The 71,941-nt window shown below is 47.6% G+C and overlaps 4 protein-coding genes across 6 annotated transcripts in view; 1 reads left to right on the forward strand and 3 right to left on the reverse strand.

Annotated features, from left to right (window-relative positions):
• Positions 1 to 3,825: 3,825 nt before the first annotated feature.
• On the reverse strand, positions 3,826 to 20,662 carry LOC133359469 (uncharacterized). The gene is made up of 10 exons (XM_061577886.1): positions 20,606 to 20,662; positions 19,755 to 19,781; positions 16,209 to 16,528; positions 15,633 to 15,759; positions 14,486 to 14,602; positions 13,620 to 13,701; positions 11,258 to 11,452; positions 8,107 to 8,421; positions 6,821 to 6,931; positions 3,826 to 4,037 (listed from the first exon to the last, which is right to left on the reverse strand). Exons 1-10 carry the CDS (start codon positions 20,660 to 20,662, stop codon positions 3,826 to 3,828), a joined length of 1,563 nt encoding a protein of 520 aa, XP_061433870.1.
• Positions 20,663 to 26,233: 5,571 nt separating this feature from the next.
• Positions 26,234 to 45,230, reverse strand: LOC133359587 (uncharacterized). 2 transcript variants are annotated; one of them, XM_061578040.1, is made up of 6 exons: positions 45,116 to 45,230; positions 36,456 to 36,770; positions 34,254 to 34,421; positions 31,793 to 32,080; positions 30,958 to 31,068; positions 26,234 to 29,230 (listed from the first exon to the last, which is right to left on the reverse strand). In XM_061578040.1, the coding sequence occupies exons 2-6, from the start codon at positions 36,757 to 36,759 to the stop codon at positions 28,965 to 28,967; spliced, it is 1,137 nt and encodes a 378-aa protein (XP_061434024.1). In that variant the 5' UTR covers positions 36,760 to 36,770; positions 45,116 to 45,230; the 3' UTR covers positions 26,234 to 28,964. The 2 variants fall into 2 exon arrangements, with proteins under 2 accessions (XP_061434024.1, XP_061434023.1); XM_061578039.1 differs by having other exon boundaries at positions 31,766 to 32,080; positions 36,456 to 36,768; positions 45,116 to 45,152.
• Positions 45,231 to 54,539: 9,309 nt separating this feature from the next.
• LOC133359534 (uncharacterized) overlaps positions 54,540 to 71,941 on the forward strand; it is a 159,405-nt gene continuing 142,003 nt past the window's right edge. The window contains exons 1-6 of the mRNA XM_061577961.1: positions 54,540 to 54,732; positions 55,687 to 56,030; positions 56,699 to 56,930; positions 59,471 to 59,552; positions 60,053 to 60,220; positions 63,849 to 64,163. Coding sequence (XP_061433945.1) covers positions 55,921 to 56,030; positions 56,699 to 56,930; positions 59,471 to 59,552; positions 60,053 to 60,220; positions 63,849 to 64,163 — 907 coding nt within the window. The 5' untranslated portion in view covers positions 54,540 to 54,732; positions 55,687 to 55,920. The remainder of the gene's footprint in view (positions 54,733 to 55,686; positions 56,031 to 56,698; positions 56,931 to 59,470; positions 59,553 to 60,052; positions 60,221 to 63,848; positions 64,164 to 71,941) is intronic.
• The window catches only part of LOC133359540 (aerolysin-like protein), a 14,533-nt gene continuing 12,861 nt past the window's right edge, over positions 70,270 to 71,941 (reverse strand). For both annotated transcript variants that reach the window (XM_061577978.1, XM_061577979.1), the window contains one exon: positions 70,270 to 71,714. In XM_061577978.1, the coding sequence (XP_061433962.1) occupies positions 70,764 to 71,714 (951 nt within the window). In that variant the 3' untranslated portion in view covers positions 70,270 to 70,763. The remainder of the gene's footprint in view (positions 71,715 to 71,941) is intronic.

Consider the following 71,941-nt stretch of genomic DNA (forward strand, 5'->3'; position numbering starts at 1 on the left):
GTCTGCCCCGGGCGGGGGCTCACCCATCACCGCCCGGCGACGAGGTGAGACCTCTACATCTCTAGCCCTTCTTCGGCGGCGGTGGCTGGGATGTCTTCCACGCAGGCTCTCGTCCCCATCTTCACTCTCCCCACGGCGACTCCGCCCTCGTCCCGGGGTCCCCCTTAAGTACCCTGCCGCCTCGATGACGTGAAGTCATCACATTACGTCATCCTACTCCTCTACAGAGGACATGACGTCATCCCACTACTCCTCTACAAATCAGAGGTCGCAACCGGGTACCCGATACCCGTACCCTACCCGATACCCGGCTACCCGTACCCGACCAGGTACGGGTACCCGTTTGTGACCCTGGTGCGGCCGGGTACGGGTAAGGAATCAAAACCCGTTTGCGACCTCTGCTACAAATGCATAAATTTTGTTATCCATTTGGGTTGTTGTTGGATGTTTCCAGCGAGTTAAAAGCTTGCATACACTAGGGCAGGAAACTGGAGCACCTGGTGAAACCCCACGCCGTGCGCAAGACGGCAATAGAATCAGAATATTGGTTTATCCTGGAGGAATCCGATGAGCTATGAAGCTCTTTGTCACAGATGTCGAGTAAGGGTACGGGGTAAGAACATTACAATAACAAACAGTATAACACAAACACGATAGTAGTGCAAAGTATAAGATGGGTAAACAAATCACCCAAACACAGACAAATATAAACACTAAACCATCCCCATGCTACCAAGCAAAACTCACTGATGTATTAACTTGTTTTTCAGAAACGTCACGAATGGTAAAAAAAAAATGGCGGCTGTTATCGCGTGGTTTGTTCAGCTCAATGGAAGCAAACTTCCAAGTGTTAATGGTACTGGTAGGAGCCTCCTGGTTACACCAGCCCACAGGAGATTATTGCGTCCGTCCGTTGTGCAGGGTGGGGCTGGGTGGGGAGGGTGGGGAGGGGCTGGGTGGGGAGGGTGGGGGTGGGTGGGGGGTGGGAGGGGTGGGGCTGGGTGGGGAGGGGCTGGTCACCCCGTGGTCCCCTTATACAACTCAACGTTTAACCAACTCACGCCGGCTTGTGCCCGCCCTCACAGTCGGGCATATTTGCGGAATACACCACGCCGCCGTTGACCCTGCAGGCCATTGACCGAGCAACCCGACGTTCCTACCAGCTCCCTCCGCAGCAGGAATGTGTTTAAAATGAACAAAATGGGGTTGGGCGTTCGGTGCGAGCCGAGTTGGTTCCGCGTTTTGCTCGGGATCACTGCAGTGGTCGTTTCAGATCGGGGACGCGTATTTTGTTTAGTCTATTCACAATTAGCACGGTATTATTTGCCTCATCGATATAATTAGATCAATTATTTTAGCTGTCATTACTGTCCAAGTAAATATTGATTAATTTACGTGCGATTAAGAGCGGTTGTGGATAGGAATCGTTGGGTGAAATTATATATTTTAAGGAAGTTTTTTGTTAAAGCCATTGGGTTTTGTGGGTGGGGGGATTGAGCTGATGCCAGTGTCTCTCTCGGTCAACTGTTGCAGCGATACGAGAGATACCCGGCAAAGACACTTTTGAATAGTGTACAGCAAACCCTCTCTCTATCCGCGAATGTGGAAAAACCTCGTTGCCAATGGGGGGGATGGGGTTACGTTCCTGGCACGAGTGAACGCAACGTGCAATGGGCACATCTCTCCCTCCCTCTTTGCAGCTCCAGGTTCTACTCGGCAGGGGGCACCGTCTCGGGATTTGTGATTGGAGGCTACGTGAGGCGGGCGGGTGAATGACAGCAGGGCCGTATTACTCATTCACCCACTCACCGACCAGGGCCGTATTATCCAACAGGCCACAGTAGACACTGTGCCTCGGGCCTACCCACTCAACCACTCACCCAACCACTCACTCACTCATTCACCCATCCACTCACTCATTTATCAAATCACCCACTCACTCATTCACCCACCCACCCACCAACTCACCCACCCATTCACTCATTTATCCAATCACCCACTCACTCATTCATCCACCCACCCACTCACTCACCCACTCACTCATTTATCCAATCACCCGCTCACTCATTCACCCACCCACCCACTCACCCATACACTCACTCACTAAGCGAGGGGTGCACCACTTATTTATAAAGTGTGAAGGAGCACCGTATTTTCTTGGTTATATCATTGAGAGATTTCTTTTAAGTCCAATGAGTTAAGGTCGTATGATCAACTCATTCGCCTGGCATACAGGAGGTTGTGGATTATGTTGAATATATAGTAAAAATTAAAATGTGATGAAATTATAAAATAATAAAAATGTACAATTATTTAAAATATGTTAACGTATGTAATTTGGTGTAATTAACTAAAAATGTCTGTTCAGTGTAATGCATTATTAATGTGTGTGATTGTGTGCATGTGATTATGTGTGTATACATTATTGCCTCTCGTTGTCTAGGGGTATGTGTCACCAATCGTGGTACATCAATGATTCTCACTTGAACATTTATAATTCTCGCTTTAACAATTCTAATTCTCAATGATTCTCACTTTAACATTCATGATTCTCGCTTTAACAATTCTAATTCTCAATGATTCTCACTTTAACATTCATGATTCTCGCTTTAACAATTCTAATTCTCGCTTTAACGTTTATGATTCTCGCCTTAACAATGACGTGTGTAATTACGTCAGGTCTTGGGATTCAGATCTCGCCGCAGGAGACAGTTCTTCATTACGACAATGATGCACGAGTTTAGCAAAGAATCACTCGGAAACCTGTTTTTAATTCTAAGCAACTTTAATATCAACTTACTCTAATATGCAGAACTCTTATCAACAGTAATTAATAGCAACGATAGTATCCATGCAAATATACCTACTCATCAATCCGTATTAAATGACAAAAATAACAAGTATTGGCTAATATTCACGATCACGTGATAAAAACAATAGGCAGACCCTAAAATAGCAATATGGGTACGGAATGCGTGTCCGAAAATATGCGTATCAAATGGTTATAAGCATCAACAATCGGATCTCCCGATCACGTGATCAAAAAACTCTGATGATGATAATGTACGCCTAATGGCGTCATCTGGTCCAACACCAATGGAGACTGGGCTCTAAGAAAAGCTGTCTCGGGTGTGGACCAATCAACTTCAAGGACAGTGCATATCATTATCGGAGTTGTTTTTTTTTGTTTGCATTTTGACTGCTTGTGTTGTGGTCAATGCAAACATGATGCCTTGTATAAAGGTGTCAGTTTTTGTACCAGTTTAAAGGGTAAAAACCTACTACTATAACCTTCTAATAGCTATCGCCTTGGTGTTGGTTTGTTACTAGGAGCTTCTAGCTGCATAGGCCTCCCCCACTCGCCACTTGCCAATCACCCAAGGACTTTGGGTGTGTAGTGTGGTGGTGCGATGGCACAGTTTCCCTGGAGGGTGCCAGTGCGTGAATTAATTTATATGCAGTGTCTGTTGCACACCAGCCTACTGCATGGGCTTAACCAGGAACCAAGCCACGGTCCAATGGCAAGGCAGAAAAGCAAGACAATTGGACGGCTTTTCCTGAAGCTCCAGATATTCAGTGGCTCCTCCGCCATATGCCGTTGGCCATCTGGAACGTGGCTCATCCGCCCCACCGAGGTGGAGTGGATACACTTGGTATCCGCCCGGGATTTTATCAGGGTTTACTCCCTTAGCCTAAATGGCTAACCAGTGCCCCGTTAGCCAGCGTGTTTCCAGGTTGCGTCCAGACAGGCCTTCATGGTTACCGAAGCAGCACAGGTGGTCGAACCACCCACCATACTTCGCCCTGTCCGGCAAATCCTGTACTTCACCTGTTACCACCTCCCACGACGTGGACGAGGGGTTGGTTTTTTAGGAGGTTCAGAATGGCGTGGTTCTCTCTGGTCTCTACGTTCTGCCCGTGGTTCTCGCTCGCCTCGCTGATGAAGGAATCCACCATGCCTGCAAGCCTCATCACGTGCGGGTAGGCCGAGACGACGCCGTTGGACTGCGGCATCTCGTGGACCTGCAGCAGCTCATCTGGCGGCGGCAGTGGTGGGTGGTGGGTTGGTGGTTGGTGGTGGTGGGTGGGTTGATGGTGATGGTGGTAAAAAACAACAAAATGTCCGATGAGCTATAAAGCTTTGTCAAATACAAATATGGGGTTTTTTTTGTAACCATCTTTGCAATACAACAGGAGTTGTGTTAAGATGTTCAAACACAAAATAGGCATTTCTTCTTTTGCAAGGAATCAAGTTACTAGCGGCATTAACCACACACACGGTGCTTGCTGTGAACATGCAAACAACATGGCTCTTATAATAATAACAACAACAATAATGTTGGATGGCATTGTCTTTGAAACTGATTGGTCTATACCAGAGACAGCAGCCTTTTTATGGTTGAGTCTCACCACCAGTGTCTCGCTACCCAGTGTCTCACTACCCAGTGTCTCGTTACCCAGTGTCTCACTACCCTGTATCTCACTACCCAGTGTCTCGTTACCCAGTGTCTCACTACCCATTGTCTCACTACCCAGTGTCTCACACCCAGTGTCTCACTATCCAGTGTCTCACTACCTTGTATCTCACTACCCTGTATCTCACTACCCAGTGTCTCACACCCAGTGTCTCGCTACCCAGTGTCTCACACCCAGTGTCTCACTACCCAGTGTCTCACTACCTATTGTCTCACTACCCAGTGTCTCACACCCAGTGTCTCACTACCCAGTGTCTCACTACCTATTGTCTCACTACCCAGTGTCTCGCTACCCAGTGTCTCACTATCCTGTATCTCACTACCCAGTGTCTCGCTACCCAGTGTCTCACTACCTAGTATCTCACACCCAGTGTCTGGATACCCAGTGTCTGACTACCCAGTGTCTCGAAACCCAGTGTCTCACCACCAGTGTCTCGTTACCCAGTGTCTCACTACCCAGTGTCTCACTATCCAGTGTCTCACTACCCAGTGTCTCGCTACCTATTGTCTCACTACCCAGTGTCTCACACCCAGTGTCTGGATACCCAGTGTCTCACTACCCAGTGTCTCGATACCCAGTATCTCACTACCCAGTATCTCACTACCCAGCGTTTCACTACCCAGTGTCTGACTACCCAGTGTCTCGATACCCAGTGTCTCGCTACCCAGTGTCTCACCACCAGTGTCTCGTTACCCAGTGTCTCACTACCCAGTGTCTTGCTACCCAGTGTCTCACTACCCAGTGTCTCGCTACCAGTGTCTCGCTACCCAGTGTCTCACCACCAGTGTCTCGTTACCCAGTGTCTCACTACCCAGTGTCTCACTATCCAGTGTCTCACTACCCAGTGTCTCACTACCCAGTGTCTCGCTACCCAGTGTCTCACCACCAGTGTCTCGTTACCCAGTGTCTCACTACCCAGTGTCTCACTACCCAGTGTCTCACCACCCAGTGTCTCACTACCCAGTGTCTCGATACCCAGTGTCTCACTACCCAGTGTCTCACTACCCAGTGTCTCACTAACCAGTGTCTAACAACCCAGTGTCTCACTACCCAGTGTCTCACTACCCAGTATCTCACTACCCAGTGTCTCACTACCCAGTGTCTCACTACCCAGTGTCGCACCACCCAGTGTCTCTCTACCCAGTGTCTCACTACCAGTGTCTCACCACCCAGTGTCTCACTACCAGTGTCTCACCAGCAGTGTCTCACTACCCAGTGTCTCGCTACCCAGTGTCTTGCTACCCAGTGTCTCACCACCCAGTGTCTCACTACCCAGTGTCTCACCACCCAGTGTCTCACTACCCAGTGTCTCACTACCCAGTGTCTCACTACCCAGTGTCTAACAACCCAGTGTCTCACTACCCAGTGTATCACTACCCAGTGTCTCACTACCCAGTGTCTAACAACCCAGTGTCTCACTACCCAGTGTATCACTACCCAGTGTCTCACTACCCAGTGTCTCTCTACCCAGTTTCTCGATACCCAGTGTCTCGCTACCCAGTGTCTCACTAACCAGTGTCACACCACCCAGTGTCTCTCTACCCAGTGTCTCACTATCCAGTTTTTCGATACCCAGTGTCTCACTACCAGTGTCTCACCACCCAGTGTCTCACCACCCAGTGTCTCACCACCCAGTGTCTCACCAGCAGTGTCTCGCTACCCAGTGTCTCGCTACCCAGTGTCTCACTACCCAGTGTCTCACTACCCAGTGTCTCACCACCCAGTGTCTCACTACCCAGTGTCTCACTACCCAGTGTCTAACAACCCAGTGTCTCACTACCCAGTGTATCACTACCCAGTGTCTCACTACCCAGTGTCTCTCTACCCAGTTTCTCGATACCCAGTGTCTCTCTACCCAGTGTCTCTCTACCCAGTGTCTCACTACCCAGTGTCTCGCTACCCAGGCTCTCGATTATAATCCGCGCGTGCGATTTATCTGGCTTGTGGATAAAACCACGTGCCCGAGTTCATGACGTAGCATCTACTGCTGCTACAAGTTTTTACTTGTACCAAGTATAAAACCCCATTGCTGAGCTTTCTTACAGCATATTTTTTCAGAAGCGACTTTCACACATTTTAGCAGATCAACGAAGTGGCTGTTATCATCATCATCATCATATGGACATTCAGAACAGCAGCCAAATACTCTAAATCCATAGAGATACATCGAAACACAGACCCATATATATGCACAGAGACCCATATTTATACACATAGACCCATATAGATACACAGAGACCCATATATATGCATATAGACCCATATAATAGATACATATAGACCCATATAGATACACAGAAATCCATATAGATACAAAGAGACCCATAGAACAAAATAAACTCACCAGTGATTATAGTGACCCACGTATTTCGTTTGGAATCAATCTGCGTGATTTGTTGTTCATCTTGATCCAATTCAGTCGAGTCGGGCTGATTAGAGTGACCAGGCTTCCCGTCTGGAGGTTGAACGAGAGAAAATAACAAAAATCAAATGAATACAGGCAAAATATATGCAGCCCTGATTTTGCCCATTCACTCCACTGAGGATGTTTGTCATACGTAAGTTTTTTATTCAAAATTTAACTAAACTACTTTTTTTTACCAGGTAAGACCACACTCTTTTTGAGCAATGACCTGACCATCACGAATGATAGTGGCTCAACGAAGTGGGCTTATCACGTGGAAATGTATAGCAGCCAAATACTCTTTAACGCGATATGAAATGTGAAGGAATGAAAACCGGAGGACTTGGAGAGAAATCCACGCAGTGACCACCACGGGGAGAGAGACAGAGAGACGCAAACTCCCAATATACAGCAGGCGGCAGGGTTGGTATTGTACCCACGACGTCCTGCATACCAGGCGAGGTAGTTAACATTGTGCCACTGGGATTGTCTTTGTACTGTTCGCCTATTGGCATTCTCTGGTCTACTAACACACTGCTAGGGGTGCAGAGACAAGGCCATACAGAAGACTGTCTTTCGTGTTGTAGGCGAATTACTTTGAAAGACAATGCCATACATTATTATCGGAACGTGTTTGCATGTTTTTCCACAAGTATGATGTGTTTGTGAGTTCATGCATTACTTCATGATATCTTTCAAAATGCATCAAAAGTCTGCATTATATCTTAACACCACCTCTTATTTTTATTATTGCCAGACATGGTTGTGTATATAAATCACACCTATTCTTAAACTTTCATCCGTTATTTTTGTATTTTTCAAGCTTAAAAACAAACAAACCACGCGAAACAACTCGGCTGTTCGATGTGACAGGATTTATTTTGTTCACTCACCAGCGCGATGTTTCGCGCCCATCTGCCTCTTAGCAAGGAGGGCACCCGAGTTTTGGTTCCACGACTGTGGCAGCGCTGTCTGCCTTTCTGGTGTAGAGGCCAATGAGTGCAAACACTACAATGCGTGTTACTATTACGATTATTATTGTCAAAGCAGTGTTTGCTTGCATTGTCATTGTACTTGTTCTCTAGTCTAACATGGGTGCAGAGACAAGGCCATGAACAAGGCTGTCTCTGGTGTAGGCCAATGAGTTCCAAACACAACAAATCTGTAACATCAGTAGCAATTTTTATATCAAAGCAGCAGCCATGTATCGTTTCGCATTGTTTTACCACAAGCGTGATGTGTGGTTGACACACAGGCTGAGATCCACTCCGTCAGCTGGGGGTAGTGGTCCTGTAGGCTTTCGAGAGCCCTCCAGAGCTTGAGGCACTCGTCCCTGTTGATGAACTCGTCAATCAGAAAGTTGGCGCACTCCTCTTTCACCATCATGTCTTTGGCCTTGTTGTATTCGCGCCGAGAGATCAACTCTTTGCTGTCCAAGTAGTCGAGCAGGTACGTGGGGTCCCTGCCAATCCATAACTTCAGTTCCGGCCTCTTCCCTTTGATCAGCTTGACAGCCGTCGACTCATCCATGTCTCGAACCACTGGTGAGTAATGGACGAGACGCCATGCGATGGTAAATACTGGTGTGCTGCACTGTCTCTCTTATCTCTGTGTGTGCATGCATATATAGTGGAAGATTCTGGCAAAAGTAACCCCTTACCTCCGTGGTGGTGTTGAATGCTAACACTGTGTGGATGTGAGCAATGCCATGGAGGGAAGGCCAATTCCTATCGGCTATACCCGTCATGGCACTTGTAGCCATCACAGCGGCCAAATGGGTGCTCTGGATGGGTGCGAGGGTCTGGAAACCCCTCCACCTTCAATTCAATGACCACTAAACTACGTGCAAAATATCGAACTAAGCTTGTGCCAGAGGATCTGTGGGGACAGGTATCTACGACTTATCCTGGCCAAACTCCACTTGGCAGAGCCAGGAACTGAATCCATACCCTCGGGGTTCCTCCACAAACGACAATAAACCACCGTGACTGGCCATGGCGAATATTCGAATGTGGAGGAGAGGCTGCCACTCCTCTGTCAGGAGCTGGACCAGTACCGCCTGGATCTCTGAGATATTCAGGAGGTCCGATGGATTGGCTTTGGCTCCAGTCACCATGAGAGGTGGACAGTCCCCTACTCGGGGCAGGAGACTGCCAAACAACAAGGAGTGACTCTTCTTCTGAATAAAAAAATGAATGTAGCGGCGAGGTTTGGAAAGCTGTAAGTCCCAGTCTAATGTGGGCTCTCCTTTCCATCAACAAGAGACCAGAAAGTATTGGTGGTGATTGCTTATGCCCCCCTGACGAAGAATATCAGTGGAGGGATGCAGGCAAGGCTGATGAGTCAGATGCCTTTTATGATCTCCTGTCACAGATGTGAGCAAAAGTGGCCCCTCAGGATAGTCATCCTGTTGGATGATTTAATGCCCGAGTTGGTAGCTGGGCTGGAGCAATTGGAAGGCATGGACCAGAACAGCTCAATAATAATGGTAGTAGGCTGCTAGACTTCTGTGTATCCCATGGGCTTGTAATTAACAATACGCCATTCCAGCATCGGCACATCCACAGAAAACAATGTATCCATGCTGAGTCCAAGAAAGAACATCTGCTACACTATGTAGTGATAGAAAAGTGGATGTGGGGCTATGCCCCTGACACCAGGACCTACCATGGAGCTGATTTTTCCACCGACCATCAGCTTGTCATCTGTAAGATGTGCCTGCCATTCTTCCACTCCGCAGGTGGGTGTCCATTAGTGTATAGTAGTGTAGTTGTATAGTAGTGTATACTAGTATATAGTAGTGCAGTGTATAGAATTGCCTTGTTGTGTTTACGTGACAACCCTTACTAGTTGGCTGTGTCGGGTGGTGGCGGGTTTTAACGACACATTTATATATTTACGCGATCTAACCCAAAAACCTCTTATGGGTGTGTTGTGCCATACCAAGGCGCTGTGGGTCTTCTTATGGTCACCACCCTCATGGGCCGATAGGGGGCGGCCGAGAGAGTGAGCGGGATGTGTGGTGGTAGACCTGGGGTAACTCCCCCCCCCACCCCTGGTAGAGAACCCAGAACCCCAAGGGGTGGGGGCTGGGGGCTAGGGGCCAACGGTTAATTTCCGACCCTTCTAGAAACTCACCATTGGAACCTCATTTGCCAGTAAAAAATATGATAATTGTTTTTTACCCTTCTATCTGGCAACAAAACTGACACCTTTTTTTTTTTACAAGGAGTCATGTTTGCATAGACCACAATACCTGCAGCCATAATGCAAACAAAAACATAACTCTGATAATATATGCACTGTCCTTGAAGTTGATTGGTCCACACCCAAGACAGCTTTCCTTAGAGCCTAGTCTCACATGGGTTGGACCAAATGACGTAAATAGAATGTGCCAATTCGTTACTAGTACAGCACTAACCGATGTGTTTCAGAGTAAATCCACAACATTTACAATCTGAGTACGACTTTTCGCAAGTAATTACAACTATCTTCATCAGGCGACATCCAGATTTGTGGAGAAATCCTCATCCTTCGTTCTTTAATCCCCCCCCCTCACTTTGCTCAAGAAGGGTTCACAAGTGACGCCATCACATCAACCCTTATATTTAAGGAACGAAACTGGAGGATTTCTCTACAAATCTGCGGTCGCCTGATGAATCTGGTTGTAATTACTGGCAAAACGTTATGGTACTCAGAATGTAAATGTTGTGGATTTGCTCTACAACACAACCGGTGTGCTGTACTAGTGCACTACACTATACACTACACTACTATACACTACACTATACACTACACTACTATACACTACACTACTATACACTACACTACTATACACTACACTACTATACACTACACTACTATACACTACACTATACACTACACTACTATACACTACACTATACACTAATGCTGCACTAGTGACTAATCAGCACGTTCTGTTTACGTGATAACTTTACTAATTGGCTGTGTTGGGTGGTGGCGGGTTTAACGACACATATTTAAGCAATCTAACCCAAACAAACCTCTATTATGCAAGGCCCACTCAGCTATGTTGCTCATTTTCAGACACGACCTGGTCGCAAATGATAGCTTAACGAAGTGGCTTATTATCATCATTATTGGGTGAACGTTTATAGCAGTCGCCAAATCTTCTAAACACGTGGTGATGTTAATTAAAAATAGTGGAGGGAAAAACCGGAGGTGGACCCGGAGGAAAATCCATGCAACTTCGAGGAGACACGCAGACTCCAAACATACAGCAGGCATCAGGGTCGGGATTGAACCCATGACACCTCCTGCATACCAGGCGAGATCATTAACATGTCGTAGGCATTGTACACGCGTGTTACACGCCAGTGGTTGAACGCTACTCACCGCCATCTTCAGGATTATTCAGACGATGTCCGTTGGGGTCGGCCGTTCCATGTTGGTCTTCATCGGGACCATCGGGCTGCGTGGTGGTTTGCGATTTCCTTTGATCCGCGTCGGACTCTGATGCTGACGGCTTTCTGTCCAGCGGATGTCCAGCGGAGCCGGAGGCATCTTGACGTCGGCCAGAGGTGGGAGTGACTGATCAAGGTGGGTGGGAAAAGGAAAATGCAACATGTCAAAGTCAAGGTGGGTGCGCCACTGCGGAGGAGGAGGCATGTGAAGAACGCTGCTGCTGCTGGGGCCGTGCCAAGCTAGGTGCATGGTTGAGGATAGTTACTTTGGGTTTGGTGGGTGGAGAAGTTGGGAGGGCATTCGGATAAAACACAGCGAGTTGACACAGTAGGGGGCACAGGTGATTGTGGTAATGCATTTGCGAGTAGACATCTCAGTCAACCCATGGCACCCACTAGGTCAGTTCCGTGAGCTCTTGCTCGTGCACCTAGCCTGGCACAGCAACATTGCAACCAATGAGCACCTGTATGGTCTGTCCCGTGACCGAATGAAAGCAGCAGCGAAAACGTTCGACCCTTTCACGTGGTAGGCTCAAAGTGCACCTAGCCTGGTACAGCCGCCACGGTGACGTCACTGTTTTTCATAAGCGACCTATTCACAAATGATAGCTCAATGAAGTGGCTTATCACCATTATCACGTAGACGTTTATAGCAGTATCCAGATACTCTAAACGCTTGGTGATGTTGATTCTAAATGTGGAGGGAAAAATGGGATCTCATGGAGAAAAAAAATCCTCGCGACTACAGTGAGAGAGACACGTAGGCTCCAAATATACAGCAGGCGTCTGGGTCTGGATCGAACCCACGAATTCCTTCATACCAGGCGAGGGAGTTAACGTCTCTTTGCCACTGTGGCGCCCCGTGGTGGCGAATAGCGGCTTTTGTTGTTGTTTGTTGGGTGGGGGGCTGAGGACATGCATAATTTATTCAAAAATCTAAATTTGTATAAAAAAATGTTGCCAGAATTCAAAATGATGAAATGTTAAGAATAGGTCCGTTTTATGTCCCTTGTTTGGCATAAGCAATTAGGCAATAACACTCACTACCCAAGGACACTTTTTTTGTTACACAGTGTTATCATCCACGACCACACATTGTGGAAGATGTGGCGATGCAACATATAGATCCACAGGTGGTCTGGGGATAATGCTGCACTGCCCTCTGCCGACAATGTAACAGCCTCACAAACACCAAATCCCCCCCCCCCCCCACTCTAACAATGATACATAGACCTCTCACCTAACACACACACAGACCCCCTAACCAAAAAGTTATGTTCGCGAGCACCCTATGAAGGCCAACCACTCCCATACTCGCTACCTACACACGTAATTAAACCCTCCACAAAGATCCCCTGTACTCTGCAGCTTTTCAAACAGACTGTTGGGGCGAGTGCTGTTAGCGAGGAGCACTTATGAAGGCCGGTACGGCACACACGATGGGGTCTCGCCCCACCGCTGAAGTTTAACACAAATCGCACCGGGTTACAGTCACCGTTTACGGTTGAGTTGCACCGCGGAGAGGTCACCGGGACCAGTACAGACACTGTATATCTGTAATAAAAGACTTCGTCAGACACTGCTGGTGTCCGTTGGTCTTTTATTTAGTTTCCTCCTTGCACCCCGCTGGTCCTGACCGCGGACCAGCGTCTCCTCGCACGCGCCCCGCACGCTCCTCCAACAGCTCCTCCACTCCCGCACCCCGCTGGCCGACAGCGTGCCGAAGATCCTTCAGCCACGTGGCCGATGGTGCGGATCTCCTCTCACCACCCAACGTGGCTCAGCCTCTTTACTCCCGCAACTGCCCCGATCCCTTCCGGGCTCCCACCTATATCCTCTTTACCACGTGACCCTGACTCCTCCCCTTCCCGATCGTCAGATCCGGCCTTCCCATACTGCCCTGCTGGCTCCACCCCCATTCACCTCGCTTCCCATTGGAGGCGAGGTGAACGGCGGCCCCTCCCACACGCCCACCAATACCCGGGCCGTGTGATTGGGCCAGAACCCAGCAGCAAACCCCGTTTACGCTCACATTACATATCCATCAACGGAGTGGGCTGTGAGCAGGCAGGAACCCAGGTCACCTGGTCGCCGGGGTGTGTCGCCCAGTGTGCTGACCATTGCCCCACCGCTCCCCACGCCGAAAGCACCACGAGCAACCACCAGCAGCACAGACCGTGACCCCCCACACACATCGTGACCCCCCCACACACACACCGTGACCCCCCCCCCACACACACCGTGACCCCCCCCCCCCCACACACACCGTGACCCCCCCCCCCCCACACACTCACCGAGTGCTGTAGCCGAGTGCTGCAATTGCCTCAGCCACTCTGCAGCTGCTGCGGGGTGCAGCTCTCCCCCGGTCTGCGTGCACTGTGTAACAAAAAATACATATTTTTGTCCCTGGGTAGTAAGTGTTATTTTCTAATTGCTTATGCATCAAAAGTACAGAAAGGGGCTAATATTCCCCACGAACTTTGCTTTTGTGACTCGGAAACAAAAGCAAAGTTAACAATCCACTCCATTAATAGTTATCAACGATATTTATCGTAATCCAAAACACACGAAAATGCGCTTTTTAAGGAGATGTAACGTTTTTGGGCAGTATCTCTTTATAACTACCAATACATTTTAACCATTAAGAATAGTGGTCATGAATAAGTAAAGTTTGCGCAAAGCGCTGTCATATAGTCGAGATGTAAATATAGGTGGTGCAGTGCTGTGAACCCTGAGTCCTGAGCTGAGTTCAAGGTCATGGGTAACATTAATGGTTCATGATATCTGAATCAGGCTCCCAGTCCCAGATCCCCAGCACTCTAGACCCTCAGTTCCAGCCTAAACCCTAAACTCCAAGACTCCCCGCGAGCAAACGAATGCAGTCCTAGCATTTGCGTCATTCCTTCATGTAAAGTCCTGGTCACAAAAGTAAAGTTTGTGGGGAGTAATAGCCATTTTCTATACTTTTTAGGCATAACAATAAAACAAAAACACTTAGTACCCAGGGACAAATATCGTGTTACATATTGTTATCACAGCGGGGGGCTGCTGCTGCTGCCGGGTCTGGCCACAGCCACCCCGACCCCGACCCCCACGAAGCCGGCCACTGCCCCCCGCTCCGTCACACGACCTGTCGAAGGGGAACACCTCCACGGCGTACCTCAGCGGCGTCGACGACGACGAAGCAGACGAGTCGGACGACAGGGAAGAGTCGTCGATGGGATAGGGCGATTTGAGCCACCAGGTCACGTCGATGCGCATCATGTCTAAACGGTGCCTGCGGAGGAAGAGAGACGAGCGGGCAGCCAAAGTGGCCGCGAAGGAAAACGTTCGAATCAGATGGGCCCATCTGCTGCTGTTGGTGCTGAAGCTGTTCTTGTTGTTGATGGACGCGGGGATTGGGATGGAAATGGGTTGAGACGGTGGCGCTTGCTGCTGCTGCCTGTCAGCTCCTCGGAGGCTCAACTCCGTGAACCACTGCTGATCCTGCGCGTATTTTTTACAAACCCGATGGGTAGTGGCAATGCCGAGTGGCTAATGGAACATGTTCTGGAGCATAGTCGAGTTGTCAAGAAGATAACATGATCATTGGACCTCCTTTGCCAGTACCAAAATATAATAATAGGGGTTTTCCCCTTTTTTCTGGCAACAAAACTGAAACCTTTTTACGAGGATTCATGTCTGCATTAACCACAATACTTGCGGTCAATATGCAAACAAAAAACACACTGATAATATATGTATTGTCCTTGAAACTGATTGGTCCACACCAGAGACAGATTTCTTTAAAGGGAAAAACCCCTATTATTAGGATAACATGAGAAATGGTCACTACCTTGGTTGTCTTGTTTTCTTCTGAATAAACTATGGGTGTAATGAATAGGACTCCCCCTGACTTACCCAGCAAGTAATGACCATCCACATGCTGGTTCTTGGCCCCAAAAAGCACCTGTGCTTCATGGCGGGAGATGGGGGGGCAGTGATGACATTTGTTTTGGTAGGCAAACACTAAGTCAGGGCTGCATTGTTTTCTTTGTCACTGTGTTGGTAAAACGGTGGGGCAGTGTTTGTCTCACTGCACTCTCACTGCACTCGATGACCTCAGTTAGATTAACAGCCATGGATAATATCAGTGGAGCATGGTTGGTGACCGATCTAACAACCATTAACGACGTGGCATGCGAATGACTTCATCCAGCAGTGGATTGACAGAGGGCTGTGAATTTGTTGGGAATGTGTTGAGCATATTAAAAGCTGAAATACAGCATTAAATATAGTGACCCCCACCCCGACACACTCACACTCACCGGGTCCTGTTGCAGAGTGCTGTAGTTGTCTTCGTCTCTCTGTGGCTGCTGCCACTGCTGCAGCCGCAGCTGCTGCCGCTCCTGCAGCCACAGCTGCACGGCGAAGCTCTCCCCCGGTCTGCGTGCACTGTGTAACAAAAAAAATGTTGTCCCTGGGTAGTAAGTGTTATTTTCTAATTGCTTATGCCTCAAAAGTACAGAAAATGGCTATCATTCCCCACAAACTTTACTTTTGTGACGAGGACATTGATATTTTGAAATGTACCTATTTTCAATGAGAAAACGGGTGAATGTGTCATTCATTCACGTAAAGTCCTGGTCGCAAAAGCAAAGTCTGTGGGGAATAATAGCCATTTTCTATACTTTTTAGGCATACGCAATTAAACAAATAACACTTAGTACCCAGGGACAAATATCGTGTTACATATTGTTATCACAGCGGGGGGGCTGCTGCTGCTGCTGTTGTTGCCGCTGTCGGGTCCGGCCACAGCCACCTCGACCCCGACCCCCACGAAGCCGGCCACTGCCCCCCGCTCCGTCACACGACCTGTCGAAGGGGAACACCTCACGGCGTACCTCAGCGGCGTCGACGACGACGAAGTGGACGAGTCGGACGACGACATGGTCCGGGGATCGACGTCGATGTCCTCCATCACGACTGAACGGTGCCTGCAGAGGAAAGGTCGCGAGCGGGCGCCCAAAGTGGCCTCTTCGGAAGACGGCAGCGGCAGAACGACCCCCTTGATGCTGTTGCCGCCGCTGCTGTTGTTGTTGTTATTGATGGACGCGGGGATTGGGATTGGAAAGGGTTGAGACGGTGGCACTTGCTGCTGCTGCTGCCTGTCGGCTCCTCGGAGGCTCGACGCCGTGAACCACTGCAGGTACCTCTGCTGATCCTGCGCGCCGTGACAGATGTTCTTTTTTTTATAGGAGGCGAAATGTGTTAATTAAAACAAAACAAAACCACAGAGTAATGTCTTATTTTAAAAGCAAACCGAGTTGTCTTCTTCGTCATCGGCTATCATTAAACCATTGTCGCCGTCCTTGCACCTAGCGCTCTGTGATGTTGGGGCATTGTCAGGTGGAGCAACCGGTCTGCTTGGCTAGCAGGTGTCTATCACGAGTGATTCCGGGCTTCGGTGTGACAATGGCGAGTGGCCGCTGCCGCTACTTGTTATTGTGATTGTGACATTTAGCGGCAAGCGGCGGGAACAGTGGGGAGGGCGAGCTTACTCGGGGCTGCACGCCAGCTGTCACGCCGTAGCCGGTAGCCAAACCCAACACCTCCTCCTCCACTCGCACCATCAACCCCTCACCTCCAGCACCCGAACTCCAACCCCTGCAGCCACTCGCTCCCCTCTGCCCCAACCCTCCAGGTCGCAGCCCTCGATCCTCTCAGAACCACTGACCCAAAATCAAGCCCCCTTAGGATCCCAGTCCCAGATCCCCAGCACTCTAGACCCTCAGTCCCAGCCTAAACACTAAATTCCAAGACCCCCTGCGAGCAAACGAATGCAGTCCTAGCCCAAACTGGCACCACCTCCCCCCCCCCCGGACCCAAATCCCAAGACATACACCCCCGAGGCCCCCCTCAGTCCCCAGTCCCCAAGTACCAGGTCCCCACTGCCAGCTCAGGATCCTCTCTCCCAGCAGCAGACTTTAAAAGACCCCAAAGTCTCCGCAGCCACCGCCACCATCACCCCCACCCTCCGCCATTTTATTTAATGTATGGGAGGGAGCCTGAACCCCCTGTGTAGGTTCAGTTGGGATTACACCCCCCGCAGAAAGGATCGGCAGTGCCTAACCCGATGTTGAAAACACTTGAGCAGGTGTGGTTGGCCCGCGAGTATGCTAGGAGCAACTCAGCCCACAGACAGACCGGTAACGAGCGGATAAGGGGTCAGGGGGGGTCCAGGAATACCTTGGCAAGTGGGGGACAAGGCTTAGTTACATTTCCTCCAAGTGCCTGTTGGCACATCCCCGAAACTGTACCGTCCCTGGCATGGACCTGTCGAGGTCATTGAGGTTCGGCGGCCGCATTGCGTACGTATCCGATTGGGCCGACGGTCGATTCATCCCCACATCCCTGGTGTCTGATGTGTCTGGTGTGCCGACCGCCACGTCTGAAGTAACGGGCCATGAAGAGGATTGTTCTATACTGCCTACAGGACTGGAGAACCTAATGGCCACGGATGGAGCATTGCGGACTCGTACAGTCTATGGGTAGTGTTGCGTCTATGGGTAGTGTTGAGTCTATGGGTAGTGTTGAGGCTACGGGCAGTGTTGAGTCTATGGACAGTGCTGAGTCTATGGGCAGTGGTGATTTCTATGGGTAGTGTTGATTCTATGGGTAGTGTTGAATCTATGGACAGTGTTCAGTCTATGGGTAGTGTTGAGTCTATGGGCAGTGTTGAGTCAATGGGTAGTGTTGAGTCTCAGGGCAGTGTTGAGTCTATGGGCAGTGTTGAGTCTGTGGGTAGTGTTCAGTCTATGGGTAGTGTTGAGTCTATGGGTAGTGTTGAGTCTATGGGTGGTGTTGAGTCTTTGGGTAGTGTTGAGGCTATGGGCAGTGTTGAGTCTATGGGCAGTGGTGATTTCTATGGGTAGTGTTGATTCTATGGGTAGTGTTCAGTCTATGGGTAGTGTTGAGTCTATGGGCAGTGGTGATTTCTATGGGTAGTGTTGATTCTATGGGTATTGTTGATTCTATGGGCAGTGTTCAGTCTATGGGTAGTGTTGAGTCTATGGGCGGTGTTGAGTCTATGGGCAGTGTTGAGTCAATGGGCAGTGTTGATTATATGGGTAGTGTTGAGTCTATGGGCAGTGTTGAGTTTATGGGCAGTGTTGATTATATGGGCAGTGTTGATTCTTTGGGTAGTGTTCAGTCTATGGGTAGTGTTGAGTTTATGGGTGGTGTTGAGTTTATGGGCAGTGTTGATTATATGGGCAGTGTTGAGTCTATGGGTAGTGTTGAGTCTATAGGTAGTGTTGATTCTATGGGTAGTGTTGAGTCTATGGGTAGTGTTGAGTCTATGGGTAGTGTTGAGTCTATAGGTAGTGTTGATTATATGGGCAGTGTTGAGTCTATAGGTAGTGTTGATTATATGGGCAGTGTTGAGTCTATGGGTAGTGTTGAGTCTATAGGTAGTGTTGATTCTATGGGCAGTGTTGAGTCTATGGGTAGTGATGAGTCTGTAGGTAGTGTTGAAATGCTACGGAGTACAGCTAGTCCCCGAGTTACGATGGTCCGACTTACGATATTTCGATCTTACGATGGCGTTAGCGATACGACAAAATTTCCATCAACAACCTAACATCGTTCAAGTATGCAGACGAAGGACAATCTTGGTGAGTACAGTACAATATGATACGTTACGATACGCTCAATGCATGCATGATATGTAGCTTTAGCGATTTCATTTTAGGGTTACAACGATACGATACATACGTTCAATGCATGTATGATACGTAGCTTTAACGACTTCATTTTAGGGTTACAACGATACGATACATACGTTCAATGCATGTTTACAGTTTTTATAGCAGATAGGATTGTTTCCTGAAAAAAACGTTCTATTAAATTGCAGTTCATATAGGTAGGCTAAGAATTTACCTTGTTTTTTTCTTTAAATTTCACTGTAAAATACAGTATTGTAATTAATAAATACATAAAGCATATAGTTTAATCTTAATTTTAGAACTTTCGTGACTGCAGGAATTATTATTTGGTTCTTTCGGTTAAGTCACGTCTAAAGATAAAATAATAAATTAAATAATAGCATATTACGACGTTTCGATTGCAATTATACCTGATGATGATTGCTTGTGTTGCAATCGAAACTTCGTAATATGCAATAATTTAATTTATTATTTTATTTTTAGACGTGACTTAACCGAAATAATCAAATAATAAGTATATAGTTTATACAGTACGGTACTGTAAATTGCTCTGTTTTGCTAAATTATCACCATTATTTAAGACTCCTGGGTAGGCTAGGCCATCTTCGACTTACGATATTTTCGACTTACGATGGGGTCGTAGTAACACATCTCCATCGTAAGTAGAGGACTACCTGTATAATTGTGAAGGTGTAGAACGAACAGGCGTCTGAGAGTGCTTACCGCCTTCCTCTTCGCGATTCCAATCGGCTGTGGTGATTGCAATTGTATGAGCGAGCGGTATTTATACGCTGCCAAGCGAGTTTCACATCAACTATGACGCAATTTCCAAGAATATAACAGGAAACAATCTATACAAAGCGCATGTTTGTCTGTGTGTGTCTTTGTTTTTTTATTTGTGTGTGTCTTTGTGTGTTTACTTGTGCGTGTCTGTGAAGAAAAAGACAAAGGCACACACCTGTATGTGTGTGTGTGTCTGTGTGTATGTGAATGATGACACACACACACCTGTATGTGTGTGTAAAGCACAGCAAGTTGGCACAGTAGGGGGCACAGGTGGTGCATCAGCCAGTCATCTCGGTCATCTCGGTCAGTCGACCCGTGGCACCTGCTGGGTCTGCCCCGTGACCTCCTGCCAGCGGGCGTTCGACACTTCACGTGGCCTCAAGGTGCACATGGCCTGGCACAAGCGTCGTGGTGACGTCACCGCCACTTAGTGGCGAATGGCGGTTGTTGTTGTGTTGTTGTTGTAAAGGACATGACACACACCCGTTACGCCTGTGTGTCTTTGTGTGTGTGAATGATGAGACACACACACCTGTCTGTGTGTGTCTGTGTGTGAAGGACAGGACACACACACAGACGTCTGTATGTGTGCCTGTGTGTCTCATCCTTCACACACACGCAAATAAACACACACGCACAAAGACACACGCACAAATAAACCAGCCTGGCAGCTTATCGCTACCGCTCGTTCGTACAATTACAAACACCGCAGCCCATTGTAATCGCGAAGAGGAAGGCTGTAAGCACGATCAGACGCCTGCTCGTTCTATGTGGGGGCTGACGCCCACCTCCCCGCTCCCCGTGAGCGGGCGAGGCGCGACGTCCACCCACTCCACTCCCCCCATCCTTCTCGATCCCCACCCGTGTCCGCCTCCTTGACGCGGCGTCGTAACTTAAACAGGGAAGCGTCCTCAACCTGGAGGTGCCCCCACTGCGCATAGTCCAAGCCAATAACGGCGTCACGCGCCACAGGACCGTCGCCTTTCTCAGAGGTGGCGATTCCTCGGCAGGTGCCTTACAGTGTCCCAAGCCCGAGAAACACGCGCACCCGTCGCTCGTTGGAAATCGTGACAGGGCATCCGCGTTCGTGTGTCGGGTACATTTGCAATAGGAAACAGTAAAGGAATAGTCCTGGAGGACTTCCAACTAACGTGAAAGTTGGCCAGGCGGCTGCTCAATATGCAGCGTGTACTGTAGCACTGCATGGTCAGAGCGCACCTCAAAACGTCTGCCATAACGATAGGGGCAGGGGCGGTTTCTTCATTAGGGCGATTGGGCGACGCACCACCAATCTCAGCCGTTACTGTGCCTCTGGATATAGTCCAATCAGCGTCATGTCACGTTCTGTGGAGTACCGCCTCTTTTTGGGCGATTTCACTCTGGCTGAGAATCGCCCCGAGTGTTCCCATAGACTTACATTCAAAGATGTTTTTTTTCGAACGGCGGGCGCTGCAATGCATTCTCTATGGCTTCCGGGAGGGCTCGCCCTAACGTGCTTACGTCATCATACGTAAGTACGTTTCAGTCAACAATATTATTTGTCGCTACCTAGTAGAATCTTTAATAAAAGATACTGAGTGGATTGTAATAATAGTGAGTATAGAAACAAACAAGATGTATTGTAAGAGTCACTTTATTTTTCATTAATATTAAAGAAGTGAAGTTGCCTTCACATGCTTAAGCTGTTAATTTATCCATTGCATGGGTGGACCTTATCCTTATCAATCATCCAGACATTTGCCCCCCCTGAGAGATTTTGCAGGAGCCGCCACTGGATAGGGGTAATACTTTTGCACGAAAAACAATAGCCAATAGTTCCCGGCGTGTGACACAGTACAGTTGTTCGGCCGGAGACAAGCACTCTGCTGCCGTATGCTACAACACTCTCGACGCCATTAACGACTTGAGACAGAACAGCGCCAATTCTCGTGTTGCTAGCGTCCGTATTAAGAACGAACGGCAAGGAAAAGTCAGGGTAGTGGAGGGGAGGGGCGTTCACCAAGCCATCCTGGAGCGCAACAAATGCGGCCTCCTCCTCCCCCCAATGGAACTTCTGACCCTTTGCCGTCAGGGCGTGGAGAGGTTTGGCGATAGTGGCGAACCTGGCGACAAAACGGCGGTAATAAGACGCAAATCCAATTAAACTCCGCACCTCCCCCACCCACGTGGGGGTCGGCCAAGTACTTTAGACACGCGTTTTTTTCCGGGTCTGTCGCTTTCCCTGATCTACTGACTATGTGGCCAGGATACCGAACCGATTTTTGGAGCAGATGACACTTCTGCAGTTTAAATGTGAGATTCACCGCATGCATCTTAAGAAAGACAGCACGTAACCATTCCAGATGTTCTTTAAATGTACAGCTAAAAACGATAACATCGTCCAGATATAATTAGGCACGACTCCCACTGGGGGCCTGCTAAAACTAGTTCTATCAATCGCTGCAACGTAGGCGCAGCGGAGTAAAGACCCATAAGAAGCCGATTAAATTCAAATAAGCCTTGTGGTTTAGGAAAGGCTGTCTTAGGTTTAGGGATTAATCTAAGGGCAACTTCCAAAATCCGGATAGGAGGTCGAGTCGAAAAATAATGTGCTCCTGCTAGAGCATCCAGGGAATCGTCCATCCGAGGAAGAGGGCATGTGTCAGACACAGAGAGCTTATTAAGCTTGTGGAAGTCAACACAGAAGCACAAACTATCATTCTACTTTTTAACAAGAACAATTGGGGCTCCCTATGCGCTGGTGGACGGCGAGATAATATCGGCGGCCAACATTTCATAAACCGCCAGCCATACATTTTCTTTTTTCGTAGGGCTCAGCCAGTCGGGGTTCTGCCGGATGGGAGCGGCGTCGCCCATATCGATGTGGTGACTCAAAAGCGTAGTGCGGCCAATGTCAAATTTGCCCTTGCTAAACATATCGGAGAATTCACGCCAAAGCTCCCTCAACTCCCTCATCCGCGACTCGGACAATTCCGAATTTTCGGAACAAAGCGTATCCATCCATTTTTCATCAGAAACCTGCTGCGTCTTCGACTTCGACGCGACCCCCACACCGCCAACGATGTTTCCCTCCCGAAGCACGGGCCATGCGTGAGCTCGCACGGTGCCCTCCTGTATGACAGATGTGGCCAACCCTGCATGAAGGACCTGAATGAATGGTTACTGGTCATTCGATACCAGAGTCTGGGCCCCCACCAACGTCAACCCACGAATGGCTTGTCCATCCCCTGCCACCTCCGATTCGCGCAGTTAGCTCGGTGCTGTGGTGCGAGAGAAGGTCAACACACGCGTACATTCACTCACACAACACAGAGGCCTTGTCAGGACCGGCGGGGTGTGAGGACGAGCTGAGGAGGAAGCGCGTGCGGGGGCGCGCACGAGACGACGCTGGTCCGCGGAGGAGACCAGCGGGGTGCGGAGAAAGAACTTGAATAAAAGACCAACGGAGACCAGCAGTGCCTGACGGAGTCTTTTATTACACATTCATCAGTGCTGAGCTACCTCACCCCCATCAAGACCCTGCCCTTTCAAACATACAGGGAAGCTTGCAATCTTCATGCAATTCTTGCGCATGATCACCATCTTCATGAAGCTATGACAGAAGCTTCTGTTGGTCAGTCCCCTTTCCAACTGACATTGCTCTTCTGCATAGATCTTCAATTTTGCAGCCCATCTTACCCTATGGGACTCTGTAAAGTGTCCACACTATACACCATGCTATTATACACTACACTATACACTAAACTACACATTATACACTACGATATTATACACTACACTATACACCATGCTATTATACACTACACTATACAACATGCTATTATACACTACATTATACACTACGCTATTATATATACCACCTGTATATACTACACTATACACTATATCCCACACACTATACAATTCTCTACTATGCACTACACCACCACGATTATACTATTTTCTACAGACTGTGTGATTACACTACAATATACACTATACACTACACTACTATACACAACACACTCTAACACTAAACCACTATAATATACACTACACTATACACTGCACCACTATACTCTACATTACACTACACTACTATAAACTACACTATACACTACACTATGCAATACACTCCTATACATTACTATAAACTACACTATACACTACACCACTATATACTACACCACTATACATCACACTACTACACATTATACACTACACCACATTGAAAACGCATGTCTTTAGAACTGCTGCTGCTTGTTGTTGTTGTTGTGTGATTTGCTGTTCTTCCCTGAGTCACGTCTGGTTAGGGCCATTGGGTGCGTGTGGTTGCGAAATAAGTTCAACAAACGTATGGATGTGGCTTTTCATCATCATCATGATGTGGGCATTTAATGCAGCAGACAAATACTCTGAATGCACAGAGACCCATACAGACGCTGAGACCCATACAGACACAGAGACCCATCAAGACTTAGAGACCCACCGTAGATACACAGAGACCCATATAGAGATACAAACCCCAATAGGCACAGAGACCCATATAGATACACAGAGACGCAGATACCCATACAGACACAGAGACCCATCAAGACATAGAGACCCACCGTAGATACACAGAGACCCATATAGAGATACAAACCCCAATAGGCACAGAGACCCATATAGATACACAGAGACACAGATACCCATACAGACACAGAGACCCATACAGACACAGATACCCATACAGACACAGAGACCCATACAGACACAGACACTCATATAGATACACAGAGACCCATACAGACACAGATACCCATACAGACACAGAGACCCATAAAGACATAGAGACCCACCATAGATACACAGAGACCCATATAGAGATACAAACCCCGATAGGCACAGAGACCCATATAGATACACAGAGACGCAGATACCCATAGAGATACAGAGAGCCAATATAATTACACAGACCCGCATACATATGTAGTGACTGATTTGGAGACGTAACATCTTGGAGGTAATTCTTTAATTAAACACCGAGCACACACTCTCTGCTGTTACACAATGCTGTCTCTCGCTTAAACATAGCCTATAACACAACGCTAGCCTGCTGAAACGTCGTAGTTTTTTGTAAAAAAAAAATATTTGAACCTATCTACGTGACTTTATAATATGAATTCATGCAGTCACAAAAGCTTTAAGTCAATGTTTTTTTCCGCCAGGTGCAAGGTCGACTGAGCTACAATGTAGCTTTGTTTTCAGAAGCGATCAGGCTAAGCACACACAAACACAATAATAGCACAGCCCAACCAAGTCAGTTCCCCTTCATAAGCGACGATAAACCCAGTGTGTGTGAAATGTTAAATAAAAACAGGAAATTAACCTTAACATCAACAACGTTATCAATACAACCATCATCAAAAACAGCAGTGTTAAGAAACTCACACATGCAACGAAACATCGGTGGTTGTCTTTTTCCTTCTACGGTTGCGTGACTTTAAGCGGTAAAATTATCGTTTCCTCTTTCACATCGCTTACCTGTCCGCCACAAGTGATGTTAGGAGGGGTGAATAGGTGGTCGGGCGGGGGAGTGGGTTATTTGCTTAGTGAGTGGTTGGGTGGGTGAGTGGGTGAGTGAGTGGGTTAGTGGATGGGTGAGTGAGTGGGTTAGTGAGTGGGTGGATGGGTGAGTGGGTTAGTGGGTGGGTGAGTGAATAGGTTAGTGAGAGGGTGACTAGGTAGGTGAGTGAGGAAGTGCGTTGGTGAGTGGGTGAGTGATTTAGTTAGGTAAATGGGTGGTTTGGTGAGTGAGTGGGTTAATGAGTGGGTGGGTGAGTGAGTTGGTGAGTGATTGAGTTGGTGGGTGAGTGAGTGGGTGAATGAGTGTGTTAGTGAGTGGGTGAGTAGATGGGTGGGTCAGTGAGTGGGTGGGTGAGTGGGTTAGTGAGTGGATGGGTGAGTGAGTGGGTTAATAGTTAAGTAGGTGAGTGAGTGGGTGAGTGAGTGGGTGGGTGGATGGGTGAGTATATGGGTGGGTGAGTGAGTGGGTTGATGAGTGGGTGAGTGATTGAGTAAGTGGATAAGTGAGTGGGTTAGAGAATGAGTGGATTATTGAGTGTGTGGGTGAGTTAGTGGGTAAGTGGGTGGGTGGGTAAGTAGGTGGGTGGGTGAGTGATTGAGTGAATAGGTGAGTGGCCTGATACACAGGATGTCGTGGGTGTCTTTGGTGTTGTAGCAGACGCTGCTAACCACCACCGCTCGCCACAGCCACAAACCACCACCATCACCACCACCATCACCACCATAATCAGCAGCAGCGAAAATGAATAGAAAGCAATAAGGGGGCTCCCTTGGCATTACCTTGTGCAGTTACAACAGTGTGACACTTGCTTAGGTCGAGTTAAAGCTCCAAAAATAAATAAATAAATTAAGCGGGTTGTGTGCTGTTATGCAATTATGCAAATTTATGTGATTATGAAAATGTATGCATGTATGCTGATTGGGCTCAGCTTTGTTGTCTCGGGGTAGTGTATTTATGTCAGGTCTCAAAATTCTGATCTCACCGCAGAATACAGTTCTCATAATTAAGATTATTATACATGAACTTTGGAAGGAACCACTCAGACTCATCTGTGTTAAGCAACTTTAATATCTAAACACACTCTAATATACGAACACTTATGCTCAGAATTGTCAGTACTCCTGGAGATGTCCTAATTATTGATCCGTACAATTCACCCTCAATGTTTACGTTTGTTAAAACTGAGCAACAGAACAATCGGCTAATTTATCAGAGTAGAGCGACCATACACGGCGATAGGAAAAGTCCTTAAAAATATAATATAACAAGTCATACGAACAATGATAGAGAAACACACGCCCAAAGCAAAAGTATACATCAATGATTTCATTGGTAAGATTATGTAATTAAGAAATGTCCCACAACAATAGTATATGTGCGAGTGTATGTTTAGCTAACAGATGCTTATCAATTGTTCTAATGGGACATCTATGAATTCGCGGGCATGATTCGGCGATCAAAGAAAAATCTCAATGCATTAGTATTCATGTGAGTGTGTAGATTCGTAACATAGATGCTTCTAAATGTTTAGTGTGTCATTAATGAATTTATTGGTGAGGTTATGCCATTAAGGAAAACGAATGACTAAATACTTCTAAACGACCGTATTCATACTCTTTGGTTCTTTCGGTAAAGTCACGTAGTTTGAAATAAAATAAAACAAATCACGACGTTTCGATTGCAACACAAGCAATCTTCATCAGGTGGGAAAACCACGGCAAGAATAAAGGATCTAGAAAGAATAAAGAATTTAAAAAAATTCTGAAGTGGGAGAGAGAGCTGCCGTGGCAAGAGGTTATATAGGTAAGAAGGGGGGAGGGGCAAGGGGGGAGAGAGAGGGGGGGTGAGCGCTGCGTGAGCGCTCGGGGGAGAGAGGACGTGAGGCTGGGGGGGAAGTGGGCGGGGCTGGAAGTGGGAGGCGGGGAAAACTGGGGATGCTGGGGGGGGGGGGAATTCACTCGGAAAAAATTAACCCGTAAAAACAAAGTTTTTCACTATAAATCCTTTATATGCGTGGCGGCTAGAGTCCTCTCGTCCTCTGGCTTGAGATGGCTGCCACCTATGGGTCAGATGAATGCCTGCCACCATTAAGCAATTGGCAATTAAATATTTTAAAAAAATTCCCTAAACAGTGTAAAATTTTGGAAAAAAATTTTCACAAAAATTAATTGTCACGCACAACGAGTCTGTGTGCAAAATGTCAGCTCGATTGGATCACGGGAAGTGGGTTAAAAAACGACCGAAAGATTTGCACGGTCGTAAGCGCGCAAGCAAGCAAGCAAGTGAACTTAATATAAAGGATTTAAAAATAGACTAGTACCTGACAAATATGATGGAAACAATAAACAGTTAAGGTTTTACCTGGTTAATAACATACTTCCAATGATTGCTCAATTTGTATCCATCTTCTCGGTTGAAGTTATGTCTATGTTTATATATCTGGATGGCTTCATGAACAAACCTTTGATAGTAGCCCGGAGGTTTGCAGGGGCAGAACAATTTTTTGACGTTCAGCTAATAGTTAACACACCACGTTGGAATGGCAAACCTTTTTGAAACACAAAGATAACTTTTTAAAATAATCTTATTAGTCCCGATGTGCGCGTTATGTGTGTGTGTCTTCTTTGCACTTTATACTAATAGGGGGTTTCCCCTTTTTCTGGCAACAAAATTGACACCTTTTGCAAGGAATCATGTTTACATTAACCACAATACTTGCAGTCAAATGCAAACAATACTCCGATAATTTATGCATTGTCCTTGAAACTGATTGGTGCGCCAAAAGGTGCGCCTTTTGGCGTCATCTGGTCGAACACCATATGAGACGAGGCTCTAAGAAAAGTTGTCTCTGGTGTGGACCAATTAATTTCAAGGACAATGCATAAATTATCAGAGTATTGTTTTTTGTCGCGGTTTAGAATCCTTGCGTGGTATTTGATATATTAAGGGGAGGCACCCCCCTGCATACATAATTTACTTCTACCATCTGCTGTGTTACCTGCTGGAAGACAAAGACTGTTGGTGAGGCTCTGATCCTATGGAATACATATTATCCTTGTCGTGTGTGATTGACCCATTTCGCATGGTATCTCTTCTGAATAACCCTAGGTCTAATACTTTCACAAGTATTATTTGGTTTATGCTTAACCAAGATTTGTGGCATACCATAGTTGTTACCAAAGGTATTCTGAGGGTGTTATTAACCTCTGTTCCCTGTCTGTATCGCCAGTTATCCGTGCTTCTTATTCTCGAGTTATATTTTTTATATCCTGAGGTTGAAGATATAGCTGAGTTTCGAACTTTTACTGTTGTATTTTAAAACCCCAGCCAGTTCGCAATGCCCAACTGCCCCTGGCTTGGTTCTCGCTGTTCAGGCCTTTTCCTAACTACATTTATGACTTCCTCCAGCTGTCCTTTGTGTGGCGAGGCAGGAGGCAGCGGGGTGTGAGTGGTAAGACCCCCTTCCGTGCCCCTGTGCTACATCCTGATTAAACTAAAAAAAGAAATTGGCAGAATCACTCTTAATAAAAAAAAAATTGGAAAATGCATATATACAACACTCCTACTCGTCCTCCTCCACCTCCCACCGAGCGAAGCTGTCACAGCGCCATGACTTTCCTTGCCAATCCCGTGAAGCCGGCCTTGTCCAGCGCCTCGGCCAGCCTGCCGTAGGTGGCCTCTCGGCCCAGGCTCTCCCTCCATTGCCTGAGCATGGCGTAGTTTCTCTCGTTCACGTTCTGCCCGTGGTTTTCTTTGGACTCCACGATGAAGAATTCCGCCAGGCCTGCGAGCCTCATCACGTGCGGATAGTTCAAGATGATGATGTTGACCCGCAGCATCTCGTGGATCTGGAGCAGCCCCTCGTCTGGCGGTGGTGGTAAGAAACAAAAATAATCCGATGAGTTATAAAGCTTTGACAATTAAACACATTGTTTTTTTCCTTTTCTGACAATACAACAGGAGTTGTGTTAAGATGTTCATACACCAAATATACACCATCTTTTGCAAGTAATCACGTTACTAGTGTTATTAGCCACACACACGGTGCTTGCGGTGAACATGCAAACAATATGGCTCTAATAGTAAACTTGCACTAGCTTTGAAACTTATTGGTCTATACCAGAGACAGCAGCCTTCTTTATGGTCGACTTTCACTACCCAGTGTCTCACTACTCAGTGTCTCACTAACCAGTGTCTCACTACCCTGTATCTCACTACCCAGTGTCTCACTACCCAGTGTCTCGCTACCCAGTGTCTCACTACCCTGTATCTCACTAACCAGTGTCTCACTACCCTGTATCTCACTACCCAGTGTCTCACTACCCTGTATCTCGCTACCCAGTGTCTCACCACCCAGTGTCTCACTACCCAGTGTCTCACTACCCTGTATCTCGCTACCCAGTGTCTTGCTACCCAGTGTCTCACTACCCTGTATCTCACTACCCAGTGTCTCGTTACCCAATGTCTCGCTACCCAGTGTCTCACTACCCTGTATCTCACTACCCAATGTCTCACTACCCAGTGTCTCACTACCCAGTGTCTCACTACCCTGTATCTCACTACCCAGTGTCTCGCTACCCAGTGTCTCACTACCCTGTATCTCACTACCCAATGTCTCACTACCCAGTGTCTCACTACCCAGTGTCTCACTACCCTGTATCTCACTACCCAGTGTCTCGCTACCCAGTGTCTCACTACCCTGTATCTCACTACCCAATGTCTCACTACCCAGTGTCTCACTACCCAGTGTCTCACTACCCTGTATCTCACTACCCAGTGTCTCGCTACCCAGTGTCTCACTACCCTGTATCTCACTACCCAATGTCTCACTACCCAGTGTCTCACTACCCAGTGTCTCACTACCCTGTATCTCACTACCCAGTGTCTCGCTACCCAGTGTCTCACTACCCTGTATCTCACTACCCAGTGTCTCGTTACCCAGTGTCTCACTACCCTGTATCTCACTACCCAGTATCTCACTACCCAGTGTCTTACTACCCTGTATCTCACTACCAAGTGTCTCGCTACCCAGTGTCTCACTACCTATTGTCTCACTACCCTGTATCTCACTACCCAGTGTCTCGTTACCCAGTGTCTCACTACCCTGTATCTCACTACCCAGTGTCTCACTACCCAGTGTCTTTAAACACTATATATTGCTACCCAGGCTCTCGATTATAATCTGTGCGCGCGGTTTATCCAGCTCGCGGATTAACCGCACGCCCGAGTTTTTGACGTAGTAACTACTGCTGCTACAACAGTTTTTATTAGTACCAGACCCCACTGCTGAGCTTTCTTGTAGCATCTTTTTCAGAAGCGACTTGGCCATCACACATTGTAGCAGCTCACCCAAGTGGCTGATATCATCATCATCATCATGTGGACATTTGTAGCAGCAGCCAAATACTCTAAATCCATAAAGATATATCGAGACACAGACCCATATAGATACACAGAGACCCATATATATACATGGAGACCCATAGAGACCCATATGGATACATATAGACCCATATAGACACACATAGACCCATATGGACACACAGAGATCCATATAGATACATCGAGACCCATAGATTAAACTAAACTCACCAGTAATTACAGGGACCTGAGTATTTTGTTTGGAATCAATCTGCGTGATTTGCTGTTCATCTTGATCCAATGCAGTCGAGTCGGGCTGATTATAATTACGAGACTTCCCGTCTGGAGGTTAAATGAGAGAAAAGAAAACAAATCAAATGAATGCAGGCAAAATGTAAAAAAGGTGTGCAGCCATGATATTGCCTGTTCACACCACCGAGGATGTTTTGCATACTTAATTTTTACTGAAACTAAATAATTTTTTGGGTCTTTCGGTAAAGTCACGTAGATAGATTGAAAGAAAATCACGTAAAAACTATGACGTTTTGATCGCAACGCAAGCGGTCGTTATCAGGTGGAAAAAAGTGAGGAAAGCTGCTGAGGTAGACTGTTTTAAAGGTTTGAAATGGGTAAAGTCCAAGAGTCATAAACAAAGTGAGCGAGGTCATTGATAATTGGTTCTTTACCCTTCTATCTGGCCAGATAGAAGGGTAAAGAACCAATTATCATATTTTTACTGGCAAATGAGGTCCCCATAGTGAGGTCATTGATGTTAATGTGAGAAATTAGCATGTTAATGTAAGATCGGAGAGCGGCGTCAAAGACGACGGCGCGGAAACATCATAGCCAGTTATGATTTAAACTGGTTAATAACGTCCTTCCAATGATTGCTCAGTTTGTACCCATCTTCACGGTTGAAATTGTGTTTGTGTCTATTAATATGGATGGCTTCATGAACGAACACAAGAAAGCCGTAACATCAGTATTATTTTCTTTTTATATCAAAGCAGCAGCCGTGCATCATTTTCCATTGCTTTACCACAAACGTGATGTGTGGTTGACGCACAGTCTGAGATCCACTCCTTCAGCTGGGGGTAGTTGTCCTGTAGGCTTTCGAGAGCCCTCCAGAGCTTGAGGCACTCGTCCCTGTCAATGAACTCGTCGATCAAAAAGTTGGCGCGCTCCACTTTCACCGTGATGTCGCAGGCCCCGTGGTATTTGTCACGAGAGATCAAATCCTTGCTGTCCAAGTAGTCGAGCAGGTATGTGGGGTCCCTGCCAATCCACTTCTTCAGTTGCGGCCTCTTCCCTTTGATCAGCTTGGCAGCCATTGCCTCATCCATATCTCGAACCTCTGGTGAGTCGTGGAGGAGACGCCACGCTACAGTAAATACTGGTGTGCTGCTCTTTCTCTCTTATCTCTGTGTGTATGTATATATAGTGTAAGATTCTGGCAAAAGTAACCCCTTACCTCTGTGGTGGTGTTGAATGCAAACACTATGTGGATGTGAGCAATGCCATGGAGGGAAGGCCAATTCCTATCGGCTATACCCGTCATGGCACTTGTAGCCATCACAGAGGCCAAATGTGTGCTCTGGATGGGTGCGAGAGGCTGGTAACCCCTCCACCTTCAATTCAACGACCACTAAACTACGTGCAAAATATCGAACTAAGATTGTGCCAGAGGATCTGTGGGGACAGGTATCTACGACTTCTCCTGGCCAAACCCCACTTGGCAGAGCCAGGAACTGAATCCATACCCTCGACAGTCTCCTGCCCCTACTCGGGGCAGGAGACTGTCAAACAACAAGGAGTGACTCTTCTTTTGAACAAAATCATGAATGGGGCATGGGAGTGTCGCGGCGAGTTTGGTAAAGCTGTAAGTCCCAGGCTAATGTGGGCTCTCCTTCCTATCAACAAGAGACCAGAAAGTATCGGTGGTGATTGTTTATGCCCCCCTGAAGAAAAATATCAGTGGAGGGATGCAGGCAAGGCTGATGAGACAGATGCAAGCAAAAGTGGCCCCTCGGGATAGAGTCATGTTGTTGGGTGATTTAATGCCCGAGTTGATCATGATGCTGGTACGTGGGCTCCAGTGATTGAAAGGCATGGGCCAGATCAGTTCAATAATAACGGTAGGAGACTGCTCGACTTCTGTGTATCCCATGGGCTTGTAATTAACAATGCATCATTCCAGCATCGGCACATCCACAGAAAACAATGGCTGCACACTGGGTCCAAGAAAGAACATCTGCTACACTGTATAGTGATAGAACAGTGGATGTGGGGTTATTCCCCTGACACCAAGACCGACCATGGAGCTGATCTGCCCACTGACCATCAGCTTGTCATCTGTAAGATGCGCCTGCCATTCTTTCACTCCGCTGGTGGGTGTCCAGTCGTGTATAGTTGTGTAGAGTGTATTAGTGTATAGTAGTGTAGGGTGTAGTAGTGTATAGGAGTGTAGTTTATAGTAGTGGAGTGTGTAGTAGTGTAGTGTATAGTAGTGTGTAGTGTATAGTAGTGTAGTGTATAGTAGTGTATAGTAGAATAGTGTATAATAGAGCAGTGTGTAGTAGTGTAGTGTATACTGTATAGTAGTGTAGTGTATAGTAGTATATAGTAGTGTAGTGTATAGTCATGTAGTGTATTGTGGTTTAACCTGCCACTACCCAACACAGTCAATTAGTAAAGTATATCATGTGAACAGAACATTACAATTCGTTACTAGCACAGCACTAACGGGTATGTTGTACAGTAAATCCACAACATTTCCAATCTGAGTACGAATTTCTGCCAGTAATGACAACTATCTTCATCAGAATTTGTGGAGAAATCATCGTGTTTCGATCTTTCATCCCCCCACCCCCCACTTCGCTCAAGAAGGGTTCACAAGTGATGACATCACATCTATCCCAATATTTAAGGCACGAAATGGAAGGATTAATCTACAAATCTGCTGTTGCCTGAGGAAGCTGATTGTAAACGTCATGGTACTCAGATTGTAAATGTTGTGAATGTGCTCTCCAACACAACCGGTGTGCTGTACTAGTGCACTACACTATACACTACACCTACACTATACACTAGTGCTGTACTAGTAACTAATCGGCACGTTCTGTTTACGTGACAAACTTTACTAATTGGCTGTTGGGTGGTGGCGGGTTAAACGACACGGCATTTATATATTTAAGCGATCTAACCTAAACAAACCTCTGTTATGCAAGGCCCACTGAACTATCTCGCTCATTTTCAGGCGCCACCTGGTCACAAATGATAGCTCAACGAAGTGGCTTATCATCATTGTTTGGACGTTTATAGCAGTCGCCAAAGCCTCTAAATGCGTGGTGATGTTGATAAAAATGTGGAGGGAGAAACCGGGGAGAGAGACACACAGACTCCAAATATACAGCAGGCGTCAGGGTCGGGATTGAACCCATGACACGTCCTGCATACCAGGCGAGATAATTAACATGTCGTAGGCATTGTACACGCGTGTTACACGCGAGTGGTTGAATGCCACTCACCGCCATCTTGAGGATTATTCAGACGATGTCCACCGGGGGTGGCCGCTCCACGTTTGCCTCCATCGGGACCATCGGGCTGCATCGAGGTTTGAGATTCCCTTTGATCCGCGTCGGACTCTGAGGCTGACGGCTTTCTGTCCAGCGGACGTCCAGCGGAGCCGGAGGCGTCTTGACGTCGGCCAGAGGTTGGAGTGACGGATCGAGGTGGGTGTGAAAAGGAAAATGCAACATGTCAAAGTCAAGGTGGGTGCGACACTGCAGAGGAGGAGGCATGTGAAGTACACTGCTGCTGCTGCCGTTCCATGCTAGGTGCATGGTTGAGGACGCTTAATTTGGGTTTGGGGGGGGGGCAAGTTGGGAGGGCATTCGGATAAAGCACAGCGAGTTGGCACAGCAGGGGGTACAGGTAATGGAGGTGATGCATTTGCGAGTAACCATCTCAGTCAACCCATGGCACCTGCTAGGTCTGTCCCGTGAGCTCTTGCTCGTGCACCTAGCCTGGCACAGCAACAATGCAACCAATGAGCACCTGCATGGTCTGTCCCGTGACCGAATGAAAGCAGCCGCGAGAACGTTCGATCCTTTCACGTGGTCGGCTCAAAGTGCACCTAGCCTGGCACAGCCACTGCGGTGATGTCAATGCCCCTTACAATTTGAAACTATTTTTTTTATTTAACCATGTAAGGCCCACTATGTCGCTCTTTTTCATAAGCGACTTATTTACAAATGATAGCTCAATGAAGTGGCTTATCACCATTATCACGTAGACGTTTATAGCAGTATCCAGATACTCTAAACGCTTGGTGATGTTGATTCTAAATGTGGAGGGAAAGACGGAAGGTAGACCAGGAGAAAAAAAATCCCCACGACTACAGTGAGAGAGACACGCAGACTCCAAATATACAGCAGGCGTCTCGGTTAGCGATCGAACCCACGAATTCCTTCATAACAGGCGAGGGAGTTAACGTGTCCTTGTCACTGTGGCGCCCCGTAGTAGCGAATAGCGGCTGTTGTTGTTGTTTTGTGAGAGAGGTGGGGGGCTGAGGACATGCAGTGTCATATTTTTATAACTTCTTTATCATAATTTAAAATTTTAAAAATCTAATTTTTTTTCTATTTTTGCCATCATTCAAAATGATGGAATGTTAAGAATAGGTCCGTTTATGTGCCTTGTTTGGCAATAATAAAAAAGGAGGAGGTGGCGTTAAGAAGTTAAAACACAAAGTAGACACACACAGGTATTGCAAGGAATCATCAAGTACTGCAGAAACCCACACACGTCATACTTGTGTGGCAAATCATGCAAGCAAACATCCCATGATAATAATGATGTTATGTATCGTCTTTGAAACTGGCCTACTACACGAGCGACATCCTTCTGTATGACCTTGTTTCTGTACCACCACCAGCGTGTGAGTAGACCAACGCTAAAAGGTAAACAATACAGAAACAATGCCAAGTAACTGACCACTTATAGCTATCTATAACTTTTATACTCGCATTTTCTTTGAACTGTTCGCCTTTGGGTCTTCTCTGGTCGACTAACACACTGCGAGGGTTGCAGAGACAAGGTCATACGTTATTTTCGGAGCATGTTTGCATGTTTGTACACAAGTATGATGGGTGTGTGGGTTAAGGCAGTACTTGATGATACCTTGCAAAAGGCATCAAAAGTCTGCCTTACATCTTAACACCACCTCTGTTATTGTTATTGCCAGACAATGTTGTGTATATAAATCACACCTATTTAAAATGTTTCATCCATCAAAATGTGTGTATTTCTTAAGCTTCAAAACAAAACAAAACACACAAAACAATTCGGCTTTTCGAGGCCAGGACGGGAGTCGATCGTGTGACGAGAATTGTTTTTGGTTCACTGAATGGGGTGATGTTTCGCGCCCGTGGGCCTCTTAGCAAGAAGGACACCCAAGTGTTTGGTTCCTCGACTGTGGCAGCACTGTCCGCCGTCTCTGGTGCAGAGGCCATTGAGTTCCAAACACTACAATGCATGTTATTATTGTTATCAAAGCAGTGTTTGCTTGCATTGTCCTTGTACCGTCCGTCTTTGTACTGTCCGGCAGAGAAAAGGCATGAACAAGGCTATCTCTGGTGTAGACCAATGACTTCGAAATACAACAAACCCATAACATCAGTAGTACTTTTTTAAATAACAAAGCAGAGTTTTGTTTTGCATTGCTTTACCACAAGCGTGATGTGTGGTCGACGCACAGTCTGAGATCCACTCCTTCAGCTGGGGGTAGTGGTCCTGTAGGCTTTCGAGAGCCCTCCAGAGCTTGAGGCACTCGTCCCTGTCAATGAACTCGTCGATCAAAAAGTTGGCACGCTCCACTTTTACCGTCATGTCGCGGGCCCCGTGGTATTTGTCGCGAGAGATCAAATCCCTGCTGTCCAAGTAGTCGAGCAGGTACGTGGGGTCCCTGCCAATCCACGTCTTCAGTTCCGGCCTCTTCCCTTTGATCAGCTTGGCAGCCATTGATTCGTCCATGTCTCGAACCTCTGGTGAGTCGTGGACGAGATGTCATGACGTGGTAAATACTGGTGTGCTGCTCTGTCTCTCTTATCTCTGTGTGTGTGTATACATAGTGAAGAAGTCCGGCAAAAGCAACCCCTTACCTCCGTGGTGTAGCCGGACGGTACCACTGTAGTGGATGTGAACAATGCCATGGAGGGAAGGACAATTCCTATCGGCATTACCCCTCATGGCACTTGTAGCCACCAGAGCAGCCAAATGGGTTCTCTCGATGGGTACGAGGGGCTGGTAACCCCCCCAATTCAATGACCACTAAACTACGTGCAAAGTATCGAACTAAGCTTGTGCCAGAGGCTCTGGGGGGAAATGTATCTATAACTTCTCCTGGCAAAAACCACATTTGGCAGAGCCAGGAGACTGAATCCATACCCTCAGGGTACCTCCACAAACGGCAAAATCACTGTGACTGCCCACGGGGAATGTTCGAACACTCACTGTGGAGGAGAGGCTACCTCTCCTCTGTTGGGAGCTGGAATGGTACCGTCTGGATCTCTGTAGTATTCAGGAGGTCTGCTGGACTGGCTTTGGCTCCAGTCACCATGAGGGGTGGACAGTCCTCTACTCAGTGCAGGAGACTACCAAACAGGGATTCGCTTTTTTTCCTAACAAAACAATGAAGGGGGCGTAGGAATATGGCGGCGAGGTGTGGAAATCTGTAAGAAGAAGACGGTAGTAAGAGAGGGGTGGGGGGGGGCACGGCACACTGCCGGGGGGGAGGTGGGGGGCAGGGAAGTAAGCAGGCTGGGAAGCAGCAGAAAGCTGAGGATGTGGACAAGGAAGCAACAACCTAACGCAGTTATTGTTTTACCTGGTTAATAACATCCTTCCTAGCCTGCTTGCTTCCCCGCCCCCCACCTCCCCCCCGGTAGTGTGCCATGCCTTACCAGAGGTCGCAAATGGGTTTTGATTCCTTTCCCGTACCCGTACCTGGCCGCACCAAGGTCGCAAACGGGTACCCGTACCCTACCCGTACCCGGCCGGGTATGGGTAAGATACGGGTATCGGGTACCTGATTGCGACCTCTGGAATGAAGCCATGTTGCAGGCGCGGGTGGGTTGATTCTAGGTCTCTAGGAACTTGAATTGTGAGAAGAGACAAGACGTTGGGAAATGAGTGATAAACGGTTACTCCCCAGTGACTCACGGTTTACCCGTACCCGTACCCGGCCGCACCAGGGTCTCAAACGGGTACCCGTACCCGGCCGGGTATGGGTAGTCGGGTATCGGGTAGGGTACGGGTATCGGGTACCCGGTTGCAACCTCTGTGCCTTACCGTCTTCTTCCCCCGCTTTGTTCTCCCTTCCCCCGTGCTCTAGCAGCTCACCACTCCTCCTGCCCCACACACTCCCTCCTTTCTGTCCTCCTCCTTGGCTCCCCCCCCCTCTCTTACCAATATAGCCTCTTGCTTACAACAGCTCTCTTGCCCACTTCAGCAATTGTTTCTTGCTGTGGTTGTCCCACCTGATGACGGACGCTTGTGTTGAGCTCGAAACTTTGTGATTTAATTTAATTTATTTTGTACCTACGTGACTTTACCGAAAGAACCAAAGAGTAGGGATCCCTGCAGTGACGGAAGCTTCAAATCTAGATATACATAGATGCCCATGTAGAGAGACAGAGAACGATAGACATAGATACCCACATAGACATAGAGACCCATAAAGATACAAAGACCCAAAGAGACAGAGACCCATACTAAAACTAAACGATGTTATTATTTTGGAGTGGAGTAACGCGCCCAGGGGTTTGCAAACAGTCTTCACGCATGCGTGAGCTGCGGACAGTGAGGTCACGTCAGGGTGAACAGGTGCAGACAAGAAGAGCAACAGAGATAAACGACCAATGAAGATGCATCGTGGTGATTGGCTGGCTGCAAATGCAGACACAGTGGAGGCGCCTTGGAGTCTGCAGATGGAGGCAATAAGCATGGCGGAGATGGCACGTGAGCGCCGGCTTAATGAGGGTCACCTGAGGTCTCTTAATGAGTGAGGGCATATACACTGATGAGCGGGAAAACGCAGACGGGTTGGTTGCAGTGAAGTTACTTCGAGGCCTACGTCGGGGCCTACGTCGAGGCCTACGTCGAGGCCTACATAGAGGCTTACATCGAGGCCTACTTCGAGGCCTACGTCGGGGCCTACGTCGAGGCCTACGTGGAGGTCTACGTCGAGGCCTACGTCGGGGCCCACGGGGGCCTACATAGAGGCCTACGTCGGGGCCCACGTGGGGGCCCACGTGGGGGCCTACGTGGAGGGCGCTCGTAAATGGAAGCAGAACAATGAAGCTGATGGGCCAAACATCTCGTCTCTCCACGTCCACATCACGCAACTATTCAGCCTCGGCGCCTCCAGGCCGCACGGCCGCTGCTGCTCTGCTGTAGTACACACAGCTGCTGCTGCTTCGTGTATGACTCCTGCAACTGCAGTTGGGTCGGCTGCAGCTGCTACAGCAGCTACAACAACAACAACAGCAGCTGCAACAACAACAACAACAGCAGCTGCAGCAACAGCAGCTGCAGCAACAGCAGCAGCTGCAGCAGCAACAGCAGCAGCTGCAGCAACAACAGCAGCAGCAGCTGCAGCAACAACAGCAGCTGCAGCAACTGCAGCAACAACAGCAGCTGCTGCAGCAGCAACAACAGCAGCAGCTACAGCAACAACAGCAGCTGCAGCAACAACAGCAGCAGCTGCAGCAGCAACAGCAGCAGCAGCAACAACAGCAGCAGCTGCAGCAACAACAGCAGCTGCAGCAACAACAGCAGCAGCTGCAGCAACAACAGCAGCAGCTGCAGCAGCAGCAGCAGCTGCAGCAACAGCAGCAGCAGCTGCAGCAACAGCAGCAGCAGCTGCAGCAACAGCAACAGCAGCTGCAGCAACAACAGCAGCAGCAGCAACAGCAGCAGCTGCAGCAGCAACAGCAGCAGCAGCTGCAGCAACAACAGCAGCAGCTGCAGCAACAACAGCAGCAGCTGCAGAAACAGCAGCAGCTGCAGCAACAGCAGCAGCTGCAGCAACAACAGCAGCTGCAGCAACAACAGCAGCAGCTGCAGCAGCAACAGCAGCAGCTGCAGCAACAGCAGCAGCTGCAGCAGCAACAGCAGCAGCTGCAGCAGCAACAGCAGCAGCTGCAGCAACAACAGCAGCAGCTGCAGCAACAACAGCAGCAGCTGCAGCAACAGCAGCAGCAGCAACAGCAGCAGCTGCAGCAGCAACAGCAGCAGCTGCAGCAGCAACAGCAGCAGCTGCAGCAGCAACAGCAGCAGCTGCAGCAACAGCAGCAGCTGCAGCAGCAACAGCAGCAGCAGCAGCAACAACAGCAGCAGCTGCAGCAACAACAGCAGCAGCTGCAGCAACAACAGCAGCAGCTGCAGCAACAACAGCAGCTGCAGCAACAACAGCAGCTGCAGCAACAACAGCAGCAGCTGCAGCAACAACAGCAGCAGCTGCAGCAACAACAGCAGCTGCAGCAACAACAGCAGCAGCTGCAGCAGCAACAGCAGCAGCTGCAACAACAACAGCAGCAGCAGCTGCAGCAACAACAGCAGCAGCTGCAGCAACAACAGCAGCTGCAGCAACAACAGCAGCAGCTGCAGCAACAACAGCAGCTGCAGCAACAACAGCAGCTGCAGCAACAACAGCAGCAGCTGCAGCAACAACAGCAGCAGCTGCAGCAACAACAGCAGCAGCTGCAGCAACAACAGCAGCAGCTGCAGCAGCAACAGCAGCAGCTGCAACAACAACAGCAGCAGCAGCTGCAGCAACAACAGCAGCTGCAACAACAACAGCAGCTGCAACAACAACAGCAGCAAGATGGCGGCGGCGTGTGCGGCCACGTGTGCGTTGTGCTGCATGGGTGTGGGCTGTGCGTGAGAGTGGGTGAGGGTGAGCTGCGTGTGAGTGAGCTGTGTGTGTGTTTAAATTTAGTGTTTTAAAGATGTCAATTCACCTGCTGTGTATCTTACTACTGTCCCTCCCGGCCATATCTAGTGCCACACTCAACTCTACAAATGGCTACCCGCGTTACTTCGCGTCAATACTTATTGCTAAATTTGCAACTACACCTGCTAATGAAACAACTTATAGACACTTCTACACTCCATCATTATATCCTTTTAAACCCTATCTTTGTCCCATTACTTCACCAGCACTCCTTCCAAACTTCATTCTGCTCTTAAAAATAACACCATCTGCGAGCTGCTGCTATTCGTCCAAGGTTCGTCGCTCTTCATCCTTTCACAGAAAATACCTGTGCAAACTATTAATTCTACTTTTCTTATTTCTGGGTGGTATTGAGCTTCATCCTGGACCAAATGTAAAGAACTCATATAATTCTGTAGATTTTTCTGGCAGAAAAGGTGTTGGTGTTCTACATGTCAACATCAGAGGGCTTTTGATTAAATTAAGTCAACTAAAACTAGAAGTAGCAAATCTTGACCCGGACATATTTTGCCTAACAGAAACATTTCTCACTCCTGCCGTCAATGACTTGCAGATTACGATTGACAACTACAATCTTTTTCGGCTTGACCGAGGATCTAAAGGAGGTGGAGTTGCCATCTATGTTCGTAATACTATTGCATGTTCACCAGCTCACTCCCTGTTTAAAAAATGTTGCTTTGAAGGTCTGGCTCTCAGAATAACTCTCCCTAATAATCAACACATATTGGTAGTGTGCTGCTATAGACCGCCTAGTGGGAAGGATGTTGAAGCTGCATCTGCACTGAGAGAGCTTCTTGGGGGCCTCCCTAAAGGTGAAATAGTTTTAGTGGGTGATCTAAATTGGAATTGGCTAAACCCGCCGGCCGTGGCCACAAATTTTGCAGATGAATTTAACCTGTTTCAATTAATAAATGTCCCCACAAGACCCAACCTAAAAAATCCGGGACAGTCATCTCTGCTTGACGTCCTATTGACAAATGCCCCTCACAATTTCGCACTGACTGGTGTTCTAGGTAATAACCTTAGTGATCACTCCTTCATTTTTGGGGTGAGATCATCAGCCAGACCCAAAGCCCCCCCTAAATTGGTTGAGAAGCACTCCATGAGACACTTCAGCACTCAGGCATTTACTAATGATGTGCTTCACTCGGATATTGACAAGGTCTGTGATATTCCAAACCTGACTACGGCTTGGGAGACCTTCAGGTACACGTTTCTCCAAATTTTTAACAAACATGCTCCGTTGGTTAAATTTAAAACTAAAGGCAACCGTCCACCATGGTTTGATCCTGTGATTACAAAGCTCATGAAAACTAGGGACAAGGCTTGGGCATGTGCTCAGAAAAGTAATTTGGTCAATGACTGGCTAGAATACAGGATTTTAAGGAATAGATGCGTCAAAAAAATACGGCATGCAAAAAATAACTACTTCTCTTCCACTCTCCTTGAATCTCATGGAAATGCCAGGATTTTCTGGAAAACAATCAAATGTATCGAAAAGGCATCCAAAACAGATCATCTGCCCGTTCAGCTTAACCGAAATGGGGAATATTTTTCAGATCCCCAAAAAATAGTTGACAATTTTAACCTTCATTTTTCTGAAGCTGGTACCCTATTTGATAATGTATTGGGAGTCACCCCTGCTCATGCAAATTCCTACACTCCTGTCCAAACATTAAGCGAATTTAGTTTTCAGCCAATCCACGAAAATAATGTTCTGAAACAACTGTCCTACCTCAAAGGGTCCTCCTCTACCGGAGCAGATAGTATTCCCGTCTTTGCTCTACTAACTGTTGGTCACCTAATATACAAACCTATAGCCCATATTTTCAACCTGTCCATCAAAGAAGCATCAGTTCCTCTAGAATGGAAACATTCCTATGTTCGTCCACTTCACAAAGGGGGCCCTAAAGATGATCCAAATAACTACCGACCTATCTCAATTTTGTCCCCGTTGATGAAAATTTTTGAAAAATTATTGACCTACCAAATTAGCAGTTTCCTGTCCGCCAACAATCTATTACATCTAAAACAATCTGGGTTCCGAAAAAAATACAGCACCACATCTGCTGCATTAGACTCTCTGAATCACATTTACAGTAGCCTTGATAATAAGCAGTACTGCGCCTGTCTTTTTCTTGACTTGTCCAAAGCTTTTGATACAGTAGACCACAACATCCTGCTTAGTAAAATAAGTTGCCTCGGTTTTTCCGAAAACACAGTAAAATGGTTAAAAAATTACCTCTTTTCTCGCACCCAAACTGTATTCACAGATGGTTGGAGGTCAAACAGTGTTAAGATAACAAAAGGGGTTCCACAGGGTTCCATTCTCGGCCCCCTCTTGTTTTCTCTTTATGTAAATGACTTGGGCACTGAACTGGATTATTCCAGGGTAAATCTTTTTGCAGATGACACGGTACTAATTACTGCTGGCCGCTCTCCGGATGACGTGATTGCTAAGCTCCAGAGTGATTTCAACAAACTACAACATCAGCTAGTTGCTCTTAAACTAGTCCTAAATCCTGCCAAAACCAAGGTGCTATGCTTCTCACCAGGACTAAAGCGGGAAGTTATTTTTCCCCAATTACATACCTTAAATAATGATCAAATAGAGCAAGTCAAGATCTATAAGTATCTTGGGGTCATCCTGGATTCAAAACTGAATTTTGAAGATCACATTGATTATATTGGGAAAAAGACAAAAATTAAAATTGGTTTTCTATATCGACACAAGCACTGCTTCCCTCCTATGTTCCGTTTGGAATTGATTAAAGCTACCGTACTGCCTCTACTTGATTACTGTGACATTGTGTATAAATCAGCCCCAAGTACTGTACTGAAGAAGCTTGACTCAATGTATCACTCGGCCTTAAGATTTGCATTGAACTGCCCATATAGGACTCACCACTGTGATCTCTACATTGGGTCAAACTTAACATCTCTGAATGTTCGACGGCTTGTGCACCAGATCTTATTTATTCATGATGTACTTGCAAAAAAATCTGCAGATTACCTGCTGGATCTCGTCTCTGTTTCAAAGAACAAATTTGACCTAAGGTCTACACTCATTTACCAGCTTAATATTCCCTATTGCCGTACATATACTGGAGGAAGGGCCTTTGCTATTGATGCCCCCAGGGTCTGGAATGCTGTTGCAAATAAATTGAAACTTGAGTCACTACCTATGAGATCTTCACTCAAAACTGCTTTAGAGGAGTTGTACACCCCTAGCTGCCAGTGCTATTCAGTGACCTAAAATAAAATGTTTCGCTCCGGATGATCGCTACAAAGTATGACCTGTGTTTTGATTTAGTGTGCTGATCTTAAAGGTGCATTGAAAAATTACAATACTCCGATTGATGCTCCTGCTGTTGTGGAGTGACTCATGCAGCCAGCTATGGCTGCAGGGTTTTGGTAGTACATGTTGTTTATGCCATTTATTGTTAAAATTCCGTCAGTTCCTATGATTGCTTTTTCATTGCCTTCATGGCTTTATTTTGGTGATTTCGAAAAGTGTATTGGTTTAGCCATGTTTGTGTTGTTGTAGTACAGAGTTAGACTGATGGCCTTAATCTAAGTTGTCTTGTGGTTGTTGTTGTTGTTTGACTTGCATCCCACTGGGATTTTTGCACACAGCGTTGGTGTACGGTGTTTTTTCTGCAATATTTTTGCTGTCTTTTCTTGGATTTTCTCTTTGCACTTAGTCACATATTCACTTTAAGATGTTTTTTTTGTTCATGTTTTTGTTTTTTGTTTGTTGCGGTTGCACCCGATTCAAGAGCTGAATGGCTCACAGGGCTATACCTAATAAATGAACTTGAACTTGAACTTAAGGCAGTAGTCAAGAGAAGCCGAATCCTAAGTGTGAGTGCGCGAAGACTAGCAGCAGGGAAGTTAGCAGAGTACATAGCGAGAGGCTAGCAGTAGAGAAGCTAGCAGAGTGTATAGTGAGAAGCTAGCAGTAGAGAGGCTAGGAGAGTGAGAGAGAGAACAGGCTAGCAGTGGAGAGGCTAGGAGAGTGAGAGAGAGAACAGGCTAGCAGTGGAGAGGCTAGGAGAGTGAGAGAGAGAACAGGCTAGCAGTAGAGAGGCTAGGAGAGAGAGAGAGAGAAATAGAAGATGTTGTCCACGTGAAATAAAAACACGAAAATTGTACAGGGTTGTAAGGTCCGCTGAGCTACTATGTAGCTTCTTTTTCAGAAGCGGCCTGGCTAATCACACACACAATGATATCACCGCTCAACCAAGGCATTTCCCCTGCATTAGCGAAGACACGTCCAGCGTGTGTGAAATGTTAAATTAAAACGGGAAATGAACAACATCAACAACATTAACATCATCATCAACAACATCAGCAGAATGTTAAGAAACTCACACGGGCAACGCAACCTCAGTGGACGCTTTCCGAACTTGGGTTGGGTTTTTTCTTTTCCGCCGTTTCGTGACTTTACGCGGTACAATTCTGGTTTCCTCTTTCACTTCGCTTGCTACCACAGGTGACGTTAGGAGGGGTGGGTAGGTGGGTGTTTGTTTGGGCGGGGGAGTGGGTTAGTGGGTTAATGAGTGGTTCAGTGGGTTGGTGAGTGGGTGAGTGATTGAGTTAGGTGAATTGATGGGTGAGTGAGTGGGTTAGTGGATGGGTGAGTGGGTGGGTGGATGAGTAGGTGCATGGGTAAGTGAGTGAGTGGGTGAGTGAGTTAGGTAAATTGATGGGTGAGTGAGTGGGTTAGTGGATGGGTGAGTGGGTTGGTGAGTGATTGATTTAGTGGGTGGGTGGGTGAGTGAGTGGGTTGGTGAGTGATTGAGTGGGTGGATGAGTAGGTGGGTGGGTGAGTGACTGGGTTAGTGAGTTGGTGAGTGAGTGAGTTATTGAGTGGGTTGGTGAGTGGTTGTGTGGGTTGGTAAGTGAGTCATTGAGTGGGTAGGTCGGTGAGTGGGTGAGTGAGTTAGGTGAATTGATGGGTGAGTGAGTGGGTTAGTGGATGGGTGAGTGGGTTGGTGAGTGATTGATTTCGTATTTTAGTGGGTTAGTGGATGGGTTACTGAGTGAATGGGTGGGCCAGTAGGTGGGTGGGTGAGTGGGTTGGTGAGTGATTGAGTGAGTGGGTGGGTGAGTGAGTGGGTTAGTGAGTGAGTTGGTGAGTGAGTTATTGGGTGGGTGGGTGAGTAGGTGAGTGAGTGAGTGATTGATTGAGTGAGTGTTGTCTGATTGGATTCCTCTGTAATTGGGAAAGACCTCCTGGGGGATTTTTGATCTTCCACCAAAGCTGCTGCCCACGCTTCCACCCCTAAACCAGCATCATCCACAGACTGCACAGCCCATGGCAGCAGCAGCAGCAGCGGTTGAAGCCCCTGGTGTAAAATTGGCCTACACCAGAGAAAGCCTTCTGTAGCTCGACCAGAGCTCTGAGTGCTCTGACAGCTTGGCATTGTCCTTGTACTGTTCACCTTTTGGCGTTGGTCTCTGGTCTCACACTCGCACAGAGACAAGGACATACAGAAGAAGGTCTCTGGTGTTGGCCGATCAGTTACAAAGACAATGAATATAACATCATTATTATCAGAGCATGGTTTGTTTGCATGTTGACCACAAGTACTGTGTGGTTAATGCAGACTTAATGATGCCTTGCAAGAACCATATCTGTTTGGTAGTTTGAACATCTTCACACAACTGCTGTTTTAGTATCTAGTGTATCTATATGGGTCTCTGTGTAAATATATGGGTTTCTGTGCATCTATTTGGATCGATATGTATCTATATGGTGCTATATTTATTTTTATGGGTCTCTGTGTATCTATATGGGTCTGCGTCTAGATGTATCTCTATGGATTTATAGTATTTGGCTGCTGCTACAAATGTCCACATGATGATGATGATATCAGCCACTTGGTTGAGTTGCTACAATGTGTGGTGGTCAAGTCGCTTCTGAAAAAGATGCTATAAAAAAGCTCAGCAGTGGAGTCTTACACCTGGTACTAATAAAAACTGTTGTAGCAGCAGTAGTCACTACGTCAAAAACTCGGGCGCGTTTAAGCCGCAAGCCCAATAATAAACCGCATGCGCGGATTATAATCGAGAGCCTGGGTATCGAGACACTGGGTAGTGAGACGCTGGGTAGCGAGACACTGGGTAGTGAGACACTGGGTAGAGAGACACTGGGTAGTGAGACACTGGGTTGTTAGACACTGGTTAGTGAGACACTGGGTGGTGAGACACTGGGTATCCAGACACTGGGTATCCAGACACTGGGTGTGAGACACTGGGTAGCGAGACACTGGGTAGAGAGACACTGGGTAGTGAGACACTGGGTTTTTAGACACTGGGTAGTGAGACACTGGATAGTGAGACACTGGGTAGTGAGACACTGGGTATCCAGACACTGGGTGTGAGACACTGGGTAGTGAGACACTAGGGAGTGAGACACTGGGTTACGAGACACTGGGTAGTGAGACACTGGGTTACGAGACACTGGGTAGTGAGATACAGGGTAGTGAGACACTGGGTAGCGAGACACTGGGTATCCAGACACTGGGTATCCAGACACTGGGTGTGAGACACTGGGTAGTGAGACATTGGGTTACGAGACACTGGGTAGTGAGATACAGGGTAGTGAGACACTGGGTAGTGAGACACTGGGTAGCGAGACACTGGGTATCCAGACACTGGTGGTGAGACTCAACCATAAAAAGGCTGCTGTCTCTGGTATAGACCAATCAGTTTCAAAGACAATGCCATCCAACATTATTGTTATTATCATTATAAGAGCCATGTTGTTTGCATGTTCACCACAAGCAGAACCGGCCCTAGACCTTTGGGGGCCCTAAGCAAAATTTGGTTGGAAGCCCCTTTGATGTATGATTTTTTTCACCCACTAGCTAGCAGTGACTCTAGGGGGCCCTCTGCTGGCCACGGGGCCCTTTGCAATTGCAAGGGTCGCTTAGTGGCTGGGCCGGCTCTGACCACAAGCACCATGTGTGTGGTTAATGCCATTAGTAACTTGATTCCTTGCAAAAAAAGAAATGTCAATTTGGTGTTTAAACATCTTAACACAACTCTTGTTGTATTGCCAGAAAGGGTTAAAAAAAACCTAGATTTTACTTGACAAAGCTTTATAGCTCATTAGATTTTGTTTGTTTGTTACCACCACCATCAACCCACCCACCACCACCAGCAACCACCAACCCACCCACCACCACCACCAACCACCAACCAACCCACCCACCACCACCATCAACCCACCCACCACCAGCAACCACCAACCCACCCACCACCACCACCAACCACCAACCAACCCACCACAGCCACCAACCACCAACCAACCCACCCACCACCACCATCAACCCACCCACCACCACCAGCAACCACCAACCCACCCACCACCACCACCAACCACCAACCAACCCACCCACCACCACCATCAACCCACCCACCACCAGCAACCACCAACCCACCCACCACCACCACCAACCACCAACCAACCCACCACAGCCACCAACCACCAACCAACCCACCCACCACCACCATCAACCCACCCACCACCAGCAACCACCAACCCACCCACCACCACCACCAACCACCAACCAACCCACCCACCACCACCACCAGACGATGAGACGCTGCGGTCCAAGGATGTCGTCTCGGCCTACCCCCACGTGATGAGGCTCGTAGAGGCCAACAAGACCACAGTTTTGAATGGGAGAAACTACACCAAGCTGAACCTCCCAAAAACCAACCCCTCGTCCACATCGTGGGAGGTGGTAACAGGTGAAGTACAGGATTGCCAGAAAGGGCGAAGTATGGTGGGTGGTTTGACCACCTGGGCTGCTTCGGTAACCATGAAGGCCTGTCTGAAATCACCTGGAAACACACTGGCTAACGGGGCACTGGTTAACCACTTAGGCTAAGGGAGTAAACCCTGATAAAATCCCGGGCGGATACCAAGTGTATCCACCAGAGGTGTGGACTCGAGTCATGTGACTTGGACTCGAGTCAGACCCGAGTCATGAATTTGATGACTTCAGACTCGACTTGGACTTGCATAACAATGACTTTGTCCCACCTCTGAGGTGTGGACTCGAGTCATGTGACTTGGACTCGAGTCAGACTCGAGTCATGAATTTGATGACTTCAGACTCGACTTGGACTTGCATAACAATGACTTTGTCCCACCTCTGGTATCCACCCATTGCTCCCCTCTCCTTCAATAACTTCACCGGCTTCCTATCCATCACCGCTGCCTCTTTAAATTGCTCACCCCCCTACCCTCCTTACCTGTCTTTTCTCATTTCCTGATATATGTCCCATCCTGCCCGCTCAGGTCACAAGCCACCTATCTTTTCGATGTCCCTCTTCCACCTTTCGCCCAATGTGGCTTTCGCTCCTCCTCTCTGCTTGTCCCCTTACACTGGAACAAACTCCCCCTCCACAGGAAGTTATTTTCCCCCAATTACATAGCTTAAATTATTATCAAATAGAGCAAGTCAAGATCTATAAGTGTATTGGGGTCATCCTTGATTCCAAACAGAATTTTGAAGATCACATTGATTATATTGGTAAAAAGACAAAAAATATAATTGTTTTTCTGTATCGACACAAGCACTTCTTCCCCCCTATGTTCCGTTTTGAATTGATAAAAGCTACCATAATGCATCTACTTAATTACTGTGACATCGTATATAAATCAGCACCCAGTACTGTACTGAAGAAGCTTGACTCAATGTATCACTCGGCCTTAAGATTTGCATTGAACTGCCCATATACCACTGCGATCTCTACATTGGGTCAAACTCTACATCTCTTAATGATCGACAGATTGTGCATCAGATCTTATTTATTCACGATGTACTTAAAAAAAAATCATCAGACTACCTGCTGGATCTCCTCACTGTTTCGAAGAACAAATCTGACCTAAGGTCTTCGCTCATTTACCAGCTTCACATTTCTTATTGCCGCACAAATACTGAAGGAAGAACCTTTGCTATTGTGTCTCTACATGGGTATCTATCTATCTATATGGGCCGCTGTGTCTCTGGGTCTCTGTGTCTCTATATGGATCTCTGTGTCTCTACGTGGGTCTCTGTATATCTATATGGGTCTCTTTTTCGGGTCTATGTATATATATGTTCGGACAACCGAAGTTAAGAAAGTGTCCACCGATGTTTCTTTGCCTGGGTGCGTTTCTTAAAACTCTGCTGTTGTTGATGATGCTGTTGATGTTATTGATGATGATGTTATTGATGATGGTGTTGATTTTTTAAATGATGTTGATGATGTTATTGATGTTGTTTTTGTTGTTCGTTTCCCGCATTTATTTAACACTAGCAGGAAGTACCCTGCTTTGCCTGGGAAAAAATATAATATTTGAAACTTGTGATCGTCTTCAGGAGGACGATCGCTTGTGTTGTGATCAAAACGTCGTGGTTTTAATTTTTAATTTTTATTTTATTAACTTTATTATTATTATTATTATTTTTCTCTATCTACGTGACTTTACCGAAAGAACCAAATCATATATAGCTACACTCTAACTGTGCAAAGCGACATATGCATGTGGTTTACTGAAAAGTAGTTCTGGAAGCAGCGGTTCTGATTAACGTATGTATGTACATACTCTATTATGTCGCCGGTAAACCAGGACTCACTGTTCACATTCCATGTGTAATGGATTCCGGAGACACTTGTAGAGGTAACTTCTTTATTACAATACAACACTCCAACAGTCCTGATGCTCTGTTACAGCCTAGGTACACAGCTTAGGTACACAGCCTAGATACACTACTCTGGCTACGTTCTGGGGTCCTCCGGCTACAATTACCCTAGGGGAGGCTACCTGACCCGACCCAGCCAAGGTGCGGGTCTAGACTCTGGCTTCCTCGGAACTCGCCCTTACAAGGACGTAGAGCCGGGAGTCCCAGAGTCCCACCACTGGCCCTCACAGCGTCCCGGCCCTTACAAGGACAAGCGGGACGAGGGGCTCCAGGGTCCTAAGCTGGCTGGCTAGCGGGTCTTGGGTCTTGAGCTGCGACTGGCCCCGATCGGCCAGGGAGCTGCCCTTTTATGCCTCGTCCCCAACGAGGGGTGGGGTTGTGTGTGCCCCCAGATACCCCACAGAGCACACACAGCCCCCCCGTTGGTGGCGCCAAGGGGCTTAACTGTCTGGGGTGCCTGGGATCCTAGCGCCTGGCGCCGAGGGCTTATCTGTCTAGGGTCCCAGAGCCCCCAGCAGCCCCTCCCCTCTTTTGGCACTACACATGTTGCGCTTTTAGTTTCCCAGTGAGACACCCTCGTGTCAGCCAGACTCGCAGCAGGCATTGCTCTGTTTACCGTCTCTCCACAGGCAGTTTAGTTGAACAAGGAAAGCTCTTAAATGCCCTATTGAGTTCTCCGTATATTTTTATAACGTCCCGTTATTAATTTAAAACAATTCAATGAAACTCGTTCATGTTAATGAGTAACCTGCACTAATTTTACAGCGCTGTGACAAACTACTGCTGGAGATGACCTCCCCTGAGTTGTGATTGCAATGTCATAAAATGTAGATTCACAAACCACTATTAAATATAGAAACTCTGCTCACTGGTCAATTAAGCACCCCCAGCCTCTGGACAGCATTCTCCAACTTCAGGGCAGGACCCCCAGCCTCTGGGCAGCACCTCCTGCCTCTGGGCAGCTGTCCACCCTGTTTTGTGGACAGCTTCCAGCCTCCCTGCCACCACGCAATAGCTTCCAGTAGCACCCAATTTGATAGATAGCACCTTGCACCACCCAGGCCTCTGGGCAATACATACCCAGCTTGTCTAGAGCACCCAGATTCTTGCCACCATTCAATAGCACCCAGCCTCTTGCTACGACTCAAAAGCACCTCGTAGCACCCGGACTCTGAAAGCACCCAGTCTTTGAGCAGCACCGAACTTGGTAAATAGCACGTAGCCTTTGGGCAATATCCAGCTTATGCACAGCACCCAGCCTCTTTCCACAACTCAATAGCTCCCAGCAGCATCCAGTGTTTGCGCAGCACCCAGCTTGTTAGATAGCACCCAGCATCAACCAGCCTCTGATCATTATCCAGCTTGTGTAAGATCCCAACAGCACCCAGTCGGTAGAGCAACCAGCCTACCGGGTATAATCCTTCTGGCAGAATCCATCATGCCTCTGGGCAGCACCCAAAACAACATCCAGCGTCTGGTAGCATCCTGTAGGTTACAGCACTCAACAGAACTGAGCCTGCGGACATCACCGTGCCTAAATTTTCGTGACTGCCGGAATTAAATGGTCGACCTTTTTCGGGCGTGGGGGAGCAGGGCTGGGATGGGTAGCGTAACGCTGAGCAGGTACGGTGATTCATATTCTTTCGGTAAAGTCACGTAGATGGTTCAAAGTAGTCTTTTTGTTATTTTCTTTGAACCGTCTACGTGACTTTACCGAAAGACCCAAAGAATATGAATCACCGTGCTTGCCCAGCCTTGCCCTACACATCCCAGCCCTGCTCCCCCACGCCCGAATAAGGTCGACCATTTAAACAAACAACTTGAGTCCCCCCCCCATCCCCCCGCATGTGCAGTAAGGGGATCTTTCTAAAAACCCTTTGTTGCAAATTTCTAAGAGCAAAACATTGCGAGGTTACGAGTTAAAGTGTTCCAATTACTGGAAGTGCTAAACACTGTTTCAGTTGTATAGAACTTTGAACATTGACACGTTGCAGCAAGTCTGTAAACAACCCCGTACTTGTTATTTTCGTTCACTTACTGAATACATCTCGTAAATGGCAAAGTGGAAGGGCAAGGCTGCTTGCTTAACAATTCGTTCTGTATAGGCTTGGGGATTTTGTGCGTGCGATAGCGGTACAATGAATGTCACCGTCCGCTCGGGTTTTCCCCTCAATAAACCAATCACAGTTGTAGTGATAGCGTAAAGTGACTGAACACCCAAAACATTGACGTCTAGTGCGCTGTCACGCCGATTCAGAGTTTGTTTTTTAGGACTTTGTCAAAACAACGTAAATAGTTTGACGACTTTAAAATTACTTTGGCAAGTCAAGTGACTGAACACCCAAAACATTGACGTCTAGTGCGCTGTCACGCCGACGATTCAGAGTTTGTTTTTTAAATCCTTTATATGAGCCTCGTCTCAAACGGTGTTAGACCAGAGGACGCCAAAAGGCGTACACAGCCCAAAGACAACGCACTATCAGAGTAATGAGAGCTCGGGGTGAGCAGCTACATCATGGGACCTCCTTTGCCAAAACCAAAAATGGGAAAACCTATTCTTATATTTTGGTACTGGCAAAGGAGGTCCCATAATGAAATATCAAGAGTTTAACGACTTTAAAATGACGTTGGCAAGTCAAATAACGAAACCACACAGCCGACGGCTTTGTAAAAAACCCGTAGAACCTCGTTGGTGACGTGACATTTACTAAATCTATCAAAAGTACAACGTAGATATATGTGTAGTGTTTGAGATACGCGTCAAACGTTAAAGTCGGTGTGCGCGCACGCAGTGTACAGTGAGAGCAAATGAGGACACAGGGCGCTGATTGGCTGGTCGTTGTTGTCCCAAAGGAGGTGGCGTGATGTCTGAGGATGGTAGCAGGTGGCAGGGAGTAATTAAGGGTGCAGGGCGCTGATTGGCCGAGAGGGTGTTGTTGTCGGAGAATGGCGCCTCAGTGTCTGGAAACGCATGCCACGTGGCAGCGGGGGCTGGAGGCGAGTGGCGTCGCGGGGGATGCCCCTGATTAATTGGGAATTAATTGGTTCGGGGATAAAGACAGGGGTTTTTCAGAGGAGATGGGAGTTCGCGCCTGAGAGGAGACCGATGATGGAGAGTCGGAGCAGCAGAGCTAGTAACAGTATAGGGTAGGAGTGGAGAAGCATAGGGTAGCAGTGGAGAAGCGTAGGGTAGCAGTGGAGAAGTGTAGGGTAGCAGTGGAGAAGTACAGAGTATCAGTGGAGAGGTGTAGGGTAGCAGTGGAGAAGCGTAGAGTAGCAGTGGAGAAGTGTAGGGTAGCAGTGGAGAAGCGTAGGGTAGCAGTGGAGAAGCGTAGGGTAGCAGCGGAGAAGCGTAGAGTAGCAGTGGAGAAGCGTAGGGTAGCAGTGAGACGACGAAGCCAGTAGGAAGCGGCTGGAGTGTGGCAAGAGAAGCTGATGTAGTTACGACAGAGTGGGACGGCGGAGCTGATAAAGAGCAGCCAAACTGTGGTGGAGAGAGCGAAGAGGAGAGTCGACGGAGGAGTGAAGGGGAGCGAGCGAGGCCGGCGGAACGCGGCGAGCGAGCGGAGAGCGAGCGGAGGAGAACTGTGGATCGGTGTTAGCGGGAGAAACGTTGAGCGATGTTGGATGGGGGAGTGTTGAGCGAAATACGCGAAATAAAGTGATGAGGAAAGACAAGAAGCTGTCGTGTCGGTTCGAGCACTACACATGTATACACACTTGTTTTTGTGGGGTCAAGAATTACATAATTCTCTTCCTGAAAAAGTAGGCTGTGCAAATGTTGTGATCACACCCAAGCTGCACGCAGCAATTCCGTGAACCGCGCGACACGTCCTTGAATGTTTGTTAGTGTTATGACTTGTACTTAAGTGTGGACTTATGGGAGGTCGCTTAGTTTATTGAGAAGTGTCGAGGAAAGGACAGAGGGGTTGGGGTGGGTCGATAGGTCAGGGTTGGTTTATGGTTGGTGGAGGGTGTTTGGGCAGCAATCGAGTGGAGGAAGTCTGTGGCTGGCGTGCCCATACGTCACTTGATGACAGCCACTATATCAGACCGTGACACCGATCGTTGTCATTGTCCTGCCTGGCGAGCATTGTCATCATCTCCTGCAAGCGGAACGGACACAGAAGCTCGTTTCAAATACTGCAGTGTTACTGTCGAGTGCATACTTTGCACGTAGACTCCATTGCTGTTATTTTGGTATTGCATTTTTTCGTAAGGCGTTTGGGCGCAATGTTCTAAGTCGGAAGACGAAGAAGAGACCTCGGATTGTTTTGTATGCAGGTAATTAATACTGTAATCTACATTCACTTATTGGCATAAAAAGAAAACATGTGTCCGGTTGCACAAGGAAATTTGAGTGTAAGATTGCACTTGGTCTCTTATTTAAGACAAGTGCACGTTTAGTAGAATTTTTTTTGCTATGCAGCCAGTTACTGATTATAATCAGCATTCGGCTGCTGTACATTTCCACATGATAAGCCGGGTTTGCTTCGAAAACAAACAAAAAACCCTAACGCTAAAGTTCAATGGTTCTTACCTTGATAATTTAAAAGAAGGATTTAGTTTTAACATGCAGCGATTTGGCACTGAACCGCCTGACAGTCGTTGGTGTGGGCTAGGACTGCATTCGTTTGCTCACAGGGGGTCTTGGGGTTTAGGTTTTAGGCTGGAACTGAGGGTCTAGAGTGCTGGGGATCTGAGACTGGGATCCTAAGGGGGCTTGGTTTTGGGCCAGTGGTTCTGAGAGGATCGAGGGCTGCGACCTGCAGGGTTCGTGCAGAGGGGAGCGAGTGGCTGCAGGGGTTGTTGGAGTTCGGGTGCTGGAGGTGAGGGGTTGATGGTGCGAGTGGAGGAACGTTGTTGGGTTTGGCTACCGGCCACGGCGTGACAGCTGGCGTGCAGCCCCGAGTAAGCTCGCCCTCCCCACTGTTCCCGCCGCTTGCCGCTAAATGTCACAATCACAATAACAAGTAGCGGCAGCGGCCACTCGCCATGGTCACACCGAAGCCCGGAATCACTCGTGATAGACGCCCGCTAGCCAAGCAGACCGGTTTCTCCACCTGACAATGCCCCAACATCACAGGTGCAAGGACGGCGACAATGGTTTAATGATAGCAGATGACAAAGAAGACAACTCGGTTTGCTTTAAAAAAAAGACATTACTCTGTGTTTTTGTTTTGTTTTAATTAGCACAATTCGCCTCCTGTCAAAAAACCCCTCTGTCACGGCGCGCAGGATCAGCAGAGGTACCTGCGGTGGATCACAGAGTGGACCCTCCGAGGAGACGACAGGCAGCAGCAAGTGCCACCGTCTCAACCCATTCCCATCCCAATCCCCGCGTCCATCAACAACAACAACAGCTTCAGCACCAACAGCAGCAGCCGGGCTCATCTGGCGTGACCGTATTCCTTCACGGCCACTTTGGCTGCCCGCTCGTCACTCTTCCTCCGCAGGCACCATTTAGACGTGATGCGCATCGACGTTGAGACCGCGGGGCTCCATTCGCGCCGTTTAATCGACTACTACTCTCTGTGCGACTCGCCGCTGAAGTACGACGTGGAGGTGTTCTCCTTCGACAGGTCTTGTTACGGAGCGGGGGCAGTGGCCGGCTTCGTGGGGGTCGGGGTCGAGGTGGCTGTGGCCAGACCCGGCAGTGGCAACAGCAGCAGCAGCCCCCCGCTGTGATAACAATATGTAACACGATATTTATCCCTGGGTACTAAGTGTTATTTGTTTTGTTGCGTATGCCTAAAAAGTATTCCTGCATTCTCAGGAAGAACGTAATCAACCAGGTAGGGTGTTGACTGTTATGTTATCCGACTCTCTGTTGTATTACATTCCATTTCTAAGTATACTAGATTTGTGTTTCTATTTCATTTATACCTGATGATGATTGCTTGTGTTGCAATCGAAACGTCGTATGCTAGTATTTATTTTATTATTTTATTTTTATACGTGACTTTACCGAAAGAACCAAAGAGTAGTTGCGTATGCCTAAAAAGTATAGAAAATGGCTATTATTCCCCGCAGACTTTGCTTTTGCGTCTAGGACTTTACGTGAAGGAATGACACATTCACCCGTTTTCTTATTGAAAATAGGTACATTTCAAAATATCAATGTCCTCGTCACAAAAGTAAAGTTTGTGGGGAATGATAGCCATTTTCTGTACTTTTGAGGCATACGCAATTAGAAAATAACACTTACTACCCAGGGACAAAAAACTTTTTTGTTACACATTGCACGCAGACCGGAGGAGAGCTGCAGGCAGCAGCAGCTGTTGCTGAATAAGCGGAAGACGCTGTGGCAGGAGCAGAAGCAGCAGCTGCAGGAGCAGAAGCTGCAGCAGCTGCGGCAGGAGCAGCAGCAGCTGCGGCAGCAGCAGCAGCTGCAGGAGCAGCAGGAGCAGCATCTGCAGCAGGAGCAGCAGCAGCTGCAGCAGAGAAGCGGAGGCAACCACAGCACGCGGCGAAAGGACCCGGTGAGAGTGAGTGTGTCGTGGGGGGGGGGGGAGGTCACTATATTTAATGCTGTATTTCAGCTTTTAATATAGTCAACACATTCCCAACAATTCACAGCCCTCTGTCAATCCACTGCTGGATGAAGTCATTCGCATGCCACGTCGTTAATGGATGTTAGATCGGTCACCAACCATGCTCCACTGATATTATCCATGGCTGTGAATCTAACTAAGGTCATCGAGTGCAGTGAGATAAACACTGCCCCACCGTTTTACCAACACAGTGACAAAGAAAACAATGCAGCCCTTACTTAGTGTTTCGCCTACCCAAACAAATGTCATCACTGCCCCCCCCATCTCCCGCCATGAAGCACAGCTGCTTTTTGGGGCCAAGAACCAGCATGTGGATGGTCATTACTTGCTGGGTAAGGCAGGGGGAGTCCTATTCATTACCCCCTTAGTTTATTCAGAAGAAAACATGACAAACCAGGGTAGTGACCATTACACTGGTCAACAAAAAAAAATTCTGGCCTGGACTTTTGCAGCTGTTCTAGACTAATTTCAGGGTGCCGATTCCAAATCTGATCCTCAGATTTGCTCTATCACATCTCATTTTTATGCTATCGGTATACCCCATTTTCATTGATTTTACCCGAAATTAACTCCGTCACTTATGATTGCAAGTTGTTGCGAGTCAGTGACTGCTTTAGTGTTAAAATATGGTGCTGTATTTTTAGGATAGTGTGTTTATAATATCATTTATTGTAGATATCCACATTCATTTAATATCTTCCGCAGTTTTTATTGAAAATGCAATATTTGATATCTCAAAAACCTGATGTGATAGACAAAAACTGATGCCAGATTTGGAATCAGCACCCCAAAATTACCTTGAAACCGTTGGAATACCTTATGCCAGAAAAAGTGTGTTGACCAGTGTTATCTATTTCAGCCTCTTGCAACCTCGACTATGCTCCAGAACATGTTCCATTAGCCACTCGGCATTGCCACTCCCCATAGGGTTTGTAAAAAAAATGGCTTTTAGTGTGAGTACTGGAGTAGGTTTTTTGTTGACAACCAACTTCAGTTTCTGCTCTTGAGTTTTAAAACTGAACTTCCTGACCAGCCTCACATACAATGACCTCCATTATTTATTTTCGCTCTTTCAAAGATAGTGCTTCCTTATATATTCGTTTTATGGAATTATCAGTTGGGCGTTAACATATGATACAAATGTAATAAAAAAAACTCCGTCAGGCACTGCTGGTCTCCGTTGGTCTTTTATTCAGCTTCTTTCTCCGCACCCCGCTGGTCTCCTCCACGGACCAGCGTTGTCTGGCGCGCACCTCGCACGCGCTTCCTCCTCAGCTCCTCCACTCTTCCTCACACCCCGCTGGTCCTGACAAGGGACCAGCGTCTCCTCTCGCGTGCCGCGCATGCTCCTCTCGCGTGCCGCGCACGCTCCTCCGTTAGCTCCTCCTCGCGTGCACCCCACACGCACTCTCCCGTCAGTCGCTCCGCTCCTCCCCGCTCCGCACACCGCTGGCCGACGGTGTGCCGAAGCCCCATCAGCCACGTGGCTGATGGCGCAGCGGCCACCCAACGTGGTCCCGCTTCTTCACTCCAACAACTGACCCCAATCTCTTCCGGGCTCTCCTCTATATCCTCTCTCCCACGTGACCCTGACTCCTCCCCTTCCGGATCGTCAGATCCGGCCTTCCCATACTGCCCTGCTGGCTCCACCCCCATTCACCTCGCTTCCCATTGGAGCCGAGGTGAACGGCGGCCCCTCCCAAACGCCCCCCAATACCCTGGTCCGTGTGATTGGGCCAGAGCCCAGCAGCGACCCCATTTACGCTCGCATTACACAAATACTGAATAACAATTTGCAGCCATTTATCAATCCACTGCTGGATGTAGGCCTCCCCACACCGTGCTGGTCAGTGTGGGTTGCTCGAGAGGAGGAGCTGAGAGACTGATTCAGATATCATGAACCATTAATGTTACCCGTGACCGTGAACCCAGCTCAGGACTCAGGGTTCACAGAACTGCACCACCTATATTTACATCTCGACTCTATGACAGTGCTTTGAGCAAACTTTACTTATTCACGAACACTTTTCTTAATGGTTAACATGTATTGGTAGTTATAAAGAGATACTGCCCAATAACGTTACATCTCCTTAAAAAGCACATTTTCGTGTGTTTTGGATTACGAGAAATATCGTTGATAACTATTAATGGAGTGGATGATTTACTTTGCTTTTGTGTCCTGGTCACAAAAGCAAAGTTTGTGGGGAATAATAGCCACTTTCTGTACTTTTGATGCATAAGCAATTAGAAAATCACACTTACTACCCGGGGACAAAAATATGTATTATTATTTGGTTCTTTCGGTTAAGTAACATTTAAAGATAAAATCGAAACGTCGTAATATGCTATTATTTAATTTATTATTTTATCTTTAGACGTGACTTAACCGAAAGAACCAAATAATAATTCCTGCAGTCACGAAAAGTTCTAAAATTAAGATTGAAAAATATGTATGTTTTGTTACACAGTGCACGCAGACCGGAGGAGAGTTGCAGCCCTCAGCAGCTGCAGAGAGGCAGAGGCAACCGCAGCACTCGGCTACAGCACTCGGTGAGTGTGTGTGGGGGCGGTCACTGTGTGTGGGGTGGAGGGTCACGGTCTGTGCTGATGGTGGTTGCTCGTGGTGCTTTCGGCGTGGGGAGCGGTGGGGCAATGGTCAGCACACTGCGCGACCCACCCCGGCGACCGGGTGACCTGGGTTCCTGCCTGCTCACAGCCCACTCCGTTGATGGATATATCTGAACCGGTCTCGAGGACCTCTCCGAGGTCCAACTCAATTGTCTACTCGCAAATGCATTACCACCATCAGCTGTGCCCCCTACTGTGTCAACTCGCTGTGTTTTATCCGAATGCCCTCCCAACTTCTCCACCCACCAAACCCAAAGTAACTATCCTCAACCATGCACCTAGCCTGGCACGGCCCCAGCAGCAGCAGCGTCCTTCACGAGCCTCCTCCTCTGCAGTGGCGCACCCACCTTGACTTTGACATGTTGCATTTTCCTTTTCCGACCCACCTCGATCCATCACTCCCACCTCTGGCCGACGTCAAGATGCCTCCGGCTCCGCTGGACGTCCGCTGGACAGAAAGCCGTCAGCCTCAGAGTCCGACGCGGATCAAAGGGAATCGCAAACCACGACGCAGCCCGATGGTCCCGATGGAGGCCAAAGTGGAGCGGCCGACCCCAACGGACATCGTCTGAATAATCCGAAAGATGGCCGTGAGTGGCGTTCAACCACTCGCGTGTAACACGCGTGTACAATGCCTACGACATGTTAATTATCTCGCCTGGTATACAGGAGGTGTCATGGGTTCAATCCCGACCCTGATGCCTGCTGTATGTTTGGAGTCTGCGTGTCTCCCCGAAGTCGCGTGGATTTTTCTCCGGGTCCACCTCCGGTTTTTCCCTCCACATTTTTCATTAACATCACCAGGTGTTTAGAAGATTTGGCAACTGCTATAAACGTCCACCCAATAATGATGATAATAAGCCACTTCGTTGAGCTATCATTTGTGACCAGGTGGCATCTGAAAATGAGCGACATAGTTCAGTGGGCCTTGCATAATAGAGGTTTGTTTGGGTTAGATTGCTTAAATATATGTGTCGTTAAACCCGCCACCACCCAACACAGCCAATTAGTAAAGTTACCACGTAAACAGAACGTGCTGATTAGTCACTAGTGCAGCATTAGTGTATAGTGTAGTGTATAGTAGTGTAGTGTATAGTGTAGTGCACTAGTACAGCACACCGGTTGTGTTGTAGAGCAAATCCACAACATTTACAATCTAAGACGTTTTGCCAGTAATTACAACCAGGTTCATCAGGCGACCGCAGATTTGTAGAGAAATCCTCCAGTTTCGTTCCTTAAATATAAGGGTTGATGTGATGGCATCACTTGTGAACCCTTCTTGAGCAAAGTGAGGGGGGGTGATTAAAGAACGAAGGATGAGGATTTCTCCACAAATCTGGATGTCGCCTGATGAAGATAGTTGTAATTACTTGTGAAAAGTCGTACTCAGATTGTAAATGTTGTGGATTTACTCTGAAACACATCGGTTAGTGCTGTACTAGTAACGAATTGGCACATTCTGTTTACGTTGTAAACTTTACTAATTGGCTGTGTTGGGTGGTGGCAGGATTAACCACACATTACACTACACTACTATACACTACACTACTATATACCGCTATACACTACACTACAATACTGTACAGTATACACGACACTACTATACTGTACAGTATACACGACACTACTATGCACTACACTACAATACTATACACTACTATACACTATACTACTATACACTATACTACTATACACTACACTACTATACACTACACTACTATACACTACACTACTATACACTACACTACTATACACTATACTACTATACACTACACTACTATACACTACACTACTATACACTACACTACTATACACTACACTACTATACACTACACTACTATACACTACACTACTATACACTACACTACTATACACCTGTTGTGGGTATACACGTGGAACGAGACTTCTATTTTGGAGGCAACGCGTTTATTACAATAAACGATAACAATAGCAATAGCCGTAACACTTACAGTTATGGCCCCTGTAACACTACTGGGTACGGCCCCATCACCCGTTAACCGAAGGGAGGTACAGCCTCCCTTCTAGCGGGCCCTACACACTCCAGGCTACGCTCTCACGGGTCCTCAGGGGAGGCTATGCTGACCCGACCTAGCCAGGGTACGGGTCCCACCACTGGACCGCTGCAACCCGGCTCTCACAAGAGCCTCGGTTGTTGGACCCAGGGTGCTGGTCTAGTTTTGAGCAGAGGTTGCAAACGGGTTTTGATTCCTTACCCGTACCCGTACCTGGCCGCACCAGGGTCACAAACGGGTACCCGTACCCGTACCCGGCCGTACCCGGCCGTACCCGTACCCTACCCATACCCGGCCGGGTACGGGTAGGGTACGGGTATCGGGTACCTGATTGCGACCTCTGGGATGAAGCCATGTTGCAGGCGCGGGTGGGTTGATTCTAGGAACTTGAATTGTGAGAAGAGACAAGATGGGAAATGAGTGACAAACGGTTACTCACCAGTGACTCACGGTCTACCCATACCCGTACCCGTACCCGGCCGCACCAGGGTCGCAAACGGGTACCCGTACCCGGCCGGGTATGGGTAGCCGGGTATCGGGTAGGGTACGGGTATCGGGTACCCGGTTGGGACCTCTGGTCTTGAGGGGATGAACACTGCCGGCCCCGTTGAGAGGGCCGGCTTTTATACACCGGTTGGGGCTTACCCCGCCCCTAACCACACCTTTCCCAGAACGTTCTAGAAGTTTCTGGAGGGGTCGGAAATGAACCGTTGGCCCCTAGCCCCCAGCCCCCACCCCTTGGGGTTCTGGGTTCTCTACCGGGGGGGGGGGGGGTTACCCCAGGTCTACCACCACACATCCCGCTCACTCTCTCGGACGCCCCCTATCGGCCCGCGAGGGTGGTGACCATAAGAAGACCCACAGTGCCTTGGTATGGCACAACACACCCATAATAGAGGTTTTTGGGTTAGATCGTGTAAATATATAAATGTGTCGTTAAAACCCGCCACCATCTGACATAGCCAACTAGTAAGGGTTGTCACGTAAACAGAACATGCCAATTCTATACGCTGCACTACTATATACTAGTATACACTACTATACACTACTGGACACCCACCTGCGGAGTGGAAGAATGGCAGGCACATCTTACAGATGACAAGCTGATGATCGGTGAGAAAATCAGCTCCATGGTAGGTCCTGGTGTCAGGGGCATAGCCCCACATCCACTTTTCTATCACTACATAGTGTAGCAGATGTTCTTTCTTGGACTCAGCATGGATACGTTGTTTTCTGTGGATGTGCTGATGCTGGAATGGTGTATTGTTAATTACAAGCCCATGGGATACACAGAAGTCTAGCAGCCTACTACCATTATTATTGAGCTGATCTGGTCTCCAGCCCAGCTACCAGCATCATGACACACTCGGGCATTAAATCATCTAACAGGATGACTCTATCCTGAGGGGCCACTTTTGCTCACATCTGTGACAGGAGATCATAAAAGGCATCTGATTCATCAGCCTTGCCTGCATCCCTCCACTGATATTCTTCTTCAGGGGGGCATAAGCAATCACCACCAATACTTTCTGGTCTCTTGTTGATGGAAAGGAGAGCCCACATTTGCCTGGGACTTACAGCTTTCCAACCTCGCCGCTACATTCATTCTTTTATTCAGAAGAAGAGTCACTCCTTGTTGTTTGGCAGTCTCCTGCCCCAAGTAGGGGACTGTCCACCTCTCATGGTGACTGGAGCCAAAGCTGATCCATCGGACCTCCTGAATATCTCGCCATGGCCAGCCATGGTGGTTTGTCGTCGTTTGTGGAGGAACCCCGAGGGTATGGTTTCAGTTCCTGGTTCTGCCAAGTGGGGTTTGGCCAGGAGAAGTCGTAGATACCTGTCCCCGCAGATCCTCTGGCTCAAGCTTAGTTCGATATTTTGCACGTAGTTTAGTGGTCGTTGAATTGAAGGTGAAGGGGTTACCAGCCTCTCGCACCCATCCAGAGCACCCATTTGGCCTCTGTGATGGCTACAAGTGCCATGACGGGTATAGCCGATAGGAATTGGCCTTCCCTCCAAGGCATTGCTCACATCCACCACAGTGTTAGCATTCAACACCACCACAGAGGTAAGGGGTTACTTTTGCCAGAATCTTCCACTATATATACATACACACAGAGATAAGAGAGACAGAGCAGCACACCAGTATTTACTGTCGCTTGGCGTCTCCTCCATGACTCACCAGAGGTTCGAGACATGGATGAGTCGAAGGCTGCCAAGCTGATCAAAGGGAAGAGGCCGGAACTGAAGAAGTGGATTGGCAGGGACCCCACGTACCTGCTCGACTACTTGGACAGCAATGATTTGATCTCTCGTGGCAAATACCACGGGGCCCGCGACATCACGGGGAAAGTGGAGCGCGCCAACTTTCTGATTGACGAGTTCATTGACAGGGACGAGTGCCTCAAGCTCTGGAGGGCTCTCGAAAGCCTACAGGAGGACTACCCCCAGCTGACGGAGTGGATCTCAGCCTGTTTGTCGACCACACATCACGCTTGTGGTAAAGCAATGCAAAACGATACACGGCTGCTGCTTTGATTTCAACAAATACTACTGATGTTACGGATTTGTTGTGTTTGGAACTCATTGGCCTACACCAGAGACAGCCTTGTTCAGGGCCTTGTCTCTGCACCCATGTTAGTCTAGAGAACAAGTACAATGACAATGCAAGCAAACACTGCTTTGACAATAATAATCGTAATAGTAACACGCATTGTAGTGTTTGGAACTCATTGGCCTCTACACCAGAGATGGCAGACAGCGCTGCCACAGTCGTGGAACCAAAACTCGGGTACCCTCATTGCTAAGAGGCACATGTGCGCGAAACATCGCCCTGGTGAGTGAACAAAACAAATCCTGTCACATCGAACAGCCGAGTTGTTTCGCGTGGTTTGTTTGTTTTGAAGCTTGAAAAATACAAAAATAACGGATGAAAGTTTAAGAATAGGTGTGACTTTATATACACAACCATGTCTGGCAATAATAAAAACAAGAGGTGGTGTTAAGATATAATGCAGACTTTTGATGCATTTTGAAAGGTATCCTAAAGTAATACATTAACTCACAAACACATCATACTTGCGGAAAAACATGCAAACACGTTCCGATAATAATGTATGGCATTGTCTTTCAAAGTGATTCGCCTACAACACGAAAGACAGTCTTCTGTATGGCCTTGTCTCTGCACACCTAGCAGTGTGTTAGTAGACCAGAGAATGCCAATAGGCGAACAGTACAAAGACAATCCCAGTGGCACAATGTTAACTACCTCGCCTGGTATGCAGGACGTCGTGGGTACAATGCCAACCCTGCCGCCTGCTGTATATTGGGAGTTTGTGTCTCTCTATCTCTCCCCGTGGTGGTCACTGCGTGGATTTCTCTCCAAGTCCTCCGGTTTTCATTCCTTCACATTTCATATCGCGTTAAAGAGTAATTGGCTGCTATAAATTTCCACGTGATAAGCCCACTTCGTTGAGCCACTATCATTCGTGATGGTCAGGTCATTGCTCAACAAGAGTGTGGTCTTACCTGGTAAAAAAAAAAGTAGTTTAGTTAAATTTTGAATAAAAAATTAATTATGACAAACATCCTCAGTGGAGTGAATGGGCAAAATCAGGGCTGCATATATTTTGCCTGTAGTCATTTTATTTTAGTTATTTTCTCTCGTTCAACCTCCAGACGGGAAGCCTGGTCACCCTAATCAGCCCGACTCGACTGCATTGGATCAAGATGAACAGCAAATCATGCAGATTGATCCTAAACGACATACTCGGGTCCCTGCCATTACTGGTGAGTTTATTTTGTTCTATGGGTCTCTTTGTATCTATATGGATTTCTGTGTATCTATATGGGTCTATATGTATCTAATATATGGGTCTATATATATATGGGTCTCGGTGTATCTATATGGGTCTTTGTGTATCTATATGGGTCTCTGTGTATCTATATGGGTCTATATGTATCTATTATACTGGTAGGAACGAAGTGGACCAGACCACCAATAGATTAATGTGTCCGTCCGACTGTCCGTCCGTCCGTCCGTGTATCAACATCGCCCCCTACTGCAAACACTTGGCATGACCCTGTCCGACAAGATGGCCGCCCGCTCCCCCTGCGATCTGTGAATTAAACAAGATGGCCGTCGCTTCCGGCGCATCACGGCAAAACTTTAAACTTCGCTTCAAAATTACTTTACTGAAACGCAGCACGTTTTAAAAAAAAATACTTTACTGAAACGCAGCACGTTTTTTTAACACAGAGACAAGAAACATTTATTAACACAGAGACGAGATACATTTAATCGCCTTATTTGTGCACGAAAAGCACGGCGCGAGGCCTAGTGCGGCAGGCTTCGCGAGGCCTAGTGCGGCAGGCTTCGCGAGGCCTAGTGCAGAAGGTGGTGGTGGGGGGTGGTGGGGTGGTGGTGGTGGGGTTGGGTGGTGGTGGGGTAGGTGAGGGCTGGTGGGAGGGGTGGTGGGAGGGGTGGTGTTGAGGGTGGTGTTGGGGGGTCTTTAAATCTCACAGCGTTTCTTGTCAAAACAAACACTTTTAATTAACGTTACACTAGAATACAGTATTTTTTTCTTTAACTCCTCTATACCCGGTCGATATCCCTGTACCGGTACTAAGTATTATTCCTACCAGCCCACCCCGCAGGGTCCTGTTATGGGTCTATATATATATATGGGTCTCTGTGTATCTATATGGGTCTCTGTGTATGAATATGGGTCTCTGTGCATATATATGGGTCTGTGTCTCGATGTATCTCTATGGATTTAGAGTATTTGGCTGCTGTACTCTTAGTTCTTTCGGTAAAGTCACGCAGGTAAAAAATTACATTAAAATTAATCAAAATAAAACAATAAAATCACGACGTTTCGGAGGCAACACAAGTCTCCGTCATCAGGTGAGACTCGACCATAAAAAGGCTGCTGTCTCTGGTATAGACCAATCAGTTTCAAAGACAATGCCATCCAACATTATTTTTGTTGTTATTATTATTATAAGAGCCATGTTACACCATTGGTACCTCATTTGCCAGTAAAAAATAAGATAATTGTTTTTTTACCCTTTTATCTGGCAACAAAACTGACACCTTTTTTTACGAGGAGTCATGTTTGCATAGACCACAATACCTGAAGTCATAATGCAAACATGACTCCTCGTAAAAAAAGGTGTCAGTTTTGTTGCCAGATAAATGGGTAAAAAAACAATTATCAAGAGCCATGTTGTTTGCATGTTCACCACAAGCACCGTGTGTGTGGTTAATGCCACTAGTAACTTGATTCCTTGCAAAAGAAGAAATGTCGTCTATTTTGTGTTTGAACATCTTAACACAACTCCTGTTGTATTGCAAAGATGGTTACAAAAAAACCCATATTTTTATTTGACAAAGCTTTATAGCTCATCGGACATTTTGTTGTTTGTTACCACCATCACCATCAGCCCACCCACCACCACCACCAACCACCAACCCACCACCACCACCAACCACCAACCCACCACCCACCACCACCACCAACCACCAACCAACCCACCCACCACTGCCGCCGCCAAATGATGAACCGCCGCAGGTCCACGAGATGCCGCGGTCCAACGGCGTCGTCTCGGACTACCTGCACATGGATTCCTTCATCAGCGAGGCGAGCGAGAACCACGGGCGGAACGGAGAGGCCAAAGAGAACCACAGTCATAAACGAGAGAAACTACGCGATTCTGAACCTCCTAAAAAACAACCCCTCGTCCACGTCGTGGGAGGTGGTAACAGGTGAAGTACAGGATTGCCGGACAGGGCGAAGTATGGTGGGTGGTTCGACCACCTGGGCCGTTTCGGTAACCATGAAGGCCTGTCTGGACGCAACCTGGAAACACGCTGGCTAACGGGGCACTGGTTAGCCACTTAGGCTAAGGGAGTAAACCCTGATAAAATCCCGGGCGGATATCAACAAGTGTATCCACTCCACCTCGGTGGGGCGGATGAGCCACGGTCCAGATGGCCAACGGCATATGGCGGAGGAGCCACTGGATATTGGGTACTTTAGGAAAAGCCGTCCAATTGTCTTGCTTTTCTGCCTTGCCATTGGACCGTGGCTTGGTTCCTGGTTAAGCCCGTGCAGTAGGCTGGTGTGCAACAGACACTGCATGTAAATTAATTCACGCACTGGCACCCTCCAGGGAAACTGTGCCATCGCACCACCACACTACACACCCAAAGTCCTTGGGCGATTGGCAAGTGGCGAGTGGGGGAGGCCTATGCAGCTAGAAGCTCCTAGTAACAAACCAACACCAAGGCGATAGCGATTAGAAGGTTATAGTAGTAGGTTTTTACCCTTTCAACTGGTACAAAAACTGACACCTTTATACAAGGCGTCATGTTTGCAATAACCACAACACAAGCAGTCAAAATGCAAACAAAAAGAAACAACTCTGATAATGATGATATGCACTGTCCTTGAAGTTGATTGGTCCACAACCGAGACAGCTTTTCTTAGAGCCTAGTCTCCATTGGTGTTGGACCAGATGACGCCAATAGGCGTGCATTATCATCATCAGAGTTGTTTGATCACGTGATCGGGAGATCCGATTGTTGATGCTTATAACCATTTGATACGCATTTTTTCGGACACGCATTCTGTACGCATATTTCTATTTTAGGGTCTGCCTATTGTTTTTATCACGTGATCGTGAATATTAGCCAATACTAGTTTTTTGTCATTTAATACGGATTGATGAGTAGGTATATTTGCATGGATACTATCGTTGCTATTAATTACTGTTGATAAGAGTTCTGCATATTAGAGTAAGTTGATATTAAAGTTGCTTAGAATTAAAAACAGGTTTCCGAGTGATTCTTTGCTAAACTCATGCATCATTGTCGTAATGAAGAACCGTCTCCTGCGGCGAGATCTGAATCCCGAGACCTGACGTAATTACACACGTCATTGTTAAGGCGAGAATCATAAACGTTAAAGCGAGAATTAGAATTGTTAAAGCGAGAATCATGAATGTTAAAGTGAGAATCATTGAGAATTAGAATTGTTAAAGCGAGAATCATAAATGTTCAAGTGAGAATCATTGATGTATCACGATTGGTGACACATACCCCTAGACAACTAGAGGCAATAATGAATACACACATAATCACATGCACACAATCAGATACACACATTAATAATTCATTACACTTAACAGACATTTTTAGTTAATTACACCAAATTAGACACGTTAACATATTTTAAATAATTGTACATTTTTATTATGTTATTATTTCATCACATTTTTACTATATATTCAACATAACCCACGACCTCATGTATGCCAGGCGAATGAGTTAACATCTCCTAGCCACCGTAGCGCGTTGATCATACGACCTTAACTCATTGGACTTAAAAAAAATCTCTAGATGATATAACCAAGAAAATACGGTGTTCCTTCACACTTTATAAATAAGTGGTGCACCACTCGCTTAGTGAGTGAGTGTATGGGTGAGTGGGTGGGTAGGTGAATGAGTGAGTGGGTGATTGGATAAATGAGTGAGTGGGAGGGTGGGTGAATGAGTAATACGGCCCTGCTTTCATTCATTCACCCGCCCGCCTCACGTAGCCTCCAATCACAAATCCCGAGACGGTGCCCCCTGCCGAGTCGAACCTGGAGCTGCACAGAGGGAGGGAGAGACGCGGGGCGCATGTGGAGTTCACTCGTGCCAGGAACGTAACCCCATCCCCCCCATTGGCAACGAGGTCTTGGTGTTGGACCAGATGACGCCAAAAGGCGCACGAGACTAGGCTCTAAGGAAAGCTGTCTCGGGTGTGGACCAATCAATTTCAAGGACAGTGCATATCATTAATCGGAGTTGTGTTGCGTCCGAAACGTCGTGATTTATTTTATTTTATATCTACGTGACTTTACCGAAAGAAGGGAAGTAATATTTATTTTTATTATTTTATTACTTCCCTTCTACGTGACTTTACCGAAAGAAACAAGAAGATGAATCCCTGCAGTCACGAAAGCTTTAAATCGAAATTTTACCGAAAGAACCAAAGAGTATGGATTCCTGCAGTCACAAAAGCTTCAAATCAAGTTATGGTTATACTTTATTCATCCTTAATCTCTGCCATTACATATGTAATGTGAGGATATATCCGGGTCGCTGACGGATCACAACTCGTCACGATAATTGGCTCTGCCGGTCCTGGCCCATAGCCAATGGGGAGACGAGTCAGGGGCGTGGCCCTGACGTAATGGAAAGGTGGCATCTGTAAGTAGATGATTGGCCCTGCCGGCTTTAGCCACAGCCAATGGGGAGACGAGTCAGGGGCGTGGTCCCGGGAGCCTACGATGGAGTCTAGAAGATTCCATAGAGGCTAACCAGGATTGGTTGAAAGGTACCACGTGACCCGGGTATTAAATAGGGGTGGAGACGAACAACACGTGGTCAGAACTGGAACGAACGGAGGGAGAGGCCACGCGAGAGCGGGGGTCCAGGCTGCCACGTGGCCGCGCGTGTCTCTCTCTCTCTCTTTCCCTCTCACGCTGTCGGTCAGTAGCGTGAAGGAGTGTTGTAAAGAAAGACAAATAAAGACCAGATTCCAGAAGTCGCTTCCACGACCTTTATTACACATACAATGAATGAAGAAAAGATAAAAAAAGAAAAAACAGAGCAACGTAATACAATACACTATTAGACATTATTGTAAATAATAAATAAAAAGTCCATCCCATGTGTTAGTGAATTTTTAAATATTTTTGGGGGACCCCCAGAACCCCTGGAAGATTTGGTACCCCCCAATGTTGACTCCATGGCTACGGCCTTACGGCCTTGCAGCGTGGTATCCGTGTGCTTTTTCGATACGTAAACCCCACAGTTAATAAGGTGACAAGGTACCCGTGCAGATAGACAGACAGACAGACGGACAGACACACAGACAAAAAAATACTTATATACTCTTGTCTAAAGGTGTCAGTTTTTGTACCAGATAAAAGGGTAAAAACCCTTTACTACAATACTTATATAGGTAAGAAAATTTTTACACAGCCAAAAAATATTCCTTTAAAACACGTCGAAAACATCACCAAAACAAAGATGCTGGAAAACGCTGCTCTAGCTCTCAGTAGCGACGGCCGCCATCTTGGTGTAAGTGAGTCCCCTGTAGACGCCATTCATGGGAGCATCAAGGAATGCGCCATTCACGCAGGTGATGCGCAGCAGGGCCGTGTACGGAAGGACGACGTTGGCGTGCCCGATGTTGGCGACCACGTTGATGGTCTTGTGGGGCGGAACAGAGACTGGGAACGTGAGTGTATCAGTCTCCTCCTCGGACTCCTCCACCTTGTGCTTGCTCTCAATGCCCTCGGCGAAGCTGAACCCGCTCCCCGCCTCCACGATCTTGGGAGTACCGGCGTTCACCGTCAGGCTGAAGGTGGACTCGATGTTGTTGGTGGTGGACCAGGATGACGTTTTGGTGATCTTCTTGGAGCTCTCGAAGGTGTAGGACTGACCGACGCTGGTTTCGTTCTTGTACGCCATTTCTTTAATCTCCTCCATCTGCACTTTGGGCAGAACCTGGTGCATAGTCGGGTACTTCATGTCCTGGATCACCGATGACTTTATGGCATTGATGAAGAGGAAGCCCATGGAGTCGATGTCGGACCCCGCCCGGCCCTGAACACCCAAGCAGATGCCAGAGCCCACGTCGATCTTGTACTCGTTCTTGAGCTCCAAGTCCGTCATGTTGGCAAAGAACTCGCGGCTGTGGCTCGTTCTGAACTTGATGGCGCCCATGTGCGTGCCAGCCTCGTTGCCCCAGAGCGAGAGGCTCGTGATGAACTCGCCCGACTTGAATTCGAACTCCTGAGCGGAGGAGTACATGGTGCCGAATGTCTTCCTGCGCCCGTCCGTCAGCGACACCTCGACGCCCCTGACCTGGTAGCCTCCAACGCTCACGGAGAGCTTCTGCAGCGTGGCCACATTCTCCTGCCCGTCAAACGAGAACGCGTTTCCACCTTGGCCACCAATATTCTTCAGCGTATACGGGGACGCCATGGTGTCAACCTGAGAGGGAGATAGAAGCAAAGGAAGAGCGTGTCAAGTGTTGTTTAAAGCCTCATCTCTTGCGGCTGACATCTTATCATTGACCTTTACGATGCCTGCTGCTGTATGTTTAGAGTCTATCTCTATCTGCCTCTCACTCCCCATGGTGTTCACTGCGTGGATTTTCTCTGGGTCCTCCGATTTTTCCCCCTCCACATTATACACTACTATACACTACACTTTTAAAC

This window comes from Lethenteron reissneri, chromosome 65 (assembly GCF_015708825.2).
Source record: "Lethenteron reissneri isolate LAM-NWPU_2019-01 chromosome 65, ASM1570882v1, whole genome shotgun sequence".
Classification (NCBI taxonomy): Eukaryota; Metazoa; Chordata; class Hyperoartia; order Petromyzontiformes; family Petromyzontidae; genus Lethenteron; species Lethenteron reissneri.

Coding starts and splice junctions, on each gene's coding strand:
- LOC133359469 (XM_061577886.1), bottom strand. CDS start 20,662: ATGGGGGGAGTGGAGTGGGTGGACGTCGCGCCTCGCCCGCTCACGGGG. Junction 19,782..20,605: donor CGCTCACGGGGAGCGGGGAG/GTGGGCGTCAGC, acceptor CAATCACCACAG/CCGATTGGAATCGCGAAGAG. Junction 6,932..8,106: donor AACCACACATCACGCTTGTG/GTAAAACAATGC, acceptor TTCAACCTCCAG/ACGGGAAGCCTGGTCACTCT.
- LOC133359587 (XM_061578039.1), bottom strand. CDS start 36,759: ATGGACGAATCAATGGCTGCCAAGCTGATCAAAGGGAAGAGGCCGGAA. Junction 31,069..31,765: donor AACCACACATCACGTTTGTG/GTAAAGCAATGG, acceptor TTTAACCTCCAG/ACGGGAAGTCTCGTAATTAT. Junction 29,231..30,957: donor TCAGGTCCCTGTAATTACTG/GTGAGTTTAGTT, acceptor CACCACCGCCAG/ACGAGGGGCTGCTCCAGATC.